We start from the raw sequence: 60,948 nt of genomic DNA, 5'->3' as shown, positions 1-60,948 counted from the left end.
AATTCTGGGTTATCCAATCCCAAGACTGCAGTAGCTGTAGTGTGTAATTCTGCAATCAGGAAGTTTAGGAGCACAGTAGATAGAAATACACAACTATTATTTACTGACAGATGATTGTCTGAGGCACTTCAACAAGGAGGAAAGGTCCTTTCGATGGAAAACAAGTTACCTATTTTTACACAACACACTTGAACAGACATATTTATAAGCTCATACTTCTAAGATATGGAATACAAAAATAAAAGTATAATATCCAGACTTGTAATATCCAGACTTGTAATATCCAAACGCACGTGCACTTTTATTATGCATTTACTTTATTATTGTCTTTGTACATGTTGTTTGTTTAAACAATGTTTTGTTAAAAAAAAACTGCAAAAGAAATGCATAATTATATTTTTTGCATAATGATTTTTATTTTATATTTTAAATATCAACAAAATGTCAGCTTCGGTTAAAAAAATATTGGTATTATTGGCATTTTAGCAACCCATTTGGGTTGAAGCATAGTTCATGTTCAGAAGTCCAGAGTGTCGTGCTGGTAACGCAGTTGAGGGCTGTTCTCGCTGTAGAACTGACTGAACCAGCGTCTGTGTTTCTGAATAGCAGAGTCTTCTTTCACAAGCATAGGTTTGGAGATGTACGTCTTGTTGTTCCAGATCATCACATCTCGTTCGAACTGTAACAGCAAAACCACGAGTTGAGACTATTATTTTATATTATATATATATATATATACACTGCCCGGCCAAAAATAAATAAATAAATAAATGTTGTGAAAAGAGGTGCATCAATTTTTGGTCAAGATCTTGTATTGACAATGCAAGAGTCCAGCACTCTGTAAAGTCTCCTCCAGCACATCCCAAAGACTTTCAATGAATTTCAGTTCTGGACTCAGAGGTGCCAACTCATGTGTGAAAATGATTCTTCATGCTTTTTCCCAAACATTATTTCACAATCTGAGCCTGATGAAGCTTGACATTGTCATCCTGGAATATGGCCGTGATATCTCTTCCTACATGCATGTTTAAGTAATGAAAAGCTACACACTCCAACAATTAGGGTTAGAAGAACTGTTGCCAAACATATTAGATGCTAGAAACATAATAATCACTGCAATAGTCATCCAATCATAGACTCGTAAGCATTTGCCTAATCCAAATAGCAACTTTATTTTTGGCCAGGCAGTGTATGTATATTAAAATAAATGCTGTTTCATTTGAACTTTATATTGATCAAAGAATCCTGAAAAATAAATGACGGTTTTCACAATTATTCACAACTAAACATATTAGACAGCACAACTGTTTTCAACATTTATAATAATAAGATATGTTTCTTGAGCAACAAATCAGCATATTAGGAAGATTTCTAAAGGATCATGTGACACTGAAGACTGGAGTAATGATGCTGAAAACTTTATCATAGGAATAAATTATATTTCAAAATACATTAGAATAGAAAAGTTAAATTACATTAAATTGTAATAATATTTCATAATATTACTGTTTTATCTCAAAAGTATAACAAATAAATGCAGCCTTGGTGAGCAGAAGAGTAAAAAATAAAATAAAAAATAATTATTTATATATATATATATATATATATATATATATATATATATATATATATATATATATATATATATATATATATATATATATATATATATATATATATATAAAAAAACAAACCAAACTTTTGAGAGGCAGTAAATGAGTGAGAAACTTTTCAGAATACAACATGTGACAATGTTGTCAATTAATGTAGAATACCAATTTAAAATCTGCTTTGCTGACACTTCATGTCTGTGTTACCTGGATGCACTCTGCCCGAAGAATGAACTTGGGTACCAGGGGAGGGATGCTGTTCTGGTAGAAGATAGTGTGTGAAACACACTGCAGTAACGGCTCGACTGGGGTAACGCAGTGCATGATCACACCCCGACCCAAGAAACTGTGTTCAAAGAGCAGGAAAACCACACCTGGACCCACCTGCAAACATCAAATATATCATTCATATCACCAGGGAGAAAAATTACTGTTATCTATGCCGCACACTGCGTCAGACCAGATCAAATTGATTAATTCTCATAAATCATAACAAAATCTTCCCTAATACAGACAGATTTTGCTTCTCACGCCTATAGCACTTTCCACCCTCAAGGATTCAGAGTCTTTTTAACTTCAACCCTAAAGTGAAGATCCAAGAACAGCCTTGAATTACAACTGTTTTCACACATGCCATCAGGATTATTCACCGTCACTATGGCGACGAGACCTTTCCTTTTCAGACAACGCAAAAAGAAAAATGTTGCACAACTGACCATGAAGGAAAATGGCATTGAGACTTGGACTGCTACATAGACACGAAAACAAACAAAAAATAGTTGATTACACTTTACTATAGGCTTCTATACTTTAACATTAGTTCATGCGCCAAATTTGCAATAACAATATATTTAGAGCATTAATTAACTTTGGTTAATGTTAATGTTGATTTACATTACCATTAGCTAAGGTAATACGAACAAACATATTAACAATGAAAAATAATATATTAATAACTTAACAAATAAAATAATAAATATAATTAAATAATAAATTAATATACATCTGTTTAATAAATATCTAACCTTAGATAATGTATAAAAATTAATTAGTAAGTGTAACAGTTTTTGTGAATTAAATTTTAAAAAACATCTGTGAAATGTCAGAATAGCTTAGTATGTTTTGCAGCACAGAATCTGAATTATTTAACCCATAATACGTGATTCATGAAGAAAATAATCTGCATTGAGTGCACTGTACAACAAAAGCATCTCATTTGTAAACCTGACACATCCCACAGAAATGAACAGCATCGAGCACACACACACACACACACACATTTAATTTCCATAAAAGCATGCTCTGTATGCTCTCGCCTCAATGTTTAAGATGCAGTGAACTACCCTCAGAACACAGAGATCAAGACACTGCTGTTGTGTTCAAGATCATCCATGACTTTCTCTCCATTCTTCTAATCAGTCAGTCTCCAGGCGTTTCTCTCAGTCTGCACAGCTCACACACGCCCTCTAGATGACAATTCAGTCATTACCTGTCTGGCCTTGACGTCCAAATCAAGAAGAGGCCAGTGGCGCCCGAACACAGTGAGAGCGTGTTTCACCAACATCTGCGAGCAGTGCTTGTTCGGCTCGGGCTCGGCTTTCCACTCCACCTGGAAAATACACAAATCAAGACATAAAGGTTTGGAAAAACATGAGGGCGAGTAAATAATGTTCACCCAAAAATAGTGTTTACTCGCCCTCAAGATGTTCCAAACCTGTATGAGTATCTTTCTTCTGCCAAACACAAAAGAAGATATTTTGAAGAATATGGGTAACCAGACAGTTGACGGTAGCCATATTTTTTTCCCCCCATACTATGGAAGTCAATAGCTAGTTACCGACATTCTTCAAAACATCTTCTTTTGTGTTGAACAGAAAGAAGAAACTCATACAGGTTTGGAACAACTTGAGGGTGAGTAAATAATGACAGAATTTTAATTTATGGGTGAACTATCCCTTTAAGATTAAATGGAAAACAGGATTCAATTAGAAATGGCTTTTTAAATAAAAATGGTCCAGTCCACTCAGACATTTTTTTCACACGCAAAGCCAATCTTAACATAATTAACATATTTTTTCTTAAAGGTACAGTGACAAAACTGTTCATTAAATTTGGACAGTTATTGATAAAAGACATATTGAACAGCATTATACATAGTATTATATAAATAAAATGCAAAAAAAGTGTAGTTATAAGGCTCCTTTAACCAAGTAGCAAACTCAACACACATAGACACAAGGAAGTGGTTTTTTTTTTTACAGAAGAGTGGAGCTTACAAGATATTCTATATTTTTATGGTTTTACGATAGTGTTATCCATTTTAACTCAACCACGTACCCGACTTTTCCATTGCATAATGAGATAAAAACTTTTGACCAGGGTTTTTTATCATAAACTAAACAAAAACTAAAACCATAAAAAATTAATTACTTGAAACAAGTTGCCAAAGCAACATTTCTCATTTTCATTTAGTTTAACTTGAAGTACTAAAATACCTAAAACTAAATAAAATAAAACTGTATTAAAAACAATTAGAAGATCTAATTAGAAATATTAACACAACTGATAATAGTATTTCAGTTATGCTAAAATAATACTGCTGTTGATAGTCTATGTGAGGAATCAAACCTTCCAGTCATGCCGTATAAACTCCCAGGTCTTGCTGTTAGTATAGCGCAGATCAGCTCCACTCACGATACCTGGAGTGTGCAAATGAGCCAAGTGTGCGATGTCCGCAGCGTTCTCTGGAATCTCCTGAAAAAAGACAGAACCAAAAGTGACTGTTAGATACAAACACTATATTTACACACGAGATGGATTACTTAAGCTGTCTCACCTCAATGTGTGCATTAATGAAGTGTTCGGTACGACCGCGGTAAACCCATTCCCCGCGGGTGATCTCGCTCTGTTCTGGCACTCTCCAGCTGGGCTCGAGCCCATCACAGTGAAACCACACCAGAACCAGCCCGTTGATCTCACGGCTGGGCCAACACCGCACCTTCGCAAACTCGGGCACTAAAAACAATCCAAACAAATGTCAAATACATTTTTAGGCTCAGTATTTTTAAAGAAATTTATACTTTTACTGAGCAAGGATGCATTTCTGTCATGACAACTCTCGTTGTGTTTGGCATGGTAATTGATATGACATTGTTGATATGTTTGGTCTTGGCGGAATAGTTGCTGCTGTTGGTTATTGCTAGTTCTACTACCAATACATACACAACATGCTGCAGTGAGCAAGTAAAACATGCTGCTGCTGTACAATATAGCATACATGAATTAATCGTAGCAGATCTATACAGGGGGAGCTGGGGAAGGTGGAGGATTTCTGAATGAAACCCTCTAGATCTGAAATGCTGAACTAGTTGAGCAGCAAGCTTATTGGCTACTGATACAGCAGGAACCAATCAGCTGTGCCCTATAGACCCCTTTTCAGTTAGTAAACATGGTGACATTTTTTTGTGGGCGGAGCTTAGGTGGAGGCTGAACGATTCCTCTGACCACTTCACTAACGCTAGTTAGCAAGTTTTCTTAGCTTGTTTTTTAACAATGACTGGAGAAAATCTGATTTTATCTTAATGTGTAAGGCCACTCACTGTCCAGGACCGCGATTGTTATTTGCAAAAGTTTACTTTAACGGACGGAACCAGATTGGCTGACCCGTACACGCTCACTCAGTGGATGGACGATCTGACAGGATTACCTCCGGTTGAGTGGCCTGACTTCTATACCTACCTGATAGAGAAACCGAGCATTAAGAGAAACTGAGGGCATATAAATCTTTAGATGCATATAACTATTTGCTGAATGGTCAAGTACATGACTTGTGTGGTACGATCCGAAGTTCTGCCTAGCCAGCGCCAAGGCCAAAAGACAACCATGTAAAGAGTGATATTACAGTGCGATTTTAATGATGTGATTATTTTCTAGAAATAAAACTTCCAGATACAGCTTTTTTTTAACTTTATGTATTTGATTATTCTTTCTTACCAGGTTCTTCAAAAAGTCTAGTCACAATCAATCCACAACAATGTATACAATCATAGATGATTCACAAATAATCACAATACTTTAGAAAACATTATGCGACAAAATTTCTAATTGGAGTCTGTACTCTGTCGATTCTGGCACCCAGCAGCACAACAAGATGACATTTTAAGCTCCTTATTTATCCCAAATCTGTGCTGGTTTATATTGGCTGCCTCCAGTTTTCCCTTTGTTTTGCCTCCAGCTAACGCTGTGACGTAATTGTGACGTCGGTGCAAAAAGGGTCTATAGAGAATGATGTGATTGCAGGCAGATTTCTCGAATGAGTTAAGACCCCCTGTGGTGAAACGTTTTTTTAATGTTGTTTATACGTCTATGTGCAGTTTTTAATATGCTTTAAGACAAACCATGTGCAAATTCATCAGTCAACACCATTGAGTATTTTCTCCTTAAAACTGCAGAGAAGTAAAGACAGTCTCAAAAACACATTTTGAAATCGCCTGTGCTTCTTGCGTCACAAACTACCTTGTAACCAATTGCGTATGTGCCGGCGGGCTCTAGCATATCATTAACTGCTGTGTCAAGCAGGGTAGTCTTGAGAGAAGCCAGATTATCCTGGTATATTTTTCTGTTGATATGAAAAACCAGGTACATTTAGCTATATAGAGGGTGAATTATGTATTTGATGTATATTACCATGCTATGATGAACTATATGCCTTTCTCCACTGACTTTCTATGATGTTAAAAGCGTTTCTAAGGATGCTGATTTTCAGAAGGCCGCTGTCTGACTCTAAGAGAGCGAGCAGGAACATGGTTTGTGTAACATTAGCAACACATTATTAGCTGTTTGATAACATAGTCAAGCCAAAGGCTAATCATATTAATTACCGTTATGTGTCTGGCATTGTAGACAGTGATACATAAAACGCATTATGATACATCGACTTGTAGACAAGCTTGTATAATGCACTCTTCCACTTACATATATGGCTAAATTAAACCAGTATTTCCACTTGCCACTGTGCAGTGTTTACAAAGTGGATCAGGAAGTGTGAGTGAGTAGAGGCGGGGATTATCTGCATAATTAAGAACCCGATTAAACTAAATAAAGCAAGGGTGTAGAGTTCCATTCAAGCTATTTTAAGGCATGAAGAAAAAATGGAAAATGGAATTTTCAATGAAAAAAACTTCTAAATATGCTTCATTTTGGTGATCAAAGATGAATTTTAAGGGATACATTTATTGACTACAGGGGGACTTTAAGGACCAATCAGCCTGCGTGATTCACGACTGAACTTTGTATGAAATCGATCAAAAGTGACAGTAAAGACATTTATAATGTTACAATTTTTTTTAATTTAAAATAAAAGCTTTTGAACTTTCTATTCATCAAAGAATCTTGAAAAAAAGTATTTCAGTTTCCACAAAAATATTAAGCAGCACAACTGTTTTCAACAAAAATAATAACATCAAATATTTCTTGAACAGCAAATCAGCATATTAGAATGATTTCTGAAGGATCATGTGACTCTGAAGACTGGGGTAATGATGCTGAAAATTCAGCTTTGTCATCACAGGAATAAAATACATTTTAAAATAGAGAAAATAGAAAAACTTTATTTTAAAATTGTAATAACATTTTACTAAAATTCTGTTTTTACTGTATTTAAAAAAAGAAGAACAACTTGTACGTATCATTTGCACTTATACACAAAGTTATATGCAACAAAAAACGATACAGTCATCAAATCACGAACATAAAAAAACACGTCTTAAAAATGTCTTAATTTCTTTTCGGATCTCTTACCTTTATCTGCATATGGAATCTTGACACATTTCCCATCGACCCCACGGAACTGCCACCCGTGGAAGGGGCATTCAATGCAGCCCCCTACCACTCGCCCCCCCACAGCCAGGTTGGCCCCTAAGTGGGGACAGTAAGCATCCACCACATAGGCTTTGCCATCCTGCCCACGGAACACCGCCACCTGCTGTCCTGTAGAAAAATACAACTAAATGTCATTTCATTTTGCTTTAACAGTAAAAATAGTATTGTATGCCGCAATTGGTTACAATAAATTGAAGGGGAAGTTTTGGTCTTTAACAAAAAAGAATGAAGAGACTTCTTTAGGTAAAAGGCGCAGTAAGCGATTTCTGAGAATCATTGTTGAACACAGTTTATATTTAAAATACAACCATAACAAACACACCCCTGCCTTCATTGCTCCGCCCCCAAAATGCACGAACACACAAAGCAAGAGCGGATGTCTCTTTATCATAGCTTGTACAAACTCTTGCTTGTATGTTCATTTTTTGTTCTTCCTTGTCATCAAAAACCAATGTTACTCACATATGGAGCAAAAACAATGCATCCTCCGCGTCTGTTTTCAGGCCTTCCCGTTTAGGACTCTCCAGCGCTGGGAAGCTTTTCTAATATTAACACGGGTTCAAGCCCTTGCCTGATCATAACCCTTCTTTTTCCAGTGATATTCCCCTGACCATTTCTCTTTTGTAATGTCTTTTAGCCATCTATCTTTCAAAAAGTTTTTCTTCAAATCTCCCTCTAGCTCACTCTATGTCCTACACATCATGAGTGGACACACCCCTTATTGCTGATTGGCTGGAAGTTGTTGTGGTGCTCAGTTTGATCCACTTTCAACAGCGTTTTTCAGAAATCGCTTACTGCACTTTTAACTGGGTAACTGGCAACTGCCACAGACTGTCATTCTGATTAATTTTCTTTTAGAAAGGGCCTGGCCTGCTTCTTTATGCCCAAAATGCCAAACATAGAGCGAGGATGAGGTTTGAAGTATAATAATAACTACCCAGAATAATTGACATTTCATGTCACATCAATGAGCATGTGTGACACTGGTCTGGATTTTGCTAATACGTCTCAGCCTATATCATGAGCTAAATGGAAAAGTTAATGATTAATTAAAAACAAACAGTAAAGTGTGTCAGTTAATAATTAGGTCTATTGTTTTTTCTGCCAAGCTGCAGATTTATATAACCAGGAATAGGCGTAGCAACATTCAAGATTGTAAAATCCAGGGGACGGTTGCACCAGCTGTGAGTAAGTTACAAATTAGCCTAGGGTAAACGTACCTATTAAGCTCAAGTACCCATTAAGCACACTACCATCTTGGAGCTCAGATTATAAAAAGAAACAGCAATGTATTATCCTATTTGATGTATTAACCAATTGATGTGTTTGTTACTATATACCTCCTGTAATTTTAAACCAATCAGACCATTACACACTGAGATATGTGTGTCCATGTGTTCACACTGTCTGGCGGCTATTTTCAAAGCTGTCTGAAAACTTTCACCAGAAGAGGAGCCCCTCAGATGTTCATTTTTTATATGTTTAAACATTTATTTTGAAGAAGTACATCTTCTTATTGCAAAATTAAGAGATTAATGTTTAGACTTTTGAATATTATAACCTGGAACCTGGATGTGGGAAATAATTACAGTTAGATCTAAAAGATAGTTTTAGCAACATAGCCCAGATGCTACAAACATAGCTAGCTTACTAGCTGTATAAGATTGTGTGCTACATTAATATATTACTTCACAGGAATTAATGGCTTGTACTTTTAAATCCATAATATTATAATTTTACATTTTATTGATAGTCTGTGGTTTTAAACTGCTGTAATTTTTAAAGAATTCATATTATTGTTAGGTGAGCTTAAAGGGTGCACTACTATGACAATCACACAGCTTCAGTGTGACATCAATTAGAAAAAGCATAATTTCATAGATATTGTCTTTAATAGTTGTTCATATTAAAATTGGTATAAACTTAATACATTACCTAGATTATTAATTTAGCTAAATATTTTCCTTTAAATTTTAATTTAATATTTATTAATTAAAAAATGTTTTTGCTCCAATTAAGCACAGTGTGTGCTCCCTTTAAGCTCACCCACATTAAACGTCTATGTAAATACTTAATAATCAGAATTTAAATATTAACTGATGGTTGTCACTATGTTAATCTTCAAAAAAATGATTAATAAACTTATTTTCACAGTCTTAAGATGACAAAAGCTAGACGAAACTATAGTGTATGCCCAAAGATGAAAGAGGCATGTCATACAAAGAAGGAGCCATCAGAAACCTGTCGTATCTGTCCAAGAAGTTTGGAGTAGACAGGAAAGCTCTGACCCAGAGAGTTAAAGGGATACTCCACTTTTTTTGGAAATAAGCTCATTTTACAACTCCCCCAGAGTTAAACAGTTGAGTTTTACCGTTTTCGAATCCATTCAGCCGATCTCCGGGTCTGGCGGTACCACTTTTAGCATAGCTTAGCATAATGAATTGAACCGGACAAGACCATTAGCATCTCTCTCAAAAAAATGACCAAAGAGTTTCGATATTTTTCCTATTTAAAACTTGACTCTTCTGTAGTTACATCGTGTACTAAGACGGACGGAAAATGAAAAGGTGCGATTTTGAGAGTATAGTTCCTAGCCATATCAGCCTAGAAAATTGAAACTTTACATTTTCTGTCGGTCTTATTACACGATGTAACTACAGAAGTGTCGAGTTTTAAATAGGAAAAATATCGAAACTCTTTGGTCATTTTTTTGAGAGAGATGCTAATGGTCTTGTCCGATTCAATGATCTATGCTAAGCTATGCTAAAAGTGGTACCGCCAGACCCGGAGATCGGCTGAATGGATTCGAAAACGGTAAAACTCAACTGTTTAACTCTGGGGGAGTTGTAAAATGAGCCTATTTCCAAAAAAAGTGGAGTATCCCTTTAAGGAGCACATTGGTTTGTTTTGTTATTTGATTTTTTAATATGGGTTACATAGCTGAACGTGGACTAGTCTAGATGTTGCAATGAGTTTGAATGACACGTCACTATGAATAGGATAGGCTACCTGATCAAATTAAATGCCTTGTTGCTTGATTTTAGTGTTCTGTTTTTTTGTGATTGACTCTGTACCTTCAAATAAAACTTTTTTCAATTATTCCTTAAAAAGGTTGTTTAAAATAAACAAGAATTTTTAATAAAACTTGTTGTGAGCTTATTGGGAACAGGGGTGTGCTTAAAGGGTACAAAACGTACCCATTAAGCACAGCCAGACTTTTTATATTTAATGATGTACATCTTAATTGAAATACTTTTGTCATTTAAAATAAAATGAAATATTATAGTGTGAGAGATTAATATTTTATTTTAAAATAACTTCTTGTACTAAAACCAATATCTTGTGCACTAAAAATGTCTCAATGTAGATTTTGGTGAGCTTAATAGGTACGTTTACCCTATATTTGACATAAAAGGGCACTAAGTTACAACTTTCGTACTACTACTAAATATTTTTGCGTTGCACAATTAAACTTAGTTGAAGCGTAACAATTAAACTTAGTTAAAGAGTACGTATAAACTAAATATTTAAGGATGCCTCTGATCAGGAGTAATGGTTGGAATAAAATAGCAGACTGAACTGCATCAATAAACTCTTTTACCTGACAGACTTTAATTCTTTATAGACATATATAATAATGCTGACACTTACACTCGCTTACATTTTAAGAGAGAGAACATTATGTGAGCAGATTACTTGCGGCTCATCGACACGAACCCGTCCTAACAGCGCAAGCTGTGTGTGTCTGTCCCATCGGTCTGTGTCGTGCATGTCAAATAAAATCAGTCATAATCAATAAATGTAATTTCTTATGTTTTTTTTTTGTATCAGTACTTATTTATTTATCCTTATTCATTTTGTTTCAAATACAGTTTCTGAATGTTATTTACATATAAAAACATTTAGATAGCACACGTATGTCTTCAAGATGTCTGTTAAAGATCACTTCATCTGGAAAGCATCTGCTGTTTACTAACATCTGATAGACGTCTTTAAGATGTCAGTTTTACATACATTCTAAATCATAACATCTTAAAGACATTTTCTAAACGTCTATTTGACATCTGACAGGAAATGTCCTATAGACGTATTGCAGATGAGCAAACACTCTAACATACGTCTTCCAGATGTAAACATGCACATCAAATAGACGTCTCCGTGATGTACGTGTGCTATCAGGCATGATTAAGTATCGTATTTAATGGAAACGTATTTTTACCGTTTACCGTGAAAGAAGTTAGAATGAATGATAAACTGAAATTCACGGCATTTCAACACAACTTCTGCACGTATTTGAAGGCTGCTATTGGATCATCGAGGGTAAACGTCATATTATGCGACTACGTATTACTTTACGGAGAGCTTACGACTTACTAGCTACATTCTGCCTTAAAGGAGAACTCCGGTCAATTTTAACATTGAGCTCATTTTTTTGTACATTTGGAGTGCTGTCAGTACAGAGAACAACGACAAAAATCGGTGTTGCCTACACCACGTTATCCTCTTTTTAAAATTTGCACCCTGTTGACTTCAATGGTTGACCTGTTTTCGGTCGAAGGCCACAGTAGTCGATTGTCGAGTTCCCGCACGTGATCATAGGTACTAAACCTATGCGCGTGAACTCGACAATCGATTACTATGGACTTCGCCCGAAAACAGGAAGAAAATACAGGTATGAGCGCTGGCTGAATAAACATCATTTTTATTCATATCTTTCACATCTACTGCAGTCAGATTAATCCGCGTTCACCCCGAAGGAATCACTCACATGACCTGTGCACTTGTAATGACACATCAAGGATGTTAAGAGGCTAAAAGCAGGTTTAAAACTTGCCCCATTGAAATCAACAGGGTGCAAATTTTAAAAACAGGATAACACGGTGTAGGCAACACCGATTTTTGTCGTTGTTCTCTGTACTGACAGCACTCCAAATTTAGAAAAAAATTAGCTCAATGTTAAAATTGACCGGAGTTCTCCTTTAAGAACAAATGGTGCAACGGAATAAAGTACAGCGTTAGTTACAAACTAGCTAGTAGTTATAAGCCTCTAGTGTGGACTTTACGTTCTAATTTAAAAAAGAACTTACGAACTGCTAGTGCAACCCTACCTTGATTTGCACAGTCATTCTCACTCCTCAGGTCTACAGCGACAGTATCGAAAAACTCACTTTCTGTTATGCTGACCTGAGGGGTTTTATTTGCCTGCAATGCAGAGCCCCTTAAAACAAGCTCCTACACTCAGATGACAAAACTGCACAAAAGAAAAAGGCAGTGGAAACCAACAAACATTATGGCTGGTAATAGCAAATGGCAACAATAATGTGTGTGGAAACACTCTGTATCGTCCAACACAGAAAATAAAAACAACAAGAAATAGCCCAACAAGTCAATATGAAGAGGTCATAGACATTAAAATCATGTATATTATATATAGGCCGAGGGCAGTGTGTTTGAGCTGAGGCAGCATATCAGTTATCTGAAATGATTCCTATGAGACATATAGCCGATAAGTATATTATATATAGAGCAAGGGCAGTGTTTGAGCTGGGTCTGTTATCTGATATGATTCCTATGGGACATCTAGCCAATAGGCCATTTAACTAAAGTTTTATCAAATGCACATCAATATGCTGTAGCAGTTGAGCAGCAGCAATTAAATGTTGTGCCCTTTGAGATCACTAAAGAAAACCAAATTTAGCTGTGTCACTGCTGCTTTTTAGTCTGTGGGTTTGTGATAGAAGGAAAGCATCAAGAAAGCATATAACCACAGATGTCTTTAACATTTGGCAAACATGGGTCATCCTGATATCATCTTCATTTTAGCATACTTTTAAAAATTATTATGGAAATAATCTACTACTTTAAAATAATATATTTAAGCGCAAACTGAATGTTATGTTTTCAGACACTTAATTGCATGTTCTTTACAATTAAAATGAAAAAATTCTTTTTAAATGCAATTAGTTTTGACCCACTTAAGTACATCTTTATATGTAATTTCATAATTACTTCTTTGGTCTTTGGAAATATGGTTACAGTGTAGTTCCAAATGTATAGCAAGCATTTATGGAAAACTAAAATATACTTTAATTTAATTTAATTTCATTACATATATTACCTTTAAATGTAACTACAGTTATAATTAAGTATATTACATGTGTTTTAGTATGTTAGTCAATTATTAATTTGGAATTATTGCAAGCACTTTTTAGTATACACTTAAGTGTGTTAAACAGTCAGGAAAGTGAATTCTCTTTAAGAGGCTTTTTATTTCATTCATATTATATTATCAGCAAGTACAGTTTAAAAAAATACTTTTAAGACTTGACGTACACTACAAGTGCACATTTTAAAACAATGATTTAAAATGTACTTAAAAGTTCAATTAGAGTGCCTCACAGACAGTGAGGTTCAAATAAGGATTAGTTCAGTGGTCTGAAACACAATGCAGTTTCATTTACAGTATCTTTTATCTGATTTTTGCTGGTGACAGTCCAGCTTTTATAATAGTAATCAAGAGTAGAAAAGGACATCGCAGGTTTGACAGTCTCTAGGTTGCAAAAAGCACAACAGTGTTTCTTTGTATCCCAAAGACAAAACTACAAAGGTGTTTTGTTTGGTTTTCACTGAAAACCCAAAGGTCTCTGCAACATGATAGGATATCCTACAGCAATTCAGCTAAGCAACAGACACTTAAACATAACAAAAAGCCAAGCTAAGTAACAAAAGACAAAGACTTGGCAATGACAGGGCTGGACGTACAGAAGAGTTTAACTCTGGTCATGACCTGTGACGTTATAGTCTGTCACAGTGATGCACAATGAAAATGATGGAGAATTAATTTATTTTCACAGATGCTACTTCCGCAACCCTGTCTGAAGTCAATAAGAGGCCACTTTGCACTCTCATAACCCAGATCACCTCTCAGAATGTTCTTAATAACTTTGCTGATTTTCTATCAGAAAATGATGAACAAAAAATGATATTAGCTGCATATCTAATGCTTCAACATACAGTTTACAACATCCTGCCTGTGAAATATCACCCAAATAGGTTCAACTTTTGAATGTTGATTAATTATGCCATATTTATACATTTACAATATTTATTTTTAGGTTCATATTTATATGCATATATAAGGTATATTTTAGGTCCTGTGCTTGTCACCATTTCTTCAAGCTTTCCCCTTTTTATCACTTCATTTAAATAGTCCTGCATGCCGTGTGTAAAATTATTTTTAAGTACAAATGGTACATGCAGTCTCTCAATTTATGAGATCATAAAAATTACATTTCTAATAATCATACAAGAATAGCTGTTTAAAAAAGTTTTAGATGAAGTATAAGCATGTCACACTGCTTCAACTGCCAATAAATTAAGTATTTATAAATCTGCAGTGCATGGAAGGTATACAGTTTATGCATGTAATCAGATTTAATCAACATATGATCTTGTTGGAGATACTAGCACCGTGTACTATGCTGAACTGCATGGAGTGGCATAAAAATGAAACCAACCTCTCATCCACCTAGTAAAAAGATCTGACCAAAAGCTTTTTTCTCTGTGCAATAGCATGACATGGGGATACTAGGCCTATATGCGACAAAATAGCTGTATTATTGATCTCAAGGATCATGTCAGGAATCAGCATGCAAATGACTTCGTTTCTGTTCTTGAAGTGACCTGAAAACATATCTGGCTACAAAACAGTGAATGGAGAGCTATTTTAGCCCTAGTCCCCCAGCACTGGAAGGAAGACACATGAATGAAAATGTGTAGATTCTCATAGGGAAACACTGACGGTCTGAAATTCATTAATATATTTTTTAAAAGTTAGGTCTAATAAGTGTCTAACATGTATTCCTGCATATTATGGCGGGCTATTTTGACTTGTGGTCATTCCCAGGACATGATGTTTTGATATCGACAATTAAATTTTCACGAGCTAGACATTATCATTCTTGATATCAGGAATGGAATTTTTACTATACTGTAGTAGCAAAGGCAATTCTTGATATCATCAATTCATACCCTACAATTTTTTTAATGTTAAAAGGGCGCCAAAGCTATGGAAAGGTAATTACAGATAGCCAATCAAAAAATGTATTTCTTACTAGTTAAGAAATTGCAAGTAGATCAACTTTTAAAAAGCACTCCGCAAAAACGAATTTCTGTGACGCATGCGTACATTTCAACATTTACGTGTCCCGTGATGTTTAATGATGTTCTTTCCCCACGTTTTGATTTAGTAACGTTTTATATCGCTTCTGTGCAACTGTTTGTGATCTCATGACACTTTAATAGCTCCAAAAAAGATAAATAAAACTGTGGGACATTTCCAGTGAAGTGTTTTTACCTCAACTGCGATTCATTTACCATCTTTGGCGGTTGTTATACACCTACCTAGCACTGTCACACTCTTCACATCTCCCCTCTCCAGCATGTGAGAGTCTAAAACCCGGTACCAGCCGTTTGGATAAACTGGAGGTAATTCTCCAGTCTTCCGTCGCCGCCGCACCTCGTTGGCAGCCTGGGCACGAGAGCGCCCGTCCTCCGCGATGTACCCCACCTCATCCACACCGCGGAGCAGCTCCAGAGGAGCGAATAACAATCTGTACAACCAGCCCATCGCGAGGAGGAACACGCCTGCGAAGATGCAGGCTGCCGCGCGTGTAGGGGCTCCGGCTAGTCCGGTTCTCCGCCACAGTTCTGGGTATCCTCCTCCGAAGAGCGTGTCGGATGGATCTTGGACGAGCATTACGAAAATAGCGGTGAGACCGATCGCGGCCACCGCGGCCGCCTTGAACATCAGTGATGCCCGTGAATTCTCCATGACACCTGCGATGTCACACTCTGACAGTCAGTGCTCTCGATAATCCCTCCTTCCCATTTTTGTTTATATTATGCTGACCGAAAGCGGTAGGGTTTGTTTATGCATGCTTTTTCTAAATGTCACACACAGCATATGTCCGTATAGCGTCCTCAAGAGCGCCGTGGATACGGTGGGTGGGGGTGAGCGGTGGTTTCAGTTCAACCATGCGGTTTCATGTCATCTTAGCTACATTACACACCCCAATCATAGAAAAATCGGGTGGAGTTTACTGGTACTGAATATTACACATCACATGATGTGTATATCCTACTCCTTAACTGGAACAGGTTTTCTTTATGTGAAAGGTAGCCTATTGGAAACATATGTTCTATAAGTTAAATACTAAATTTTAAAACATTGCCTAAATTCGAAATTATCCAACCAAATGGGCCTCTAGAGCAGTGGTTCTCAATCCTGGTCCTGCATGGGACCCACAGCTCTGCACAGTTTGTATATCTCCCTCATTTAACACACCTGATTCAGATCATCATCTCATTAGGAAAGAGCTCTGAACTGAACTGGGTGTGTCAGATAAAGGAGACATATAAAATGTGCAGAGTTGTGGGTCCCCAGGACCAAGATTGAGAACCACTGCTCTAGAGAGCAATTGAGTATGTTGTAAAGTAAGGGATTACTGTTCATTTTTATGTAGGCTAATTGAATTACAGTTACTTATAATGTACTTGCGTTACATAATGTAAATTAAACAGTTCTACATAAATCAATATTGAATTTAAAATCTAAATTTATCGCCTAAGGTAAAAGTGAACGCTGCCTCTTTAACCCTCAATCGGTTCTTGGGGTCTATATGACCCCAATCGACTTTTCCTTGATTAAAAAAAAGGGTTCCCTTCATCTGAGTGGAATAATATTTTGTGACTTTTCCTACATTATCTATCTATACACACACAAAAAAACTGGGCTTGATTCGGTTGTTCTGAAGGTATGTAAAATTTTTTTTTACAAATCTGGTCTTCGGGGTCAATATGACCCCACATTGAAATGAATGGGAAATGTGAAAAAAAACGCAATATTTTTTCTTCATTTGTCAAAAAAAATCTATAAATCCAGCATAAATCAGAAAATTTTCACACAGAAATGAAGGCCTACTACTAGAGCATAAATGTGATGTAGAAAAGACATGCTCACTCTCACACACACAAAAACACACACAAACAAACACACACATGTCTGTGTGTACTGCCACAGCATTTTTATAGAACTGGCAAAGGAAATCAGTCACAAATGCAGAACAAAGATATAAAAGGGTAAGACCTAATTCATGCACACAAACACACACACACACACACACACACACACACACACACACACACACACACACACACACACACACACACACACACATACACACATACATATGCACACATGCATTCTCTCACTCTCTCTCTCTCTCTCTCTCTCTCTCTCTCACACACACACACACACAGAGACATATGCACACACTCTCTCTCTCTCTCTCTCTCTCTCTCTCACACATACACACACACAGGTGTGACTGTCACAGAGAGAATTAGTATCCAATTTGGCTAATGAAGCCAAATGCAGAACACGTGTGAGTGAGACCTAATGCATCCACATGCACACTCACATGCAGAGAGAGCAAGAGAGAGATGAAACAGAGATAAAAGACAACTGACCTTTTCCACTGTAAAAAGTTTACGTCTAGATGTAAGAGCTAGACCTGTGTTTTGAAAACAAAGGAATTGTTCCCACGCAAAGGCTATAAAAGAGGGTCTTTGGTGTCCTGCACACAGTTCATTCTGTGCTGGCAGTATGACAAAGCGCTACACTCTCCTCGAGACACTGGACTGCTTGCTGGATTCCAGCGAAACTGAAGATACCCTGGAAGACTCTTAGCCAGAAGACTCTGAGCCAGAAGACTCTGAGCCAGAAGACCCTGAGCCCCCTGAAGACAACACAGGGTTGGAAGATTACCAGGAATCAGATGATGACTGTGAGGAGGGAGATGCAGATCAAACCTTCACTTCTAAAAATGGGCAAATAACCTGGTCTACTACCCCACCTTCCCAGGGGCCAGGGAGAGCTTCAGCAGCACGTGTGACAAAGCTGACACCCGGACCGACAAGGTACGCATGTTCTCGTGTAGAGGACATAAAGTCATCTTTTTTATTGTTTTTTCCACCAAGCATCCAAAGCATCTTGGTGGAGATGACAAATTTGGAAGGCAAGCGAGTATATGATGCTGACTGGAGGGATGTCGACTGGACTGATATTGAGGCATTCATTGGTCTGCTTATTCTTGCCGGAGTTTTTCGTTCTAACAATGAGGCCCTGTCCAGTCTGTGGGAGGCTGAAACTGGGCGTGCAATTTTTTGTGCGGTAATGACTCTGAAAAGGTTTAAAACTTTATCAAGAGTCATCTGATTTGATGACAGGGCAACAAGACCTGCTCGCCGAGAAACTGACAAGCTGGCACCAATTCGGGACCTGTGGGATTTATGGGTTGAGCGTCTCCCAATAATGTTCAACCCCGGGTCAGACGTAACAGTGGATGAGTGCCTGGTGCCATTTCGAGGTAGATGCTCATTCAAGCAATACATGCCTAGTAAGCCGGCTAAATATGGGTTGAAAATCTGGGCAGCGTGTGATGCCAGAACGAGTTATGCATGGAACATGCAAGTTTACACCGGCAAACCTCGAGGTGGCCAGCCAGAAAGAAACCAGGGCATGCGTGTGGTGCTTGATTTGACCACTGGTCTCCAGGGACACACAGTGACGTGTGACAATTTCTTCACTTCCTATGCCCTTGGCCAGGAGCTCCTGAGAAGGAAGTTGACCATGGTGGGCACACTTCGAAAAAACAAGCCAGAACTCCCACCTGCTCTACTGACCACGAGAGACCGAGCTGTGTTTTCTTCTCTTTTTGCGTTCAATGAAACACACACTATTGTTTCATACTGCCCCAAAAGGCATAAAAATGTGCTGCTCATGAGCACATGTCACAAGGCTGACAAAATCAGCGACAGGGAGGACAAGAAACCAGAGGTCATCTTGGACTACAATCGCTGCAAAGGCGGAGTTGACAACCTTGACAAGGTATTTACAAATTTTATTATTTGATGCATTGTTTAGCGAATTTTCAAAGTTGCTGAGTTAGTAATTGGTATTTCTTTTGCTAGCAGATATACTAATTTGTTTGTGTGTGTGTGTGTGTGTGTGTGTGTGTGTGTGTGTGTGTGTGTTTGAAATATTGCAGATGGTTTCAAGCTACAGCTGCAAGCGAAAGACTAATCGATGGCCAATGGTTGTCTTCTCCACAATCCTCGATGTTTCGGCCATAAATGCCTTTGTGGTGTGGAGAGAAATCAATCCATCATGGGAGAGAGGGAAGTGTATGAAAAGGAGGCTCTTTCTAGAGCAGCTGGGAAAAGCTCTGGTGTCCCCTCAGATGGAGCGACGACAACACGTGCCTCGTACACCAGCCTCTGCAGCGATTCTGAAGAGACAACAACAGCATTCGTCCAACGAGCCAGGGCCCTCCACTGATCCACCCCCAAAAAGAAAACGGTGTCAGGTTTGTCCACGGGCAAAGGACACCAAAACTGACAAGCAGTGCACAAACTGCAAAAGAGCCATTTGTGCTGCTCACACAGTGTTCCTGTGCCAGATGTGCGTGGACTGATTATTGTTTTACAATTTGTTTTCCATATTTTTTGTAGCTTGTTATTGCTTTTATGTTCAGTGTTCAGAATGTTATTGAATTATTTTTTTTATTGTTATTAGATGTTCACTCATATTGCTTTTGTTTACATTTTATTTATTCATTTCTTTTGCATTCTAAAGTTAATTATTTATTTTTACACTTTGTTCATTAAAATATGTTCAACAATATGCAACTAAAATCTGACTCCAAGTCTTGTCCTTTAGGTGTGTCTTGGGTGGCATTTAGGTGGCATTTTTCTGTCAAATCTCTGTGGCATTTTGTAAAAACAGACATTTCAAAATGCATCAACTACAAAAATTCTACTATTTTAAAAAATAATTATTTTAAATGTCCTTTCTTATGTTTATATATATATAAATTCACAAAATATATTTCAAAAGTTGTAATACAAGCAGTTGGCCACATGCAGTAAAATGAATGGCTCTCTATTGCCTCTGCTGGTCAAAACTATTTCTTTCTTAAACTGCAAAGAATTTAGGTTTATCTCTAACCAGTAGATGGTGTACTTCTACACATAACACCTAGATCAACATCCAGAAACAATTTAAATTAAATTTAGATCATCATTTAAGTGATTTTTTTCATAAAAAATTAATATTTCATATGCAAGCTTATGGTGTAGTTGAGAAATTGTGTGGTAAATAGGTACAAAAGTACTTCATATCTCCCAAAACACAGCATTAATGAATAGATGAGAAGTAAACAAAAAAAAACATATATTATTTGTATAATTAAAAATGTATATTTTTTGTATAATTTCTCTATCAATTGTTGGGGTCATATTGACCCCAAAGACCAGATTTGTAAACAGGAAACGAAGACCTTATTAGGGTTAAAATCGCTAGCTGTAGTGCACTTGCGCGTGACGAGTTCGCGCCAGCCCAGTTTACGTTTGAAGATGTCGGCAGAAGCGAGTGTGTGTTTTTCCAATCACTTCACTTTTTTGACACAGGTAGACAAGAACATTACGGTACAATGTAAGCTATGTCCTGGGGAGAAAATACTATCGGCCGCTGTCAATAGCACAAGTAATCTACTGAAGTACCTGACAAGGCAGCATCGACGAACACTTTTGCTACGGCAACCCCTGCCAAAACTTGATTTTACACCGGCTGTGCAGAAAGTGTCTGAAGGTGAGCTTAAAAAAAATATTGCAGGCTAAAGGTTACAGTGAATTAGAAATTAGTTAATTTAGTTGAAAAACACATGACTGCACAGACTAGCCTACATTATGTAACGTTATGAAATATAATATGGTAGGCCTACTCTCGTTGCTTTGAAAGCAAGTTTCATGTTTACAGCTTGATACATGTAATTTAACTTCTCTTAAGTTAAAGGACAAGTTCGGTATTTTACACTTAAAGCCCTGTTTATAGATCGTTTCTGATGAAATAGAACGGTTAAGATTCAAATTTGGACACATGCTTCTGTCCCGAAAGCGAAATAAACCTAAAATTCTCGGGACAGCAGCATGTGTCCAAATTTTAATCTTAACCGTTCTATTTCATCAGAAACGATCTATAAACAGGGCTTTAAGTGTAAAATACCGAACTTGTCCTTTAAGCGTTTTTGTTATTCAGATATGTAGCAGAGGAATTCTGTTTAACTAAAGGTTACATTTGTTACTAAAATGTTTAAGTATAGTATGTTTTAATGAAGCTAAAATGCTTTAAAAGGATAAACTATTCCATGTTTGACTCATCTTTAATTATTAAAAGAGTTTAATTTCTATTGTCTATCCGGTCAAGGTTTATAGGAATTTTAAGAAGTAATTTGTTTAATTACTTGTTGAGTAATTAAATTACTTTTCAGACAGAGTAATTAGAAAAGTATTTTAAATACAATGTTGATGATGTAATTAGTTATTAATTACTTTTTTTAAGTAACTTACCCAAACACTTGTTTTTTTGTGGGCTAATGATTTAAAAAAAATAAAAATAAATTGTGATCAAAGCCACTCTGAATACACTGGATCTTGAGCTCATGTGAGCAAAGTCTGCACTTCATACATGTTTAATTTAATTGTAGCATTTTGCGATTTGATAAGGACACTATAACATATTGCGCTTTCCATTGAGATAAATGTTTATGACTTTGCAAGTCATAACCAAGGGGGTAATCTTTCAGCCGGAAACTGAAGCTTCCCCGGGGCCGCCATTGATTAGCAGACCATCACCTGCTCTTGGCACAGCTTGCTCACGTCACATCTACGTCATCAAGCTCAGTTTGAGTCTGCGCAGTACGGTCAGCCATCAGGAAGTGAGTGCTTCTAATTGACTTCACTTTTCTCCGTTGAATCCAATGGGGTCGCTGTGTCCATTTCTTTTACTGTCTATGGTCAAACTATAGATATAACCATAGACATAACCAATATATATATATATATAACGATATAGGCTAGGCTAGTTAGGCTACATAACATGACCAAGGAAGCTGTTTTGCTGAATATTCACGAAGTAGCCCATTTAATTATCATAAATGTTTATTATCATAAACAAGTAGCCTATATATTAGGTTACTTACATTTTAGACACATTATTGACTGTTTTAGTTATATTTCACCGACAAAAATAGTTCCAAAGGAAAACAACAATCAGCGTGGTATTTTGTTACTGAATGATTATGATCCAGCGTTTTGAACGAAACGTTTGAACGAATTTGCCGGCGGTTTAGTTTCATGTTTAAAATTAAGCTATTATTGATTTTTTTTTCGATGATGGATGGCAGAGATTAACATAAATAAATACATAATATTCGATTAAAAATAAACATGAATAAGACTATTTATTTTTATCATTGCAAAAAATGAACTAGATTAATCACACATTTTTTTTCTGATTAATCACAATGAATCGCCATTAAAAAACCTAATGTTTTTAATATATTGTATAATGTAATCATTTCACAGTTAATCTCCAAATGAATGTAGAAACAACATAAAGACGGTATTTTAAATATTTATCTAAAAGGAAATACACAGAAATTGAAGTCATCAAACAGTTTGCACTGCATACATTTTAAATGATATATAGATTAATCCTTATTAAATTTACAAAAGTTCTTTAGTCAAGAGCAGTGAGTGATTTTCTCTGTTACGTTTGTTTTTTGATTAACTTTATTGGCTGCTGTCCCTTTAAAACCTGCAGCTGCTGACAGAGACGCAGATCTCACACGCGCCTTATTCTCTCACAACTCTTTACCTTCATTTAGGACTTTATTTAACTCATTTGCTCTGTCTGCTCTTATGAGGATACTCGTCAAAACGGACATTTTGGCATAGGCCTAATTGCGTGTTTTAGTGTTCGGGTAACTTCAAGCTGAAAGAGAACTCTATTATGGCGCTTAATTTGTCTTGACTTGAATGGTTTTAAAGCATTTGCAAGAATAAGAGCGCATCATATAATGTAACGCCAGCCAATGACAGAAAAAAAATGGATGCTGCGTTAATTGCGTTAAATATTTACCACTGACTCTTTTCCCATTTCTACCAGTGACGCTTATTCAACTTCCAGTGTCTACCTGCGCAGATACAGGGGGCAGGGTTTTGGATTATTTTGAAGTTTCCCAGGGCGCCGCCATTGGCTAGACTAGAGGACCCCCACCTGCTGTTAGCATCCCATTGACTCCCATTCATTTTGACGTCACTTTGACAGCGAATAACTTTACATCTGAGGCGTTTAAAGACTCCATTTGTCCATTATTTATTTCTAAAGAAACACGAATGTATAAAAGGCTCCGTCTGCGCAGTACGCTCGACCCCCAGGAATTGACTTCACTTGTCTTCGTTGAATACAATGGGGTCGCTGTGTCCAGTTTATATACTGTATGCGCAGATATTGACGGCGCAACTGGGTTGTAGGTTGCCAGGTTGAGCTCCCAAATGGGTTGAAATTTGTATGATGTGTTGATTGCGTGAGTAGGATGGGTTTCATACAAGATCTGGCAACTGGAAAACCTTGGAATAATATATTGATGTGATTATTCATATAACGACGTTTGGGCCTTACAAATTACGGGAGTATCATGGGAGAATGACAAAACGGGAGGGGGGCGGGAGATGTGTGTGAAATACAGGAGACTCCCGGGGAAAACGGGAGTGTTGAAAATACAGGAGACCTGGGTCATCTATACATGACATTACACACCCCATCGCCAAATCATAGAAAATTTCAGTTAAGACAGTTGTATTCATCTTAATAATACACAATAAATCAATATACAGAAAAACTGATCTCTAAAATAAGGGATAGGCCACAAATCTGTGAGTAAAGTTTGCAAAACTGAACAGGGAATGTTGTGTAATATTCAGTTACTGTAAGAAACTGTTCCAGCGGGTGGAGTTAACTGGTACTGAATATTACTACACCTCACATGTGTATACTCCTTAACTGGAACAGGTTTTCACAGGAACTGAATAGTACATCCAAATATTATTGTTGTGTAATCAGCATATTGTCAGTGTGTGATCCTTTTAAACATATTATTTAGACTTCAAAATTAATCACATTACCAATTGTACACTGCATAGGTTATATTTAAAAATGTTAAAATCGCGGCTTTTAACACAGGACATGCATTTTAACACTTTCAGAAAGAAATGCTCAAATAATTAAGTGAATTTCATTACATGGCCTGCAGGGCTCTGGGGTTTAATTCTGCGGGTTCAGAAAACCCATCAAAATGTTTATTTATGCTTGAATATATGTCTCATGGCATATGCAAGGCCTCTTAAACAAGGCTCTTGTTATGAGGGCTCCCTTGAAACTTCTGTTACTGTTGGGCTATGTGAATGAAAGCCCCAAAACCTCTTTTATATATATATATATATATATATATATATATATATATATATATATATATATATATATATATATATATATATATATATATATATATGCAGATTTAAGTATCTAAAAGCTGATAGAACACTGATGAGAATATTACTTCAGAATATATTTTTATACCCAAAAAAATTCATCCCGGAATAAAAAAACCTTATTTTTTACATTTGATTATTCAATATCTGTACGTGAATACTGTGAGACCTACCTGAAAATCTTGAAGCTGTGTTTATTTAATTGGTTTCATTTAATCTGTTTTTGGGGTGATGGATGACAGAGGCAGGCTAAATACACATGAATTGCGCAGATATTAACATAACTAAATACATAATATTCAAAAAATTAAAAAGAAACATGAATAAGACTTATTCATGTTTCTTTTTTATTTATTTTTATTGATTGCAAAAAGTGAAATGGATTAATCACATTTGTTTTCAATCGCCATTAAAAAACCTAATGTTTTTAAATATATTTTATAATGTAATAACTTCACAATTAATCATCAAATTAATGTAGAAACAACATAAAGACAGTATTTTAAATATTTGTCTAAAAGGTAGGAAATATAGAAATTGAATAAAGTCATCAAACAGTTTGCACTGCATACATTTTAAATTATATATAGATTAATCCTTATTAAATTTCACATGTCAGCCAAGAGCAAATAAATAAACCACAACTGGACCTTATCTGAGCCACAAAATCTGTATATTAAATATGAAGTCATCTCAGCCTTAATAAGCCTGTTAACAAAAAGAATCACTGAAGGAAAGAAGAGAACAGAAAAAAGAGATGAGCAGAAACACAATAACTAAAACTGACTTCAGCCACAGCCTTAGATGAAATGTTCAAGTGTTCTCAGTGTGACAAGATGTTTGCTCGATCGGACGTCCTGAAGACTCATGAGCGAGTTCATACAGGAGAGAAGCCTTACCGTTGCTCCATCTGCAACGAGAGATTCGCTTATTTAGGTAGTTTTCAGACCCACCAGAAGAAACACGCTAAAGACCAAACTGCTCCTGATTCATCATAGTGTCTTTTCATCAGTAAATCTGGATAAAGGACTCATTGAGCTCATCCTGAAACTGTACATTCAGCCAGTAGGAGGCAGTGTCACATTGCGCTTTCATGTGGTTTGAGAGAGTTAAGGTGGATTTTCGTCAGATTTTGAGCCGAATTCTGACTCGTGCGACTCTTTTTCGCTCTTCTAACTGTAGCACCAAACAGCATTCTTCTGATGTCATGGCAAATAAATAAAGAAAAACTGGTTTTGATCATCATATATTTTGTTTATTGCATGAATCTTAGCATGATATTAACTGCTAAATGATTCTGTAGTCAGGTTACCAGTGCTCAGCTCTTCTGGACAGAAGGGTAGCCGGCAAAGACGGTAGTCCAGTAGTAAACCATGCGCGTTCTCAACATCTGCTTTACACTGTTCTTGTTCATACTGTTGTTGATGTCTATGTACTTGTGGCCAGTGCCGGCGAACTCAGGCCAGGCTACAGGAACACTGGACTCACCTTTGTTAGGGTCACTGTGAGGGAGAGAGAAAGAGACATTTTAGCTATCATTATGCACCACAAGAGGCACAAGGGTTATTATACTTAACAAAAATATTGCTTAATTGTTTTAGTTTTAGTTATTTAAAATAAACGTATGTATATATTTATATATATACACACACACAACTTGTTTTATTTCAGCTCATTGTCAAAGCAACATTTCTTAAAGCAATACATTTGTCACTGTATTTGTTCATATTTGTTAATGTTGGTTAATAGAGCTGTCCATTGTTTGTTCATGTTACTTCACAGTGCATTAACTAATGTTAACAAATACAAATTTTTATTTTAATGTATTATTACATGTTGAAATTAACATTAACAAAGATGAATAAATTCTGTAAAAGTGCAGTTCATTATTAGTTCATTAGTGCTACCAAAATAACAAATTAAAACTAAAATAAATATTAATAAAAACTATTCCAGGGGTGTCCAAACCTTCTTCTGGAGGGCCGCCGTCCTACAGAGTTTAGCCCCAAATTGCCTCAATACCCCTGTCTGGAAGTTTTTTTTTATTAGTTATTCCTATTCTCGTCTTGAACATTGTGCGACTGTTGTTTTATTGTGCTGTATAAATAAACTTAACTAAACTAGTTATAATTTGATTAGCTGGTTCAGGTGTGTTTAATTGGGGTTGGAACTAAACTCTACAGGACAGTGGATCTCCAGGAGCAGGTTTGGACACCCCTGAACTATAAAGACATTTAAAAACGAACTAATACATATTACGAAAACACAACAAAATTAACAGAGCACCTAAATAACATGAGATGGGAGGAAAAATTATATTTCAATGGTTTTGCACTCTCTCTTTAAAATGTTTTGCATTACATCAAGAAACTCTGTGGGGAAACTTTTGGGTTTCCCTGAAAAACTTTGCATTCGCTCGCAAAAATGTTGCATTCCCCTGAGAAACAACTCAATTGTTTTGCGAGCAGACGCAAAGTTTCTCGGGGGGACACAAACTTTTTCAGGGAAACGCAAAAGTATAGTCAAGAGATTTTCAGGGGAATGCAAATGTTTTGCGACTCACTGCTCTTGACTTAAGAACTTTTGTAGCTTTAATAAGGATTAGTCTATATTTAATTTATAATTTAGGCAGTGCAGATTGTTTGCTAACTTTATTCAATTTCTGTATATTTCCTACCTATTAGACAGGAAGGGCACAGGTAAATATGACATGGGTTTATGTGAGGATTGTTTTAAGTTCACTTTAAATTAAAACTTGCTATATTTTTTGAAGCCTACTAAATGTAAAAAAGTGACTGTAATTTTGAATTAAATTAAATTAAATTACACTGTAATACTGAATGGCTATAATGTTTAAAATGGGGGGGAACAAATCAATTTCATTGAGACATCAGTAGCAGTATTAGTATCAGTGATACTGGCCTTCGTTCATTAATAGATGCCATTAAACAAGTATTTAAAATACACTGTCTTTGTTAATTCTACATTAATTGAGAGATTAACTGAATTTACTAAATTATAAAATATATTAAAAACGTATAAAACTTAAGTGTTTTTAATCATGATTAATCAGAAAGAATGTGTGATTAATCTAGTTTTTTTTTTTAATCGATTGACAGCACTGATATAATTTAATTATTATAGTTGCCTTTAAACATAAAAGTTGAATAAGATGAAGTATTTTAATATTGTAAGTATTTTTATGTTTGTATACCCAGTTTGAGCAAAATTGGTCCAGTAGGCAATCATGTATTTGGAGACGTCACGATGGCGAGGAAAGTAGCCCAAAGGAGTCTCGAACGGCTTCCCAAACACATACTGCAGGTCGTCAGCGTGATCGGCACCCATCCAGAGTGGAAAGACAGGTATGCGAGAGGGCTCGGTGAACAGGTAGGAGTAGGTTCGTGCAGATCTAATGGAGAAAAAAGGTTGTTTTAAGGTTTCTACTTTTCAGTTCACACTTTAGAGTTCAGTAAATAAGAAGATGAAGTCAGCTTACTTGGCATGGTCCGTGTGGAGATACAGGGTCGCTTGGGTTGGCACCAGGAAGATGTAGTCCGTCTCAATGTCCACAACTGTTTTCTTAATATCCTTATCACTAGGGTTACTACCCCAATTGACCGTGTACTCCTGATAAGTTGCGACACCAGCGTTTTGTCCTCTAGCTTCAGACAGGGAAATCGAGAGAGCCCTGACATCTGATCTGTTATAAATTAAAAGCAGTTTTTTTTTTATTATGCCGTTGTTTGGCTTATTAAAGGCCCCATGAAACGACTGGACAGGTGCAGTTTTTCTGCATAGGACACATTTGTCCATTTGTTGAAAGGCTAGTTGCCTTTAGCTTACATCATTGTTTTTCCAGAAAACAAAAACTAAAATTTTTAAATGCATATATTCCCATACAGTAAAACACTGATAATAATAATGCATCTTGAGCAGCAAATTAAGAATATTAGAATGATCTCTGACAAATCATGTGACTCTGAAGACTGGAGTAATGATGCTGAAAATTGTGCTTTGCCATCACAGGAATAAATTACATTTTAAAATATATTAAAATATAAAACAGTTATTTTAAATTGTAATAATATACTGCCCGGCCCAACAAAAAAACAAAAACAAATCGGTTTGAAATAGGAAAATGCTTAAGAGTCTGGATCATTATTGCAGTGATTATTATGGAGTGTGTAGCTTTTAATTTCTTAAACAACCATGTAGGAAGACACATCATGGCCATACTTCAGGATAACAATGTCAAGATTAATCAGGATCAAATTGTGAAAGACTGGTTGAGAGGGAGCATGAAGAATCATTTTTACACATGAATTGGCGTCCAGACCGTGAATTCATTGAAAGTCTTTGGGATGTGGTGGAGGAGACTTTACAGAGTGCTGGACTTTTTATTTTTATTTGAAAAGTATACTCCTTAAGCTGCACTTTTTCTTCTTCTTCTTTTTCTTTTTTTTTCTTTTTCTTTTTCAGATATTAAGCATATGTTTGAAATATATTGGGGCACACAAAAATTGCAGTATGGGTCTGCTAAAGCTTACTTTGGCCAACTTTTATCTTTAAATATTACACTAGCATATAGATGGCCTCAAAGCTAATATACATAAACAAAAGCCACAAAACTCAGCTTTTCTGGTTTTATGGGGTCTTTAAAAATTCTCAAAATGATTCCAGATGACTCTTTGATGTAGCACACTTACGCAGGGGTGGACACCAGAGCATTGTTGATAGAGGGGACGTCAATGGTAGCAAAGATGTGGCCGTCCATGTCATTGACTCCAGCGATGTAGTCAATGTCAGCAGCATTTTGGAAAAGAGTTTCAGGCTCGCCGGGGATGAAGTCACCATCGATGACGGGGGACAGAGCCAGTTTGTGCACAATGGGATCTGGAAAAGATAGTCAGATTTGATCTTTTGACTTTGCGTTGCATTTACTGTGGTTTTAATCAGCAGTTTAACCATTTTAAAGGGATTGTTATTATGTCATAATTTACTCACCTTCATGTCTTTCCAAACCTGCATGACTTTTATACACTGACTTGTTCACTGGTATTCCCATTCTTTGTAATTATATAGAAAAGAACGACTAGTCGTGCAGGTTTGGAACGACATGAGAGTGAGTAAAAGATGACTGAATTTTAATTTTGGTTCAACTATCGCTATAGAAAGCATGTAAAGGGCTAAAACACAAGCAGCCACTCTGAATGTTCTTACCACTTGGAGATGTATTGAAGTCCACATTCCCAGCAAGAGTAACTATCTTTGGATCTGTCATCTTCAGACAAGCCACCATCCCACTATCAGTGGGACATCCTACCTTCTTTGCGATCTAAAGGTGCACACACAATTTTTTTTACCCATATAGTTTTGAAGAAATAATTGTACCTTTAGAAATAAACAAAGTTGTGATACCTATTCATTAATTATTAACTGACAAAAATCATTGAAATGCCAGTCTGTATGTGAAACAGAACAGGCGACTTCACTAAGTAAACACTTGCAAGTGTACAGTAAAGTGTTTCGCAAAAGGTTGGGAATGAGAGTAAACAAACCCCTGAGGATTTTGGGACCTCTGTATATCAAATACTAGTACTGTACACAATGCCCTAGGTCTGTTTTATAATGAGTATTCAGCAATGTGGGACATTCATGAAGATGATGCTCACCTTCTCAGCAGATTGTCGGGGATTTCTGTTGACGGCCCAAGGACAGAGAGCAACACCACTCTGTGAGATAGCTCTGCGGACCAGGCCTTTGTTTTTAGGGGAAAGAATCTGTGCAGGATGGGACACACAACAGACCTTAGAACCTTCAACCTTTATTACCGAGGACCTCTTATGGTTTTCATACCGATAATAAACCAAGCCCTCACGCAAACCTGTTGCCATTAGATTACATTATTTAGCCAATTTAGGAGGGCTACTTCAACAGTTTGCAATATTGTGAAAACATTTTCAAAAATGACCTCATCCTAGCAAACATAGCCAGACCAGCACATGTACACACAGTCATGAAAATGTAATACATAAGCCTGCAAGCAGAATTATTATTATTTTTTTTATGTAGCACCTGGAAGTTTACGCTGGCTCCACCTGCTGACTCGCCAAAGAGAGTGATGTTGTCTGGATTGCCACCGAAAGCTCTGATGTTCCTGTGTACCCAAGCGATAGCGGCGTGCTGATCCCACAGGCCATAGTTTCCTATCAACCAGGACATGCTCTGATCATCATCAAGATCACAATCAATTGTAAGCAGATCTCTTGCTTTTATAACGGCCTTTACTTATATAAAGTGGCGAACACGTAAGACCTCCTAAGATTATGGTAGGGTGAGTTACAATTGACTGTAACAGAGGAAGATTGGGAGCAGGTCTGGAGTCAGGCGAATAAGATCTCTGTCTGCAACAGAGCCAGATCTATTCAGGTCAGGATTGCACATAGAATGCACATCACACCGTTCCTTAGAAGTAAATTTGACACAAGCAATTCTGCATTATGTCTAAAATGAAAGGTGGAAGTGGGACACTATATTCATTGCATTTGGTATTGTTCTGTAATTAGGATTTACTGGTCAAAAGTTGGCTCGGGCATCTTTTCCGGATGCCTCCTGGCATGTTCCGGGCATGTCCCACCGGGAGGAGACCCCGGGGAAGACCTAGGACACGCTGGAGAGACTATGTCTCCCGGCTGGCCTGGGAACGCCTCGGTGTCCCCCCGGAAGAGCTGGAGGAAGTGTCGAGGGAGAGGGAAGTCTGGGCATCCCTGCTTAGACTGCTGCCCCCGCGACCCGGCCCCGGATAAGCGGTAGAAGATGGATGGATGGATGGATGGATGGTCAAAAGTTGTTCAATATATGAGTCGAATGTTTGGAGTAGAGTTACAGTTAAACCCCTTGCCTTTGATTTTAGGTCTTCCAAATATACTTTTGCCAAACAGATTCGCTAGACGATTATTTGACATCCTAGCCTTTGCTGCTCGAAAAATATAGTTATCCTGGATCAGTTTATATATGCTGTATATCAATGCTTTTGCATTCTTTCCAAATTTTTTTTGCACTTTGCATACAGTAAAAATAATAATAATTTGTTCCCCCACAAAATCTGTGTTCGCTTGCAAAAGCATTGAAACAGTTTTTTTTACCCTTAGGGAATTTGTTCCCCTTTAGGCTGCATTTTTTCCCTACCGTGATGTATCATATTTGTATGACTTATATTCAAATGAAATTTACCAGGTGCGTCAGCATCTCCGCTGCTGAGGAATCCGAGGGCTCCGACACGGTAGTTGAACGTCACCACGATGACATTTCCTCTGTCTGCAATCTCCTGTCCATCATAAAGGTAGTTGTCCAAGAAGTTTGCACCCATCCCACCACCCATCAGGAAGCCACCACCATAGATGAACACCATAACAGGCAAATTGGTAGACACTGCAAAAAATGAGGTTTCAAGCCAGACAGGATAAATTTATACATTTGACTACATAATTGTAAGTTAAAATGTTATTCTTAAAGGGATAGTTCACTCAAATATGACTACATATTTGTTAAAATGTTGTTCTCTAGTTCATCAAAAATTAAAAATCTGTCAAACTGTTCCCATCAAACACTGTCAAAACAAACATTGGACCCCATTGACTTTCATTGTATGGACAAAAATGTTTTATGCAAGTCATACAAGTTTGGAATGACATGAGGGTGAATAAAAGATCACAGCATTTTCATTTTTTTGGTAAACGATCCCTTTAACATATTTTTTTTTGTCTTGTGAATTTTTCAAGGTTTGCGTTACCGGAACTTCCGTGAGGGACCCAGATGTTCAGGTAGAGACAGTCCTCAGCGCCCAGGACATCTTTACCGAGAATATTGAGCTGCATACACCTATTTCCGTACTCAGTGGCTTTCAGGACGCCTGTGCAGGTAGAGTCAGCAAAAGTACACTGTTAATACACTCACTCACTCATTTTAGACCCTGGCTAGGCCTAATAACCAGTGCCTAAAAAGGTCTAGACAAGCTTGCACGACAGACAGGGATACACACCATCCCAGCCTGGGTGACGAACCGGCTTCGCCAGTCTGCCAGGTGGAGCAGCGAATGGAATTCCCTTGAACACGTCCACGTAGCGGAAGAGTCCAACACTACGACTCTTTCCCTGTACCATCCCTCCCTCTGTATACACAGATCCCAGCTGTTCACAATTAAATTTGGTTAGAAATTGCAGCATAGCATAGTATTTTGAGCATTTTAGCCACATTGTATGTAATTCTTTTTGCAGGAAAACCATAAAATACAAAATACTTTTCTATAGTATCAGGTTTAGATTTTTATTTAAAATACCAAGTTAAAAGAAATGTGATAGGATCATATATTTTTTCATTATTGATAATATGGCGTTACATTATATTATGTTTAAGAGTTATATTTATGTTTAACATATTATTATGCTTAATGCTTCATTATGTTTATGTACGTTTATTCGTTAAGCTTCATGTATTAATAATGTAAAGGTATATTGCTAAAGAACAAATAATCAAGTCAATTAATTAAAGTTATCTATTTTAATTTTAATTGATAATGGGGTAAAATATGATATGGAAGGAAAAATGATATTTCAGTGCTTTTTTTGTTCTCTACTAGAACTTTTGCGTTTGTTTGCGAAACTGCAATTTCTCTGGGAAAAGTACAAGTTTTTTTATATGTCCTACATATTTGACTACATATTAAAGTTAAAATAGATTCAATCTTAATTAACAGACCTGGTTATTTCTTCTTTATTAATATAATACCTCAAAATAACTTCATAATTAAACTAAATTATACTACGGGGCTGTTTTAAGGTGTGCAAGGGAAACGCAAGGCTAAAGTAGTTCCAGGCAGGTCTTGACCGCATTACAGTTCTATAATACTTCGCCAAATGATTTCAGTTTCAAAAGGTCCTTGCTGCTTACAACAGCAAAATAACCAAATCCCACAATGACACTGAGCAAGCAAAAAAAAAAAAAAAAAGTAAACAAGAGGATAAAATATAGGCCTATATATATATATTTCTGTGTTTTGTTTTGTTTTTTATTATTATGTAACGTTACGGGAAGCGCATACTTACTATCTTTCTCCCGCTCTCTCTCCCCCTCAAAAGCACACACACATACAGTAAGGATACACACTCGCAGGTAAACGTGTTGTCAGCGCTGCTCTGACGATTTTATCAGTAAAATAGTTTACTTAAAAGCAACATGGTGCTTCTTACTAGCGATGTATTAACGGAGCTGTTCTTGGGAGTAGATACGCTGTTGACGAACACTGTTGACGAACATGAGACACAGATTCAGGTAATTCAAAAAGACTACTCTCTCTCTCTCTCTCTCTCTCTCTCTCTCTCTCTCTCTCTCTCTCTCTCTCTCTCTCTCTCTCTCTCTCTCTCTCTCTCTCTCTCTCTCTCTCTCTCTCTCTCTCTCTCTCTCTCTCTCTCTCTCTCTCTCTCTCTCTCTCTCTCTCTCTCATTACTGCATTAAGTGTCTGAAGTCTCCGTTTCTAGCGCTAAAATTACGTTTTGGAATTATCAACGGAGGTTTGGGATTACCACCTCAATTCGTCGTCAATTATTCCTTACCTAATACATAAACATAATGACCTGTTAAGCATAATAACATCTAAGCATATCATAACTTACAGAAGCTGCATTTGCTGTCCCCAAGATGAGGGCAACAGCGATGAGAACCCCCAGCATCGCCATCATCAGATAGTGGCTACAAGTGTGGCACTGAAGGGAATTCTGTCCGCTTTTATAAACTCAAACGCAAATCATATCTCTGTTCCCAGTTGTTCCAAAGCCATATCTTACCCCAAAATATACAAGATTACACCGTCTATCTAGTGACTGGACAACATGTGTGCAGTTGTGTTAAACTCTCACGGAAACACATTTCTTTTTCCATTATAGAGAAATATTTATGAATGATAAAATATTTAGTGCCACCTTGCAGAATAATGGCATATCACTTTTGTCAATAAATGTTTTTGGAAATCATGATAAAAAACAATTCAGGACACTTTGATGAAAAAGAACAGCATTTGTTTACATATAAAAGTTGTTAACATATAAAAGAGCACCAGTCAACATCCAAATGCTTTACTTGTGAGTGGCAAGAATGGCTTAGATTTCAAAATACCTGCAGTACTCCGACTCTCTGCCACAAGGAAAAGTGCGTACGTCTGCTAAGACCCTGCTAAGCACTTTTTCACATCAAAGACGTTGGCGTGGCTTTTGGCGTACGCACAAGAGCAAATCTGTGCATACGTGCATTTAATAAATGAGGCGCCCCATGTCAATGGAAAATGCCCATAAAACATGGAAACCCAACATGTGTGTGTGTGTGTGTGTGTGTGTGTGTGTGTGTGTGTGTGTGTGTGTGCGTGTGCGTGTGCGTGCATGTGTGTGTGTTAAAGCTTATGAGTGTGTGGGTTGTTCATGACCCTGTCTCAGGACACAGCCTGCAAAGCTTAAAGGTTTCTCGACCTGTGCCCAACCCTAAGCTGGAGTATGTTGGATAAATTTGATTCATCCAGAGACACACTTGTGACAATGAAACCTTTAATGAACTCAACTTTGGATTCATAGGAATTGCCATTACAAGTGAACCTCACTTTGAACCCGAATTTTGCAGGAAAATTTGCATGAAAATGTATAATCCATGCACATAACAACATTATATGAATAGCTCACCTAAAAAAAGTTAACTTGAATTTCAGTCTGTTTAATATTTGTATGCTCATGAAAATAAGATATTTTGAACAGTCTGTCCAGACAAACAGGGACATTTAAGCATGATGCAATATATGCTTTGTATAAACTCAGTATGTGGATCATTTTTGGTGTATTGTGATTGTCAAAACATTTGGCAACAGAATTTTGTTAAGTTTATTGACAACTTCTTACAATGTTTACATGGTACAATGACTGGTAGGCTACTGTTTTATCATTGCTTGACACAAATTTCATAATTTTAATTCAAATCTTGTGATTTGATTCCGATCTTGATTCAATATCAATTCATTTGGATAAATATTAGGTACAGTATATATACATGTTAATTTTTCTCAAGAAAAAAAATGCTGTAAACATACAGAGAGCTCTTTCAGCTTATATTGTTATTAAAGGTTAAAAATAACTCAAAATAAATATAATGCGTTTTTCACCAGGCAATTATAACAACGTTACAATATTTTGATGATATAAGTAAAAATATAATAAATATTTAATATAGTGCACAAATTTAGCAAAATACTCCTCTCTCTATATATAATTTGTCTAGCCAACTAACATGCTATCATCAAATGGCTTTCCAGGGGTAAATGTAACATTATGTGACATATTGTTCTCCAGCTGTTTTATTGACCTCTTTCCGCAGTCGAAAAACACTGATTGATCATTCCCTTTCAGTCGGGTAATGTTCAACTTAGTCGATCGTATACCGACTGTATGGGATAATGCCTAGTGAGCCCGATCACTCTGATTACTCTTAAAATCAAGCCAACAAGCTTTGGCAGGTGCGTAATCAACGCCCCGCCTTACCCTGTGGGTATAAACACGGAAGTGGATATACCTACCAGTTGTCTTTCGCTTTCGGAGCTGATCGGTTCATTCTGATGGTCTCTGACCGAGCGACTATACAACGAGCGTGCCGGTGTTCTTCTGGAGGACTCTCCTGGTGTTGGTGTAGTGAGTGCTTCACTTTCGAGTGTTGCCGCGGTTGTTCCCCTGTGTGCTCCGGCACTGGTGACGGGTCCCATTTCTAAAAGAGCAAACACGGTTGTGATTTGTGTGTCTTTTTCAAGATGCCATTTCATCCGTGCTTTTCTGGGTGCGGTCGGTCTCTGTCATCCTCTGATGGCCACGAGAGCTGCGTCACGTGCCTGGGCATTCAGCACGCTGAAGCGGCTCTTGTGGGTGATTCATGTCCTCATTGCGGGGATATGATCGTCTCGGTGCTAAGATCGAGACTCGCTTCCGTTAAACGCGGAAGTGTAGTCCCTGTGCCTTTGCCCCGTTCTAGAGTGCCCCCCTGGGTTAACCTCCCAGGGAAAACCTGGAATGCCGCAGGGTACGGGTGACCTGAGAGTTACAGTGAGGGGTAATCCGCCCGGCGTGGCCCAGTGGATCCCTCCCATTTCTCAGGCATCGCAGCCGGGGGAAGCTCAGCAGGAATGCGCCGGTCCCTCTGTGATGGACCGACCGGACATTTCTTTTGGGGCGACTGCAGATGATGGGATGTCCATCGCAACAGAGCTTGATTTGACGGAGGAAGACTCGGTGCTGTTGCCCTCTTCCGGGAGGGAGGCGACGCCGATGTTGGATCCTGAGATGACGGCTATGCTCAAGAAGGCCGCCGAGGTGGTCAGGCTCGTATGGAATACTCCACCGCGTCCTGAACCGTCTCGGTTGGTTCTCAGCCCGCCGCTCCGGTACCTTTCTTTCCTGAAGTGCATGAGGAGCTCACTAGGTCGTGGAAGGCACCTTTCTCTGCCAGAAACAGGCTTGGTAGCTCCTCCTCCCTCACTACCCTTGATGGAGGTGCGGATAAGGGTTACGAGGCGATCCCCCCAGTGGAGCGGTCTGTTGCGATGCATCTGTGTCCAGCGACCGCTACCTCCTGGAAGGGAGACCCTTGTCTCCCCTCTAAGGCCTGTAAGTTCTTGTCTGCTTTGGCGGGCAGAGCTTACAAGACCTGTGGGCAGGCCGCATCTTCGCTGCATGCCATGACGTTGCTTCAGGTCCACCAGGCCCAGGCACTCATGGACATGCACGAGAGTAGTGCAGATCGTGAGCTCATGGGTGAGCTCCGCACTGCAACCGATTTGGCCCTCCGGGGTACAAAGGTTGCAACTCGCGCGATTGGTCTGGTGATGTTCACCTTGGTGGTCCAGGAGCGCCATCTCTGGCTCAACCTGGCGGAAATGAGGGAAGCGAAACAAGGTTCAGTTCCTGGACTCCTCCATTTCCCAGGTTGGGTTATTCGGTGACCCAACCTGGGAAACTTCCTAGACAACCTAGAACTTCGCCTAACAGTTCTCCACTGTACAGAAGCAGACGGAGGCCATCCGGCACCTACATTTTCAAAGAAAGAGCAAATTTCTTTATCCCTGAGCATTAGCAGAGTTGAGCTGTAGTTGTGCAACCCAGGAGCCTGACACCAACAGCCACTTCTGTATCACCAGCCATCATTATGGCGATTCGGTATCAGTTGGGCATCTCACTCTATTTTGAGATCCTCTGAAATGAGGGAAACGGGTAAGTGCACTTACATGTACACATGATTCAGTCTCGGGCCGCCTACGGGCCTTCCGAGTAGAGTCCCTGTTTACTGAAGTTGTGATATCTAGAATTTTGTTGATTCACCGGTGTAGCGATGTGAGGTGTTCCTGGCTGTTTCAGCTTTTTTCCTTATGCTAGAGACTCAGCTTCATTAGTTAGCAGTAATGCGTTTGAGGACCCGCTCATGCCTTCTCACGCACTCTGCTGCTAACTAAGGAGGCAGACCTGGTCTTTGGCTGCCTACGGGCTCTCTGAAGCTAGTTCTCTGCCTCCGAACCGTTGCCCCATTCTGAGTAGGTCTGGTACGCTGAGCCTTTTGAGGTGGTCAGTTGTAGCGCTGAAAAGTGTTCCTGATCGTCTCGATTGGTTTGTCTATTTTTGACTCGGCTAAGGCGATTCAGTTCATCTGACACCCGTTCGGTCCGGTGCTGCCTGTGTTACTATGTGTGCAGGTAGTACCGTGACGAGCGTGGTCATTGCTTCCCACTGGTGAGTGTTGCGGTGAGGCCATTCCTACAGCCGATATGGAAAGGGGTCTCTATGGGATCCGTTTCTGTAATACTTGGGCTACAGTGAGTTCATTGGGATCTGTGTTTACTGTTTGGGCCTTTTTTGGAAGATAAAAAGCCCCCGTTCAGTTTTCACACAGCAGGTAAAACTGTGGTCCTTCAGTGGTTGCAACGAAGGACCTGCTGGATCAGTACTTTGGGCTCCACTCTTCCACGAGACATGGGTCTTCCCGTGCCTGGCATCTGGGGTGGAGGTCTCGGTACAGGTCCTTACCCTACGAGTGCTGCATAGCCAGTGGGGTTTGCAGGTCATCTGAGAGGGGTTCCTTTCCTAAACAGAGAGGAACCTTTCTTAGTCTGGAGGTGAACTTGGTTTACATGTTCCTCAGGGGACATGTCCGGTCCCACTGATTATTTTAAGAGGCTCCCGGGGCATATGTGAGACACAGCCATCCTGGATGGTGTCCTCCATGTGTTGACCACTTCAACATTGACTTTATGACCAGATTCACTAGTGGCCGTGGCAGAGTAGCACACTCACGTGGTGTGCTACCAAACCCTTAGCCATGTACAGGTCTTGGTTTTCGAGTCAGTGACTAGACAAGATCTGGGGACATGAGCGCAGGGGCCATGTATAACGGACATGTAGTCAGTTAAGTTGGGCGTGTCAGACTACATTGGCGTCTTTTTGCCTAGAGTTTCAGCGAGGATAATTCAAGGGCTTCCTCGCTGGTCCAAACTCACCTGCCACTACCTCCGATGGGGCTGAAGCTGGGTACGCTTCTCCACAGTAGAACTCTGGCCTGCTCAATCATGCCGCCTCAGGGCCTCATGATAGCAAACACCATAAGAGAGTGGAAACCCCATCCCCCTAGGTGTCAGTAGGGAGGATTCTTGGGGCTGCACTGGGTCATCCGTGCTGCGTTGGGTATATCTTTTCGCTACTCACTGGGGATAGTGGTTGTATTGGAACGAACTGATGCCAGGGTTCACGCTAAGGGCGTTCCCCGGTGAGCTTTCTTGCACGTCAGCGTGCTATGTCAGAATGGAACAGTCACTCAGAGATGGGCATCGATGGCACCCGCACTGAGCCCTAAACGGCAGCTTGGTTGTGGTGGTTCAGTATCTACCTCTGAAAGAGCTATGGATGCTAATACTTCTGCTTGAGCCCCCTCCATACTGGAGGCCTGCTTGTGATCCGAAGTAGAACCGGTTCGTTGGCGCTCTTAGAAATAAGAACCCCTGAGATGTTCGGTCATTTTGTCACTTCCCTCCTGCACTAGAATTGTGGGGTGCAGCTTCCGCGCCACCTTTCTGGGGGACGATGTTCTCATGGGCATGTCACGGTGCGGCTAGTGCCATGCACTCGGAGCGGTCCCCTGAGTAGTCAGGTAGCGAGTTGAAAACCTGTTTTAAGTAACAGTTCTCCTATTGTGTTTTATTCCTCAGAAGGTGGGAACTTTCATCATTTCAGTTGACGAAGTGTGCCTGGATTCGGGCCAGGGCTACTCCTGCAGGGGACCCTGGCCTGGATATATGCCAAGGCTCCCATCTCTCCTGTAATGGGAATAGACAGTGAGCCTGCGAACGCTGCCTCGGAGGAGGCAGACCCAGCCCTGACTTTTCTCTGCTTCTCTCCCGTATGTGTATTTCTCTACGGCATGCTTCCTACGATAAGCTCGTATCTTCCTTCGGCAGAGTCACCTCTGCCGTCATTGACTGGTTGTCCCCCCCCACTGGGACAAAACTGGGACAAAAATTCAACCCTGGCACTGTAGTTCACTTCGTTTTTTATCATCATTGCATATTTCTCTATTGAACTTTTTTTATTTTTTATTTAAAGCATTATTTATATTATAAAGGAATTTAAAAAGGTAGAAGGTAAAAAAATGCACTGAAAAAGTACACAGAAGGATTTTAAAAGCCTTAGGGGTATGATACTCTAAAAAGTTTGAGAATTTAACTGTACAAATGGTAGCTAATGTTTACAAAAATGTTTTATTTTTCGTTTTGGTTGTATTGTGTTTTCATTTGATGCATTAGAACAAAGTGTGAAGAAAACAAAAATTTTCGTTTTGAAGACAAAAACGAGAACACAAATTATCTGACCTGGGCTGCTCCATTCAGCCCTGACAAAAAGTTTCAAAACGTATTTAAAGAGTAAGAGATGTTCGGTTCACGACCACGATCTGTCACGTCACATTTACAACGCTATTGTTTGAATTTTGTAATAAAATTGACAGAGCAGGTTACTTTTGATAGGAAACAAATTCTCAGCTCTCAGATTCTGTCTAGTCTGTCGGTGTCAGTGTCCTCTTTGCTCCATGATTTTTCTCAAAAAAAAAAGAAAAAGAAAAAAAAGTGAAACGTGTCAATTGCGTGAGTCTCACTCTGAATTTTGGTGTCCATTGACTGAGTTTACACTGAAAAAAATGCTGTTTTATGAGAGAAGTCACAGACAATTGCGAGATGGGTATGATTCAGTTTAAGGCACTTCTCATTCATTTCCATGGTATCCGCAAACAGTGATTGACTGTCACACAACTCTGAACAAAATTCAGTGACGTTCAGGCTGTAATGTGAATGGATATCAAGGCATACATGATTAAGTTAACTATGGTTTTTCCAATGGTAGAGCCATGGCCCCTTGTATCTCCCAATGCTAGAAACTTCCAGGCAGGAGTTTTGGAGCTGGTTGGAGCTAAACTCTGCAGGACAGTGGCCATCCAGTAGTGGAGCTTGACATGTGATGTAGTGAAACAGTTCTAGAGTTATCTAAGAATCTTAGAATTGACATTAACTGATAGAAAATGTTGTCTTTGTAAACGTTCTCTCAGCAAACTGGAGCACCAAACAGCATTCTTCTGATGTCATGGCAAATACATAAAGAAAAACTGGTTTTGATCATCATATATTTTGTTTATTGCATGAATCTTAGTATGATATTATCTAAATGATTCTGTAGTCAGGTTAGCTGTGCTCAGCTCTTCTGGACAGAAGGGTAGCCGGCAAAGACGGTAGTCCAGTAGTAAACCATGCGCGTTCTCAACATCTGCTTTACACTGTTCTTGTTCATACTGTTGTTGATGTCTATGTATTTGTGGCCAGTGCCGGCGAACTCAGGCCAGGCTACAGGAACACTGGACTCACCTTTGTTAGGGTCACTGTGAGGGAGAGAGAAAGAGACATTTTAGCTATCATTATGCACCACAAGTGACACAGGGGTTATTTTACTTAACTAAAACAAAAACAATATATATATATATATATATATATATATATATATATATATATATATATATATATATATATATATATATATATATATATATATATATATATATATATATATATAATATATAATATATATAAAACTTGTTTTATTTCAGCTCATTGTCAAAGCAACATTTCTTAAAGCAATACATTTGTTACTGTATTTGTTAATATTTGTTAACATTAGTTAATAAAAATACAGCTGTCCATTGTTTCTTCATGTTACTTCACAGTGCATTAACTAATGTTAACAAATACAAATTTTTATTTTAATGTATTATTAAATGTTGAAATTAACAAAGATTAATAAATTCTGTAAAAGTGCAATTCATTATTAGTTCTTTTTTACTAATGTAGTTAACTTATGAAAGCTAATGAAACCTTATTGTAAAGTGCTACCAAAATAAAAAATTAAAACTAAAATAAATATTAATAAAAACTATTCCAGGGGTGTCCAAACCTTCTTCTGGAGGGCCGCCGTCCTACAGAGTTTAGCCCCAAATTGCCTCAATACCCCTGTCTGGAAGTTTTTTATTAGTTATTCCTATTCTCGTCTTGAACATTGTGCGACTGTTGTTTTATTGTGCTGTATAAATAAACTTAACTAAACTAGTTATAATTTGATTAGCTGGTTCAGGTGTGTTTAATTGGGGTTGGAACTAAACTCTACAGGACAGTGGATCTCCAGGAGCAGGTTTGGACACCCCTGAACTATAAAGACATTTAAAAAAAAACTTGTAATACATATTACAAAAACACACAACAAAATTAACAGAGCACCTAAAAAATATGAGATGGGAGGAATAATTATATTTCAATGGTTGTGCTCTCTCTCTCAAATATTTTGCGTTACACCAAGAAACTCTGTGGGGAAACTTTTGGGTTTCCCTGAAAAACTTTGCATTCGCTCGCAAAACTTGTGCATTCTTGTGCATACCCCACAAGTTCCCACAAGGGAACGCAAACTTTTTGTGAGCGAATGCAAAGTTTTTCAGGGAAACGCAAAAGTATAGTGAAAGAACGCTGAATTTCTGTGAGCGAATGTGGAGACTTTCAGGGGAATGCAAATGTTTTGCAGAGCGATCGCACAGTTTCTCGGGGGAACGCAAAAGTCACTGCTCTTGACTTAAAAACTTTTTTAGCTTTAATAAGGATTAGTCTATATTTAATTTATAATTTATGCAGTGCAGATTGTTTGCTAACTTTATTCAATTTCTGTATATTTCCTACCTATTAGACAGGAAGGGCACAGGTAAATATGACATTTACTGTGGGTTTATGTGAGGATTGTTTTAAGTTCACTTTAAATTAAAAGTTGCTATATTTTTTGAAGCCTAAAAAATGTAAAAAAGTGATAGATTTCAATGACACTGTAATATTGAATGGCTATAATGTTTAAAATGGGGGGGAACAAATCAATTTCATTGAGACATCAGTAGCAGTATTAGTATCAGTGATACTGGCCTTCATAAATTAATAGATGCCATTAAACAAGTATTTAAAATACACTTATTTCTACATTAATTTGGAGACTCACTGTGAATTTACTACATAATAAAATATATTAAAAACGTATAAAACTTAAAGGGATAGTTCACTTTGAAATTAATTTTTGATATGTTTTAGCTTACCTCAAGGGCATCCAAGATGTAGGTGTCTTTGTTTCCGCAGTAGTTTCAATTTTGATATTTTTAGGTCAAACCGTTCTTGTCTGTCAGTCATATAATGCAGGTCGATGGTCACTGGCTCAAAACACAAGCACAGAGTCCAAATTAAAACAATTCTCCATCGTCCAAATGAAACAATTCCCCATCGTAAGTACACATTGATGGCCTAAGACACGAAACGAGCGGTTTGTGTGAGAAAACGAACAGTATTTATATCGTTGTTATCTCTTGAAAACAGCACACGTCCAAATGATCTGACGGCGCGGGCGGGTATAGATGTATACACTAGATGTCGACTTCGCTACTGCAGTTCATTGGAACGAAACCGTAGCCAAGGCGACATCTATGTATATATCTATACCCGCCCGCGCCGTCAGATCATTTTTAATTTGGACTCTGTGCTTGTGTTTTGAGCCAGTGACCATCGACCTGCATTATATGACTGACAGACAAGAACGGTTTGACCTAAAAATATCAAAATTGAAACTACTGCGGAAACAAAGACACCTACATCTTGGATGCCCTTGAGGTAAGCTAAAACATATCAAAAATTAATTTCAAAGTGAACTATCCCTTTAAGTGTTTTTAATCATGATTAATCAGAAAGAATGTGTGATTAATCTAGTTATTTTTTTAATCGATTGACAGCACTGATATAATTTAATTATTATAGTTGCCTTTACACATAAAAGTTGAATAAGATGAAGTATTTTAATATTGTAAGTATTTTTATGTTTGTATACCCAGTTTGAGCAAAATTGGTCCAGTAGGCAATCATGTATTTGGAGACGTCACGATGGCGAGGAAAGTAGCCCAAAGGAGTCTCGAACGGCTTCCCAAACACATACTGCAGGTCGTCAGCGTGATCGGCACCCATCCAGAGTGGAAAGACAGGTATGCGAGAGGGCTCGGTGAACAGGTAGGAGTAGGTTCGTGCAGATCTAATGGAGAAAAAAGGTTGTTTTAAGGTTTCTACTTTTCAGTTCACACTTTAGAGTTCAGTAAATAAGAAGATGAAGTCAGCTTACTTGGCATGGTCAGTGTGGAGGTACAGGGCCGCTTGGGTTGGCACCAGGAAGATGTAGTCCGTCTCAATGTCCACAACTGTTTTCTTAATATCCTTATCACTAGGGTTACTACCCCAATTGACCGTGTACTCCTGATAAGTTGCGACACCAGCGTTTTGTCCTCTAGCTTCAGACAGGGAAATCGAGAGAGCCCTGACATCTTCCCTGTTATAAATTAAAAGCAGTTTTTTATTTATTATGCCGTTGTTTGGATTATTAAAGGCCCCATGAAACGACTGGACAGGTGCAGTTTTTCTGCATAGGGCACATCAGTTTGTCCCTTTGTTGAAAGGCTAGTTGCCTTTAGCTTACATCATTGTTTTTCCAGAAAACATAAATGTAAATTTTTAAATGTGTATATTCCATACAGTAAAACACTGATAATAAAAAAATGTATCTTGAGCAGCAAATTAAGAATATTAGAATGATCTCTGACAAATTATGTGACACTGAAGACTGGAGTAATGATGCTGAAAATTGTGCTTTGCCATCACAGGAATAAATTGCATTTTAAAATATATTTAAATATAAACCAGTTATTTTAAATTGTAATAATATACTGCCTAGAACCCCCCCCCCCTTGGAAGTTAGCTAGAGGAGAGATGTCCTAGACAACGACAATGACAATGACTAATGTTAGAATTCTATTGTCTTGAATTTTGATATGGCCGACACACAACCAAAGAGATAACGTTCCGATGAATAAATAGCAAAGAAGAGGGAAAAGGAGAAGGAACGTGCAAAGTCCCAAGTTTACATTGGAAAAGCCTGTTTCAGGAAGCACGGAAGGGAGGGGGAGGAGATGGGATGAGGAGGAAGGAGGGTCGAGCTAGCCTCCGTTTTGTTTGACAATACTTCCAACGTCAACAAGAAGTGATGTCACCCAACATCGCTTAGCCTTAGAGCACCTTTAAACAACCATGTAGGAAGACACATCATGGCCATACTTCAGGATAACAATGTCAAGATTCATCAGGATCAATATGTGAAAGACTGGTTGAGAGGGAGCATGAAGAATCATTTCCACACATGAATTGGCACCTCTGAGTCCAGACCGTGAATTCATTGAAAGTCTTTGGGATGTGCTGGAGGAGACTTTACAGAGTGCTGGACACTTGCACTTTCAATACATGATCTTGACCAAAAATTGATGCTCCTCTTGATGGAAATAAATGTTGTGATGTTCTTTCCATCAAGAGGTGCATACATTTTTGGTCCCAAATATAATTTATTTTTATTTGGAAAGTATTTTCCTTAAGCTGCACTTTGTTTCTTCTTCTTGGAAAGTATTTTCCTTAAGCTGCACTTAGTTTCTTCTAGTTTCTACAAGTTTCTTCTTCTTTTATATACAGTGGGTACGGAAAGTATTCAGACCCCCTTAAATTTTTCACTCTTTGTTATATTGCATCCATTTGCTAAAATGTAAAGTTCATTTTTTCCTCATTATTGTACACACAGGACCCCATATTGACAGAAAAACAGAATTGTTGACATTTTTGCACATTTATTAAAAAAGAAAAACTGATATATCACATGGTCCTAAGTATTCAGACACTTTGCTGTGACACTCATATATTTAACTCAGGTGCTGTCCATTCCTTCTGATCATCCTTGAGATGGTTCTACATCTTCATTTGAGTCCAGCTGTGTTTGATTATACTGATTGGACTTGTTTAGGAAAGCCACACACCTGTCTATATAAGACCTTACAGCTCACAGTGCATGTCAGAGCAAATGAGAATAATGAGGTCAAAGGAACTGCCTGGAGAGCTCAGAGACAGAATTATGGCAAGGCACAGATCTGGCCAAGGTTACAAAAAAAATTCTGCTGCACTTAAGGTTCCTAAGAGCACAGTGGCCTCCATAATCCTTAAATGGAAGACATTTGGGACGACCAGAACCCTTCCTAGAGCTGGCTGTCCGGCCAAATTGAGCTATCGGGGGAGAAGAGCCTTGGTGAGAGAGGTAAAGAAGAACCCAAAGATCACTGTGGCTGAGCTCCAGAGATGCAGTCGGGAGATGGGAGAAAGTTGTAGTAAGTCAACCATCACTGCAGCCATCCACCAGTCGGGGCTTTATGGCAGAGTGGCCCAACGGAAGCCTCTCCTCAGTGCAAGACACGCATGGAGTTTGCTAAAAAACACCTGAAGGATTCCAAGATGGTGATAAATAAGATTCTCTGGTCTGATGAGACCAAGATAGAACTTTTTGGCCTTTATTCTAAGCAGTATGTGTGGAGAAAACCAGGCACTACTCATCACCTGTCCAATACAGTCTCAACAGTGAAGCATGGTGGTGGCAGCATCATGCTGTGGGGGTGTTTTTCAGCTGCAACTTAAATGATTTTAGCAAATGGCTGCAATATAACAAAGAGTGAAAAATTTAAGGGGGTCTGAATACTTTCCGTACCCACTGTATATATATGTGTGTGTGTATATGTATATATATGTGTGTGTGTGTGTATGTATATATGTATATATATATATATAATATAATTCTTTTACCAACTTTTAACATTAAATAGTACACTAACATGTAGATGGCCTCAAAGCTAACATAAACAAAAGCCACAAAACTCTGCTTTTCTGGTTCTCTGGTTTTATGGGGTCTTTAAAAATTCTCAAAATGATTCCAGATGACTCTTTGATGTAGCACACTTACGCAGGGGTGGACACCAGAGCATTGTTGACAGAGGGGACGTCAATGGTAGCAAAGATGTGGCCGTCCATGTCATTGACTCCAGCGATGTAGTCAATGTCAGCAGCATTTTGGAAAAGGGTTTCAGGCTCGCCGGGGATGAAGTCACCATCGATGACGGGGGACAGAGCCAGTTTGTGCACAATGGGATCTGGAAAAGATAGTCAGATTTGATCTTTTAACTTTGCGTTGCATTTACTGTGGTTTTCATCAGCAGTTTAACCATTTTAAAGGGATAGTTATTATGTCATCATTTACTCACCTTCATGTCTTTCCAAACCTGCATGACTTTTATACACTGACTTGTTCACTGGTATTCCCATTCTTTGTAATTATATAGAAAAGAACGACTAGTCGTGCAGGTTTGGAACGACATGAGAGTGAGTAAAAGATGACTGAATTTTAATTTTGGTTCAACTATGGCTATAGAAAGCATGTAAAGGGCTAAAACACAAGCAGCCACTCTGAATGTTCTTACCACTTGGAGATGTATTGAAGTCCACATTCCCAGCAAGAGTAACTTTCTTTGGATCTGCATTCTTCAGACATGCCACCATCCCACTATCAGTGGGACATCCTACCTTCTTTGCGATCTAAAGGTGCACACACAATTTTTTTTTACCCATATAGTTTTGAAGAAATAATTGTACCTTTAGAAATAAACCAAGTTGTGATATCTATTCATTAATTATTAATTGACAAAAATCATTGAAATGCCAGTCTGTATGTGAAACAGAACAGGTGACTTCACTAAGTAAACACTTGCAAGTGTACAGTAAAGTGTTTCGCAAAAGGTTGGGAATGAGAGTAAACAAACCCCTGAGGATTTTGGGACCTCTGTATATCAAATGCTAGTACTGTACACAATGCACCAGGTCTGTTTTATAATGAGTATTCAGCAATGTGGGACATTCATGAAGATGATGCTCACCTTCTCAGCAGATTGTCGGGGATTTCTGTTGACGGCCCAAGGACAGAGAGCAACACCACTCTGTGAGATAGCTCTGCGGACCAGGCCTTTGTTTTTAGGGGAAAGAATCTGTGCAGGATGGGACACACAACAGACCTTAGAACCTTCAACCTTTATTACCGAGGACCTCTTATAGTTTTCATACCGACAATAAACCAAGCCCTCACGCAAACCTGTTGCCATTAGATTACATCATTTAGCCAATTTAGGAGGGCTACTTCAACAGTTTGCAATATTGTGAAGACATTTTCAAAAATGACCTCATCCTAGCAAACATAGCCAGACCAGCACATGTACACATAGTCATGAAAATGTAATACATAAGCCTGCAAGCAGAATGTTTTTTATTTTATTTATTTTTTTATGTAGCACCTGGAAGTTTACGCTGGCTCCACCTGCTGACTCGCCAAAGAGAGTGATGTTGTCTGGATTGCCACCGAAAGCTCTGATGTTCCTGTGTACCCAAGCGATAGCGGCGTGCTGATCCCACAGGCCATAGTTTCCTATCAACCAGGACATGCTCTGATCATCATCAAGATCACAATCAATTGTAAGCAGATCTCTTGCTTTTATAACGGCCTTTGCTTATATGAAGTGGCAAACACGTAAGACCTCCTAAGATTATGGTAGGGTGAGTTACAATTGACTGTAACAGAGGAAGATTGGGAGCAGGTCTGGAGTCAGGCGAATAAGATCTCTGTCTGCAACAGAGCCAGATCTATTCAGGTCAGGATTGCACATAGAATGCACATCACACCGTTCCTTAGAAGTAAATTTGACCCAAGCAATTCTGCATTATGTCTAAAATGAAAGGTGGAAGTGGGACACTATATTCATTGTTTTTGGGATTGTTCTGTAATAAGGATTTACTGGTCAAAAGTTGTTCAATATATGAGTCGAATGTTTGGAGTAGAGTTACAGTTGAACCCCTTGCCTTTGATTTTAGGTCTTCCAAATATACTTTTGCCAAACAGATTCGCTAGACGATTATTTGACATCCTAGCCTTTGCTGCTTGAAAAAATATATTGTTATCCTGGATCAGTTTATATATATATATATAAATTATATATCAATAATTTGTTCCCCCACAAAATCTGTGTTCGCTTGCAAAAGCATTGAAACTGTTTTTTTTTACCCTTTAGGCTGAATTTTTTCCCTACCGTGATGTATCATATTTGTATGACTTGATATTCAAATGAAATTTACCAGGTGCGTCAGCATCTCCGCTGCTGAGGAATCCGAGGGCTCCGACACGGTAGTTGAACGTCACCACGATGACATTTCCTCTGTCTGCAATCTCCTGCCCATCATAAAGGTAGTTGTTCAAGAAGTTTGCACCCATCCCACCACCCATCAGGAAGCCACCACCATAGATGAACACCATAACAGGCAAATTGGTAGACACTGCAAAAAATGAGGTTTCAAGCCAGACAGGATAAATTTATACATTTGACTACATATTTGTTAGTGAACAAACTCCATCGCACACCTGCAATTGATAGGTGCGTAAGATAATGAGACCAACCAGGTGGATCGTTTCAACAGACAAGCAATTCTCGCACACTATCGTAACTTGCAAAGAAGTATTCTTTATTCACACAACGTTTCGGTCACACGACCTTCATCAGGAGTGATGAAGGTCGTGTGACCGAAACGTTGTGTGAATAAAGAATTCTACATATTTGTTAAAATGTTGTTCTCTAGTTCATCAAAAATTTAAATTCTGTCAAAATGTCCCCATCAAACACTGTCAAAACAACATTGGACCCCATTGACTTTCATTGTATGGACAAAAATGTTTTGCGCAAGTCATACAAGTTTGGAATGACATGAGGGTGAGTAAATGATCACAGCATTTTCATTTTTTTGTTAAACGATCCCTTTAGCTTATTTTTTTGTCTTGTGAATTAGAACAGGTTTGTGTTACCGGAATTTCCCTGAGGGACCCAGATGTTCAGGAAGAGACAGTCCTCAGCGCCCAGGACATCTTTACCGAGAATATTGAGCTGCATACACCTATTTCCGTACTCAGTGGCTTTCAGGACGCCTGTGCAGGTAGAGTCAGCAAGAGTACACTGTTAATTCACTCACTCACTCAATTTAGACCCTAGCTAGGCCTAATAACCAGTGCCTAAAAAGGTCTAGACAAGCTTGCACGACAGACAGGGATACACACCATCCCAGCCTTGGTGACGAACCGGCTTCGCCAGTCTGCCAGGTTTAGCAGCGAAAGGAATTCCCTTGAACACGTCCACATGGCGGAAGAGTCCAACACTATGACTCTTTCCCTGTACCATCCCTCCCTCCGTGTACACAGATCCCAGCTGTTCACAATTAAATTTGGTTAGAAATTGCAGCATAGCATGCATAGTATTTTGAGCATTTTAGCCACATTGTATGTAATTCTTTTTGCAGGAAAACCATAAAATACAAAATACTTTTCTATAGTATCAGGTTTAGATTTTTATTTAAAATACCAAGTTAAAATAAATGTGATAGGATCATATATTTTTTAATTATTGATATGGCGTCACATTATATTATGCTTAAGAGTTATATTTATGTTTAACATATTATTATGCTTAACGCTTCATTATGTTTATATACGTTTATTCGTTAAGCTTCATGTATTAATAATGTAAAGGTATATTGCTAAAGAACAAATAATCAAGTCAATTAATTAAAGTTATATCGATTTTAATTTAAATTGATAATGGGGTAAAATATGAGATGGAAGGAAAAATTATATTTCAGTGCTTTTTTTGTGCTCTACTAAAACTTTTGTTTTTTTTTTGTTTGCGAAACTGCAATGCAAATGCAGAATTTCTCTGGGAAAAGTAAAAGTTTTTTTATATGTCCCCTTATGGGGCTACATATTAAAGTTAAAATAGATACAATCTTAATTAACAGACTTGGGCCCGGTTCCCCGATAACGTTTGCGATTAGATCAGATGTATAAGAAATTAGTCCTATACACAAGAGCGTTTCCCGCTAAAATAATGCACACCCGAGGTGTAACCGCATTACCACTTCAATTTGTCGTCAATTATTCCTTACCAAATACATAAACATAATGAACTGTTAAGCATAATAACATCTAAGCATATCATAACTTACAGAAGCTGCATTTGCTGTCCCCAGGATGAGGGCAACAGCGATGAAAACTCCCAGCATCGCCATCATCAGATAGTGGCTACAAGTGTGGCACTGAAGGGAATTCTGTCCGCTTTTATAAACTCAAATGCAAATATATATCTGTTCCCAGTTGTTCCAAAGCCATATCTTACCCCAAAATATACTAGATTACACCGTCTATCTAGTGACAGGACAACATGTGTGAAGTTGTGTTAAACTCTCACGGAAACACATTTCTTTTTCCATTATAGAGAAATATTTATGAATGATAAAACATTTGTGCCACCTTGCAGAAAAGCGAACTAAAGACTGAAACCTCAGCATGATTTTAACAGCCTGCAAAGCTTAAAGGTTTCTCGACCTGTGCCAACCCTAAGCTATGGGATGGAGTATATGCAAATTTGTTGCATCCAGAGACAAACTTGTAAATTGAGGGAGATATTAAGCGTGACAATGAAACCTTTAATGAACTCAACTTTGGATTCAGAGGAATTGCCATTACAAGTGAACCTCACTTTGAACCCCAATTTTGCAGGAAAATTTGCATGCAAATTTATAATCCATGCACATAATAACATTATATGAATAGCTCACCTAAAATAAGTTAACTTGAATTTCAGTCTGTTTCTCATACAAATCCATTGTATGAATTTAAAAGACTTGAAAATAGTACACAAGTTGCATGGACTACATTAATGGTACTTTATTGGTGCTTTTGCTTCAAACCTCTATTTATATAGCGCTATATACTGCTCCAAAAAATTAAAGGAACACTTAATTGTCACAGTAAGTCACTTAATTTTGTCCAGTTTGGAAGCATAAGTGATTGCGAATCAGTTTCACTTGCTTTTAGGGCTGCATGATTTGGGGAAAATGTCATATTGCGATTATTGAGGTCAATATTGCGATTGCGATATAATAAACAAACGATTTCAAGAGTCAGCTTGCTTGGTTCTCAAGGAAAATGTAGACACAGATTACTGATAATGCTGAAATGTGTACTCAAACTAGTGACAAGAACTAAATGCACAGTGTTTTCAAATTAAAATAATATTTTTTACTAAATTAAATAATGACATCTTTGCATTACTGCAAACTTGTTATTGTCTCAATAGTACAATAGTATAAAATAAATGGAACAATAAATAAGAACATTTGTATGCTCATGAAAATAAGATACTTTGAACAGTCTGTCCAGACAAACAGGGACATTTAAGCATGATGGCGCAACATATGCTTTGTATAAACTCATTTTTGGTCTAAGTGTATTGTGATTGTCAAAACATTTGGTAACAGAATTTTAAGTTTATTGACAACTTGTTACAATGTTTACATGGTACAATGACTGGTAGGCTACTGATTTTATTATTGCTTGACACAAATTTCATAATTTTAATTCAAATCTTGTGATTTGATTCCGATTTTGATTCAATATCAATTAATTTGTATAAATATTAGATACAGTAGTAGATTATTAATTTTTCTCAAGAAAAAACAAAACTCACCTAATGCTGTAAAGATACAGAGACCCCTGTCAGCTAGTATTGTTATTAAAGGTTAAAAATAACAACTCAAAATAAATATAATGTGTTTTTTACTTGGCTATGACAACAGGGTTACAATATTTTAATGATATAAGTAAAAATATAATAAATATTTAATATAGTGCACAAATTTAGCTAAATACTCCTCTCTCTATATTAGCCAGCTAACGTGCTATCATCAAATGGCTTTCCTGGTGTAAATGTAACATTATGTGACATATTGTTCTCCAGCTGTTTTATTGACCTCTTTCCGCGGTTGAAAAACACTGATTGATCAATATTATGTATGAGGCATAACATTTCGGTAATTGTACTGTATCTTTCAACACACTTATTGTTCATATTTGTATATTTACTATTAACTAGTAAAGACTAACGGAAACGGAGGTGCATTGAACACCCTGTTCTGATGACGCAAGAGTTCTTCCTTTTTTGGCCTATACTGGCGCTTGGAACACAACCTTGTTTTTCACAATGTAAATTCAAACATAAAAATGGCTGAAGACAACTATAACAGAAATAAATCACAACCACAATTATGTAAATTTGAAATTAGCCTACTTTACCTTTGACTTTTAACTCCAATGCAACATCCACTTGCTCTGGCTAAAACAGCAACTGTCAGCCCACACATACACAGACACGGGCATTCAAATGTGAGGTATTTAGGAAAAATGGATAAGAAATAGCTTTAAAACCATGTCAGTGGGTATTAGATTATTTGTCAATATCTGTTCTCAAAATAGTAGTATAGTAATATAATAATACCCTCTTCTTGAACTGCCACCTTACCGTGGTGGAGGGGTTTGAGTACCTGAATGATCTAGGAGCTATGTTGTCCGGGGCTATATGCCCCTGCTAGAGTCTCCCAAGGCAAACAGGTCCTAGGTGATGGATCAGACTATAAGAGCGGTTCATAAACCCTTTATGAGAGAATCAAAAACGAGGACCGTGACGTCGCCCAGCATGGCGCAGCTGGGGCCCCACCCTGGAGCCAGGCCCGGGGTTGGGGCTCATATGTTAGCGCCTGGTGGCCGGGCCTCCCCCCATGGGACCCGGCCGGGCTCAGCCTGAAGGAGCGACGTGGGGCATGGCCGCAGGAACTAGGGGTGCTGAGGGTGCTGCAGCACCCCCTGATGACAGCTGTTTTACTACATCGGAATTTAAGATAACATGACTTAAAATAACTTTTTGTTTTTCAACATGTTTTTTGAGAACACCTTCTACCTTTATGAAATTACTCTAAAGATATTTCATTTTTATATATGTATGAATATGGTTTTATGACTTTAAAAGAAATTTATATATCATAAGGCAAAAGTCGATCTCGCATGGAGTGAGTGGCGTGACACTGGTTGAGGACCAGCATCTCAGAACTGATATGACACTCATTTAATGCATGTGAAAAAACGAAATAAGACGCGGCGGGCTGGTGTGGGTTTGCTTATAGCCCCCCAGCTCGGCCACCATGTGTTGGAGTTCACCCCGGAGGGTCGCTTCCCTGCGCCTTCGGGTCGGGGATAGGTCTCTCACTGTCGTGTGCACCTACGGGCCGAACTGCAGTGCAGAGTACCCGGCCCTCTTGGAGTCTCTGGGTGGGGTGCTGGAAAGTGCTCCGACTGGGGACTCCGTCATTCTACTGGTGGATTCAACACCCATGTGGGCAGCGACAGTGACACCTGGAGAGGCATGATTGGGAGGAACGGCCCCCCGGATCTGATCCCAAGCGGTGTTCTGTTATTGGACTTCTGTGCTAGTTACAGCTTGTCCATAACGAACACCATGTTCAAGCATAAGGGTGTCCATCAGTGCACGTGGCACCAGGACACCCTAGGCCGGAGGTTGATGATCGACTTTGTAGTCGCTTCATCCGACCTCCGGCCGTATGTCTCGGACACTCGGGTGAAGAGATGGGCGGAGCTGTCAACTGATCACCATCTGGTGGTGAGTTGGATCCGATGGCGGGGGAGGAAGCTGGACAGACTCGGCAGACCCAAACGTACTGTGAGGGTCTGTTGGGAACGTTTGGCCGAGTCCCCTGTCAGAGAGATCTTCAACTTCCACCTCCGGCGGGGCTTCGACTGGATCCTGAGGGAGTCTGGAGATATTGAGTCCGAGTGGACCATGTTCTCCACCTCCATTGTCGACGCGGCCGCTCGGAGCTGTGGCCATAAGGTCTCCGGTGCCTGTCGAGACGGCAATCCCCGAACCCAGTGGTGGACACCGGAAGTAAGGGATGCCGTCAAGCTGAAGAAGGAGTCCTATCAGGCCTGGCTGGCTTGTGGGACTCCTGAGGCAGCTGAGGGGTACCGGCAGGCCAAGCGGACTGCAGCCCGGGTGGTTGTGGAGGCAAAAAATCGGGCCTGGGAGGAGTTCGGTGAGGCCATGACCGAAAGAACAAGATCCCAGATACAGGTGGCCGAAATGAGCTTTCTCTGCAGGGTGGCTGGGCGATCCCTTTGAGAAAGGGTGAGGAGCTCTGTCACTCGGGGGGAGCTCAGAGTAGAACCACTGATCCTTCACATCGAGAGGGGACAGCTGAGGTGGCTCGGGCAACTGTTACGGATGCCTCCTGGATGCCTTCCCAGGAAGGTGTTCCGGGTATGTCCCACCGGGAGGAGATCCCGGGGAAGACCTAGAACACGCTGGAGGGATTATGTCTCCCGGCTGGCCTGGGAACGCCTTAGTGTCCCCCCGGAAGAGCTGGAGGAAGTGTCTGGAGAGAGGGAAGTCTGGGCATCTTGTAGGCGGTGGTGTCCATTCTGGAGACAATGGTGTCCGTGCAGGAGACGGTGGTGTCCTTTCCAGAGACGGCGGAGACATGTCGGAGACGTGCCTGAGACGGTGGTGTCCATTCTGGAGACGTTGGTGTCCGTGCCGGAGACTTTGGTATCTTCCAAAGATTTGAATTTTGGCACAATTTTGTCTCTATAGAGTGTTGATATGGCATCTAGTAAATACACTAAGTTTCGTCATGCTAGCATGTGTGGAAGTATTTAAAACAACGGTGTTACAACTAGCCCCGTGTTAGGTTGTGCCCCGCTCTCCCCTATCCCTGGGGGTACGTAAGGTGACAGAAGGGGGTACGCGAACAAAATGCTGAGTTTTGCGTTCATTTAATTCTACCCCACCTTAAAATAACATTAAAACTGAGCATGTATTTCTAGCAGGTAAAATGCTTTAAATACATGACATCTGATCACCTTCCTGTACACCTCATCTTTTGTAGTCAAAACTGACTGCATTCACTCAACAATGCTGCCTTTGCTAATCGCGCTAATTTTTTTCAACAAAATAATAGCTCCACGAAAGCCACAGCAGAACAGCAGCACACAGCAGTGTTTGTGAATGAATCTACGGCTTTGAACAAATTGTGAGAGTCAATGCATCAATGATTCATAATTACAGCCACTTGCTTCCTTACTGATTGAATGATTGACTCGGTGACTCACTCATAAAGACAGTAACTTGCCACCACCTAATGGCGTTTTTAATTTAGTATTTAAAAGCATCACTTCGTTTTTTACAATCATTGCATATTTCTCTATTGAATTTTTTATTTTATTTAAAGCGTTATTTATATTATAAAGGAATTTGGACAGGTAAAAAATGCACTGGAAAATCGATTTAAGGGGGCAAATATTGCCCCTTCCTGGTGTGATGCCCAAAAGGTGTGATTGCAGAGAGGGGGTACACAGAAGGATGTTAAAAGCCTTAGGGGTACGATACTCTAAATAGTTTGAGAACTTAACTGTACAAATGGTAGCTAATGTTTACAAAAATGTTTTATTTTTCGGTTTGGTTGTGTTGTTTTCTTTTGATGCATTAGAACAAAGTGTGAAGAAAAGCCCTGACAAAAAGTTTCAAAACGTAAAGAGTAAGAGATGTTCGGTTCACGACCACGATCTGTCACGTCACATTTACAACGCTATTGTTTGAATTTTGTAATAAAATTGACAGAATCTGAGAGCTGAGAATTTGTTTCCTATCAAAAGTAACCTGCTCTGTCTAGTCTGTCAGTGTCCTCTTTGCTTTGTGAATTTTCTCCAAAAAATTTTTTTTTCATTCTCTGAGAAAATGGATGTGTGTGTGAGAGCATGTGAAAAGTGTCAATTGCGTGAGTCCCCAACCCTGCCCTCTCTGCTCAGTGTCGGTTGTCTTATAGCCAAAATATTGCCATATACCAGAGGTAAAAAATTTTCTGGCCACCAGTTCAGTGTCCGTCTGGTCGGCATCCATCTTCACCTGTTCTCCGCACTGCACACCGGAAAAAGTCACGACGTGACCATACGCGCCACAGCCTAAACCGAAAATTACTGGTCTTCTTTTTATTAGCGGTGTGGAAAATGTGCAAACAGCTCTCAGAGAGAATGGGTTGTCATGTCCACACATGCGTTTATTTATTTCATAAAATTGCTGCATTTTGCGTCGTATAATCGAATAGGCTTGACATCGCGATTGCGATGTGATTAATCGTGCAACACTACTTGCTTTGGTGCAAATGAAAGTGACAACAGGTGCACTGGAGAGGCAACACAGCAAGACAACCCCCCAAAAGTTAATGATTTCGCAAGTGGTGGCCATAGACCATTGTTCTCTCCTTATTCTTCCTGACTGATTTGTCTTCAGTTTTGTTAGGGTCCTTGTCCCTGTCTGTAGCATAAGGCATTACCTTCAACCCAATCAGGTTGCACAGGCAGTCCTGCTTCTCCAGGATTGCACATCCATATGTCGCAAGGAGGTTTGGTGTGTCTCCCAGCACAGTTTCAAGAGCATTGAGGAGATACCGGGAGACCGGTTTGGCGATGGGTCAGTAATGGTCTGGGGACCATGTGCTAGCCAATGGTTCTCTTACCACTGTTAGGTACAGGGATGAAATCCTCAGAGCCACTGTCAGACCTTATGCTGGTTTATTGGGCCCTGGGTTTCATGTGGCTAGAGTGTGTAGGCAGTTTTTAGATGATGAAGGAATTGTTGCCATTGGCTGGCCGTCACATTCCCCAGACCTAAATCCAATTGAGCACCTCTGGGACATTATGGAGCATTCGAAGCCACCAAGTAGCACCACAGACTGTCCAGGAGCTCACTGATGCCCTGATCCAGGTCTGGGAGGAGATCCCCCAGGACACCATTTGCCATCTCATCCGGAGCTTGCCCAGATGTTGCTGTGAGTGCATAGAGTCTGGGGGCCATACACACTACTGACTTGCATGAGTTGCTGTAAATGAACTTAAAGCAAGTTGGATCAGCCTGTAACTTCAGTTTTTTACATTGAGTTTTGGTGTGATTTTGAATCTAGCCCTCAGTGTGTTGATGATTTTGGTGTCCATTGACTGTTGTGACATCATTTTGTTCTTAACAAATTATAGAATGTATGTAAATAAAGATTGTTTAAATGTAATATTTCATTCATAGAGATCCATGCGTTTGTAACTCTTTTATGGTTTACAGCTCCATTGACTGTAACATCATCAAATATTCTGCTTTGTTTAACAATATCAGCTCAGGTTTTCTGCCTACATGTATTATATACACTATATATATTCTTTATCCATGTGTTGTTCCAGTTGGTTGTGGTTTTCCTGTGAAATCCTGCCTTTCAATGTTTGTTCTATCTAATGGTGTTACTGCAGTGTTATGGGTTATGTGACCATGCCAGAGGAACAGACTTCACATTTCTCAACAATATTGCTAGATAACTGTATTAATGTGGTACAAGGGTATCAAACATTTCCTGGAGGGCCACTGTCATGCAGAGTTCAGCACCAACCATAATTAAACATACCTGAACCAGCTAATCAAGGCCTTTTAGCCGGAAAAAGCGTAACGACTGCTAAGGCTGTGGTACGCAGGGAAGAAGACAAGGCTGTTTTTAATGGATGTCAATGGAGGAGAGGCTTCACCAAGCTGAATAAACCACTCTTGAGAGGAAATAGCATATAATTGAATGAATCGACAGCTCATCGGCTAATCTTCAAAATGTTTGCTCTTAAACATTCGTTTTGGATTTATCTATTTTTAGAGTTTACACTGAAAAAAATGCTGTTTTATGAGAGAAGTCACGGACAATTGCGAGACAGGTATGATTCAGTTTAAGGCACTTCTCATTCATTTGCATGGTATCCGCAAACAGTGATTGACTGTCATGCAACTCTGAACAAAATTCAGTGACGTTCAGGCTGTAATGTGATTGGATATCAAGGCATACATGATCTAAGTTAACTATTATGCTTTTTCCAATGGTAGAGCCATGGCCCCTTGTATCTCCCAATGCTAGAAACTTCCAGGCAGGAGTTTTGGAGCTGGTTGGAGCTAAACTCTGCAGGACAGTGGCCATCCAGTAGTGGAGCTTGACACGTGATGTAGTGGAACAGTTCTAGAGTTATCTAAGAATCTTAGAATTGACGTTAACTGATAGAAAATGTTGTCTTTGTAAACGTTCTCTCAGCAAACTGGAGCACCAAACAGCATTCTTCTGATGTCATGGCAAATAAATAAAGAAAAACTGGTTTTGATCATCATATATTTTGTTTATTGCATGAATCTTAGTATGATATTATCTAAATGATTCTGTAGTCAGGTTAGCAGTGCTCAGCTCTTCTGGACAGAAGGGTAGCCGGCAAAGACGGTAGTCCAGTAGTAAACCATGCGCGTTCTCAACATCTGCTTCACACTATTCCTGTTCATTTTGTTGTTGATGTCTAGGTACTTATGGTCAGTGCCGGCAAACTCGGGCCAGGCTACAGGAACACTGGACTCACCTTTGTTAGGGTCACTGTGAGGTAGAAACAAAGAAACATTTTAGCTATCATTATGCATCACAAGTGACACAAGGGTTATTATACTTAACTAAAACTAAAACCATTAAACAATATTTTTGTTACTTACAAATGTTAATTTATTTAAAAATATATTTAATTTAGTTTAACTTGATCTATAAAAAATATATATATATATAAATAAAAACGATTCCAGGGGTGTCCAAACCTGCTCCTGGAGGGCTGCTGTCCTGCAGAGTTTAGCTCCAAATTGCCTCAACACACCTGCCTGGAAGTTTTTTATTCTGCCTTTGATTAGCTGGTTCAGGTGTGTTTAATTGGGGTTGGAACTAAACTCTACAGGACAGTGGATCTCCAGGAGCAGGTTTGGACACCCCTGAACTATACAGACATTTGAAAAAAAGAAAACTAACTAATACAAATTTAAAAAACACACAACAAAATTTACAGATCCCCTAAAAAATATGCGACGGTAGGAAAAATTATATTTCAATGATTTTGCATTCTCTCACAAATGTTTTGCATTACACCAAGAAACTTTGTTCTCTCACAAAACTTTTGAGTTCTTTGCAAGCAAACGCAAATTTTCTCGGGGGAACACGAAAGTTTTGTGAGGGAACGCAAAAGTTTAGTAAAAGAACGCAAAAGCTTTGCGAGCAAATGCGGAGACTTTCAGAAGAAATGTTTTGCGAGCGATCGCAAAGTTTTTCCAGGGAAAGCAAAAGTTTTTAAATATAATTTTTCCTCTCATCTAATTTTTTTTCCACCACCATGTCCGGTTTAGAGGCTCTGTATTTTAAATTACTAAAACTATAACGGAAATTAAAATGAAATGGGGAAAAAAAACTATAATAGTATCTCCATTCTCCAATTTTCAATATCTATAACTATAGATAAGCCTTGTTTTATAGTACTCTTATATTATATATATTTTAATGTTTATAGTTGCCTCTACACATTAAAGTGGAATAACATGAAGTATTTTAATATTGTGAGTATTTTTATGTTTGTATACCCAGTTTGAGCAAAATTGGTCCAGTAGGCAA

At 38.7% G+C, this 60,948-nt stretch overlaps 4 protein-coding genes across 4 annotated transcripts in view; all 4 read right to left on the bottom strand.

Moving 5' to 3' along the window:
- Positions 1 to 279: 279 nt before the first annotated feature.
- LOC308706328 (cholesterol 7-desaturase nvd) lies at positions 280 to 16,788 on the bottom strand. The gene is made up of 7 exons (XM_081391926.1): positions 15,894 to 16,788; positions 7,410 to 7,598; positions 4,447 to 4,625; positions 4,239 to 4,364; positions 3,100 to 3,219; positions 1,818 to 1,994; positions 280 to 679 (listed from the first exon to the last, which is right to left on the bottom strand). The coding sequence occupies exons 1-7, from the start codon at positions 16,321 to 16,323 to the stop codon at positions 518 to 520; spliced, it is 1,383 nt and encodes a 460-aa protein (XP_081248052.1). The 5' UTR covers positions 16,324 to 16,788; the 3' UTR covers positions 280 to 517.
- Positions 16,789 to 26,181: 9,393 nt separating this feature from the next.
- Positions 26,182 to 34,684, bottom strand: LOC308706161 (bile salt-activated lipase-like; the record flags this gene model as incomplete). The annotated part of the gene is made up of 11 exons (XM_081391560.1): positions 26,182 to 26,446; positions 28,159 to 28,356; positions 28,444 to 28,647; positions 29,654 to 29,840; positions 30,168 to 30,282; positions 30,620 to 30,727; positions 31,023 to 31,153; positions 32,181 to 32,378; positions 32,740 to 32,859; positions 32,989 to 33,136; positions 34,619 to 34,684. 11 exons carry the CDS (start codon positions 34,682 to 34,684, stop codon positions 26,263 to 26,265), a joined length of 1,659 nt encoding a protein of 552 aa, XP_081247686.1. The 3' UTR covers positions 26,182 to 26,262.
- A 6,987-nt stretch (positions 34,685 to 41,671) lies between these two features.
- Positions 41,672 to 51,627, bottom strand: LOC308706160 (bile salt-activated lipase-like; the record flags this gene model as incomplete). The annotated part of the gene is made up of 11 exons (XM_081391559.1): positions 41,672 to 41,933; positions 44,453 to 44,650; positions 44,738 to 44,941; positions 47,438 to 47,624; positions 47,952 to 48,066; positions 48,405 to 48,512; positions 48,816 to 48,946; positions 49,651 to 49,848; positions 50,372 to 50,491; positions 50,621 to 50,768; positions 51,562 to 51,627. 11 exons carry the CDS (start codon positions 51,625 to 51,627, stop codon positions 41,750 to 41,752), a joined length of 1,659 nt encoding a protein of 552 aa, XP_081247685.1. The 3' UTR covers positions 41,672 to 41,749.
- Positions 51,628 to 59,635: 8,008 nt separating this feature from the next.
- LOC308705592 (bile salt-activated lipase-like) overlaps positions 59,636 to 60,948 on the bottom strand; it is a gene marked incomplete at its 5' end in the record, with an annotated part of 6,555 nt that continues 5,242 nt past the window's right edge. The window contains 2 exons of the mRNA XM_081390679.1: positions 59,636 to 59,898; positions 60,918 to 60,948. The exon at positions 60,918 to 60,948 is cut by the window's right edge and continues 167 nt beyond it. Of these exons, the coding sequence (XP_081246805.1) occupies positions 59,715 to 59,898; positions 60,918 to 60,948 (215 nt within the window). The 3' untranslated portion in view covers positions 59,636 to 59,714. The remainder of the gene's footprint in view (positions 59,899 to 60,917) is intronic.

The sequence above is a fragment of the Scardinius erythrophthalmus genome (genome assembly GCF_964197995.2).
Source record: "Scardinius erythrophthalmus genome assembly, chromosome: 17".
Taxonomy (NCBI): Eukaryota; Metazoa; Chordata; class Actinopteri; order Cypriniformes; family Leuciscidae; genus Scardinius; species Scardinius erythrophthalmus.
The sequence above is the reverse complement of the archived record's forward strand: the minus strand, read 5'-3'. Positions and strand labels throughout refer to the sequence as shown.

Excerpts from the sequence above, each read along its gene's own strand:
- LOC308706328 (XM_081391926.1), bottom strand. The coding sequence starts at position 16,323 with ATGGAGAATTCACGGGCATCACTGATGTTCAAGGCGGCCGCGGTGGCC. Across the intron at positions 3,220-4,238 it reads TTATACGGCATGACTGGAAG|GTGGAGTGGAAAGCCGAGCC; the intron begins GTTTGATTCCTC and ends TGTATTTTCCAG. Across the intron at positions 1,995-3,099 it reads TGGACGTCAAGGCCAGACAG|GTGGGTCCAGGTGTGGTTTT; the intron begins GTAATGACTGAA and ends TGATGTTTGCAG.